Source organism: Dermochelys coriacea, chromosome 1 (genome assembly GCF_009764565.3).
Source record: "Dermochelys coriacea isolate rDerCor1 chromosome 1, rDerCor1.pri.v4, whole genome shotgun sequence".
NCBI classification, from domain to species: domain Eukaryota; kingdom Metazoa; phylum Chordata; order Testudines; family Dermochelyidae; genus Dermochelys; species Dermochelys coriacea.
Genome location: NC_050068.2, coordinates 219,683,719 through 219,755,807, shown reverse-complemented (window position 1 = coordinate 219,755,807; position 72,089 = coordinate 219,683,719). Strand labels below are relative to the sequence as shown.

At 41.1% G+C, this 72,089-nt stretch overlaps 3 protein-coding genes across 3 annotated transcripts in view; all 3 read left to right on the top strand.

The window, feature by feature from the left end:
* LOC122458292 overlaps positions 1-11,030 on the top strand; it is a 19,623-nt gene extending 8,593 nt beyond the window's left edge. Inside the window, exons 3-5 of the mRNA XM_043506211.1 lie at positions 2,633-2,723; positions 10,182-10,276; positions 10,479-11,030. Coding sequence (XP_043362146.1) covers positions 2,633-2,723; positions 10,182-10,276; positions 10,479-10,715 — 423 coding nt within the window. The 3' untranslated portion in view covers positions 10,716-11,030. The remainder of the gene's footprint in view (positions 1-2,632; positions 2,724-10,181; positions 10,277-10,478) is intronic.
* Positions 11,031-33,476: 22,446 nt separating this feature from the next.
* On the top strand, positions 33,477-64,774 carry DYRK4 (dual specificity tyrosine phosphorylation regulated kinase 4). The gene is made up of 12 exons (XM_038401051.2): positions 33,477-33,581; positions 40,478-40,619; positions 44,089-44,252; positions 44,666-44,802; positions 47,067-47,207; positions 50,982-51,120; positions 51,852-51,933; positions 53,842-54,014; positions 55,403-55,463; positions 56,883-57,012; positions 63,582-63,751; positions 64,486-64,774. The coding sequence occupies exons 1-12, from the start codon at positions 33,477-33,479 to the stop codon at positions 64,743-64,745; spliced, it is 1,704 nt and encodes a 567-aa protein (XP_038256979.1). The 3' UTR covers positions 64,746-64,774.
* A 5,925-nt stretch (positions 64,775-70,699) lies between these two features.
* Positions 70,700-72,089, top strand: part of LOC122457791 (phospholipase A2 inhibitor and Ly6/PLAUR domain-containing protein-like) — a 2,823-nt gene continuing 1,433 nt past the window's right edge. Inside the window, exon 1 of the mRNA XM_043503910.1 lies at positions 70,700-70,748. Within this exon, the coding sequence (XP_043359845.1) occupies positions 70,700-70,748 (49 nt within the window). The remainder of the gene's footprint in view (positions 70,749-72,089) is intronic.

Below are 72,089 nucleotides of genomic sequence, written 5' to 3'. Positions count from 1 at the left end.
TCTAAAAGATGCTATTTGTTTTCTTTCCTTATGAAAAGAAAAAGTGATAATTAATATTAAAGTAAGATATTTTTAATGCCCCCGCCCGCAAATAGTTGTCTTTTTCCTTCTGGAACTGAATTCCTAGCCTAATGATTCATAGAAAAAACATATCTCTCTGAAAATAAACTAGAGTTGTCAATCTACATGGTTACTTACACATTTTTAACCTACTGTTACTGTCTACCAGTTGGAGAACACTTCAATCTCTCTGGTCACTCGATTACAGACCTGAAAGTGGCTATCCTTCAACAAAAAAGCTTCAAAAACAGACTCCAAGGAGAGACTGCTGAATTGGAATTAATTTGCAAACTGGATACAATTAATTTAGGCTTGAATAGAGACTGGGAATGGATGAGTCATTACACAAAGTAAAACTATTTCCCTATGTTATTTCTCCCCCCCACCCCACCCCCCACTGTTCCTCAGATATTCTTGTTAACTGCTGGAAATAGCCTACCTTGCTTGTTACCATGAAAGGTTTTCCTCCTTCCCCCCCCCACTGCTAGTGATGGCTCATCTTAAGTGATCACTCTCCTTACAGTGTGTATGATAAACCCATTGTTTCATGTTCTCTGTGTGTGTATATCAATCTCCCCTCTGTATTTTCCACCAAATGCATCCGAAGAAGTGAACTGTAGCTCACGAAAGCTTATGCTCTAATAAATTTGTTAGTCTCTAAGGTGCCACAAGTACTCCTTTTCTTTTAACCTACTGTGTTAGCTGTTAGCCATGCAATGGTGCACATTTTACTGCTATTGATTATTACTGTAATGTATTTTGCCTAAGGCTCAGTAGAAGGGTTCAATGAATGTCCTTGGGCAAACTGGGGAAAATGGTAATGTGGTGATGAAACTGGGGAGAGTGGGTGGATGAAAGATTTATAGACGTGAGAGTGGAACACTAGAGAGCACTGAAATGCCAAATGAAATCTTATCTGTGTTAACAATCAATTCCAATTGCATCTGACGGCTTCAATACACTGATTAATTCTGCTGGTGTCTGGGCCAATGAAACTATGTAGAATTTAATGGAGCAGATTGCATAGCTTTCTTTCTCTTCTTTGAACTTTCTTGAGTGATTAGGGAACATCTGCTCTTACTGGTAATACTTTTCCCCCCATAATAACATACTATTGATCTCCATTCTCTGAGTTCCCAGAACTGTGCCTGTTATATAGTGTGCTGCATTTTGAGATTACCATTTCCAGGTAAACGTGTGAGTTAGAACTGGCAAAATTAACTTGGCTAGCACAAGCTGGATTTCACAGCCACACTGGGGAGAAAAGCCTGTATTTACTTTCCTCCACCTACAATTATACAAGATTCAACAATATTTCAATATACAGTTAACACTGGGTTCATAATGCTCAGTTTTTGGACGTTACAGCCAAATTTCAAAAATGATTGAGCCAAAGGCAACTACAATTTAAAAATAATAAAAATTAAGTAGTAAAGAAGACATAAAATTCTTGGATAAGAATTGTGCACATCCTGTTATATTTGTTACCTCTTTTCTCTTGCCCTAACCTGCTTGTTTGTCCATCTGGTATGTCTTGTCTTTTAGACTGTAAGCTCTTTGGAGCAGGGAACGAAAATTGACCACATGTTTGTACAGCACCTAGCTGGCTGAGACTTTTTAGGCACTACCATAACTGTTAAATATTAATTATGATAATAGAAACTCTTTCTGCAGCCTGCAATTTGACGCCCACTTCAAACCCACCTCCAGACCCATGAGAGTGACTCGCCCTCATCCTGGGGCTCTCAACCTCTATATCCTCTCCTCAGTCCTGAGAGGAGGGGTGGAACAGGAGGTTTATGATAAGGGGGGTGGTAGGGGAGCCCAGGCCCTTCCATTCCACTCATCAGTTTTGCGCTAACGACTAACTCCATTAACTTCACTGAAGTTATGATATAAACTGGTGTGCAATAAGAATTAGGCCCATATGCTATACAGAAATGAGTGTATTTTGAGGACAGTGTGTGTGTGTGTCTCTTCTGAGGCCTACTCACATTTCTCCTTTTAAATTCCTATATTTTTGACCCATCCTTCCAGCCAACGAGGTTTGAAAGTCATGTCCCTTCCGAGCTCTTCAGTGCCACTTCTGGATTAGTTGAAGAGAGTGTCATAAAGGTAATGGCAGGTGCTCAAGAAACCCTGGGCAAGAGTTTAAATGAATGGTTGTGGGAAGACAGAGCCAACGGGTCACACTTCCTTTGCTGGCCAGTGGGCTGCGGACACCCGGGAAGGAGGGACCTATCCTTGTGTACACTCCTTCTTTCATTCTAAACCTGTCTGCACCTTGCAGATCTAGTCAAGCCTCCCATCTGTTAAACCACTGGGTGGCAGTGAGAGGTGCGCCTGGTACCCAAATTCAGACCTATACTTTCAGTAAGGTATACCTGCCATACCTTTGAATGACTTCTGTGTACATTTCTGATTCTGTCTATGCGCTTCCCTCTGCCAGAAGATAATTTCTGATCAGATTTCCTACAGCTTATATGTAGTATTGTTTCTTGTTGTTCTAATGACATTATTACCTTGTGCACTGTCAATGAATTTATCTCACTCATGACATCACTTCACGCAGGAAAAGGAAGCACGTGCTGTTGTTCACAATATGAAACAAGACTGTGAAAAAACCAGTGTCAACTTGGGTCAGATTAATCCCTGTGCATATGGTAAGCAATGAAATTATAACCATCTTTCCTGATATTTAAATGAGAAAGTATTCTCCCTAAAATTGCTTATCCATATAAAAACACATGAAAGAGTCTTATTACTATATTTCCCTCAAGTCATTAAAAAAACCATTTATAAAAGATCTATTTCTGTAGAAGTAGCAACACTGGAGCATAACTTCTAACACAAACCTCCCTCCCCATGATGGGAGAGATTTTTCATTTGGTTCTAAATGAAGCAAAATTTACATATGTAATCTTTTATTTTAATTAATATAAATTACTTATATGAGTGAGGCTTTGCAGCATCAAACTATTGATTTAAAAACATTAGTTATTTCTTTCTTAATCTCTCAAACACTTATTTACAGAGCCCTTTGTGGACATAAAATTTGTATCTGCATTCGATAGGTGATCTGCAAACATGGTCCGTGGATATCTGAGGATATAAAGTGGATATCCACAGATTTACAGGGCTCTACTTATTTAGCTCCCTCTTGGCCAAATCCTGCTTGCCTTAATGTGAGAAGTCCCACTGGCTCCAATCAAGTGCCTAACACCTTTCCATGCTGATATAAACTCTTTGGAGATGCTGAGATACAGTTTTGGTAAAGCAAAACTTTTTCTCTTGCTAATTCAAGATGGTCTTAGACCCTTCCTCCTCAAAAGCAAAGTTAATTTATTTAATATTTGTATGAGTTATCATTAGTCAATGAAATTTACATGTGCATATGCGACATACTGTAAAATGAGACTGCACTAATGCCTTAATTTAGCACAGCATACAAACACCTGCATAACTTTAAGCACATGAATAATCCTATTGAAATGACTGGGATTATTCACGTGCTTAAATTTAAGCAGGTGCTTAAGTGCTTTGCTCCCACTGAGATGTTGCCTCTTACTGGATTTTGTGCCTGATATATATTCATTCAAGTCATATTTGAGTACTCAGTTCAATAACAGCACTTGCAACACAGACTATTGTCTAAGGCCTGGTCTGCACTTAAAAATTAGATTGACTGCTATTTTGCTCAGGACTGTGATACATTTTGCACCCTTAGTGTACTAGTTAGGTCAACCTAACTAGAATTCTTCCATTGACCTAGCTACTGCATCTCAGAGAGATGGATTAGCTACACTGATGGAAAAAACCCTTCCATCGCTGTAGGAAGTGTCTAAACTATGGTGCTACAGCAGCACATACCCTAAGTCCCATTGACTTTCAGTGAGAGTTAAGCTCCTAAAGACCAGATTTTTAAAAGTATTTGGGTGCCTAAAGTTGCAGACAGGCCCCTAGAGGAATTTTCAAATGTGTCCAGGTACCTAATTCCCAAAATGGGAATTAGGAGCCAAGGCACAGTTGAGAATCCCATTAGGCACCTAGGTCCTGAAATAACTTTAACATTTGGCCCTAAGGCCCAGAATCTCAAAGGTATTTAGATTCCTAACTTCCACTGAATTCAGTGGAAATTAGAAGCCTGTGTCACTTTTGAAAATGGGATTTAGGTTCCTAAATGGTTAAAAAGCAAATTACAAATGTCTTAAATATATTTACAAAAAAAAATTAGGAAGCAGCCATCTTGACAATTTTACACTGTCATTTGAGATACAGGCATTGCAGATCAAAATCTGAATCATAGAATCTTAGCTCATCCCACCCCCTGCTCAAAGCAGCACAAATCCCCAGTTTTTGCCCCAGAGCTCTAAATGGCCCTCTCAGGGATTGAGCTCAGAACCCTGGGTTTAACAGGCCTATGCTCAAATCACTGAGCTATCCCTCCACGCCTGGGAATGAATGGGAGCCTTTCAGAATTTCTGTAAACTAAGTTGTATTACTTTGGAAAATGGCTAAATTGAAGGTGGTTAAAATGGTCTTTTTTTGGATAATAGCCTTTGCCTTGCAACAACCTTGAAAGTCTTATGGATTTCATGCATTAAGATGGGAACTGTATTTTCTAATACCTATTCTACATCTTTAGTTTAGCTCAGTGGTCCCCAAACTATGGGGCGTGATCCCTAAAGGGGCATGGGGGAATATGGGGGGGGGGCATGGCAGAGCTGAAATCAGCCCCCACAGGGGGCAAGGAGGGAGCATCACCCAGCCCCACTCTGCCCCCAGCTCCACTCTGGCTCCGCCCACAGCTTCGGCCCACAGCCCTGACCATGGCTTGGCTCCCAGCTCTGGCCTCGGCCCCTGGCTCCCAGCCCCAGCCATGGCCCCTGGCTCATGGTTGCAGCCTGGCCCCGCTCCGGGCCCAGGCCTTGGCTCCCAACCATGGTCCAGCTCCTGGCCCTGCCTCTGCTCTAGCCACAGCCCCCGCTGCAGCTGCAGTCCCAGCTTTGGTCCCAACTACAGCCCCCCTCCCAACCCCTGGCTCCCGACAGTGGGGGCACGGGCAGATTATTTTAAGGATCAGAGGGGGCGTGACTTAAAACATTTGAGGATCAGAGGGGGCGTGACTTAAAACATTTGAGGACCATTGTCTACTCTAGAGCTTCTATTAGGAAATATAAATACAATAGATAGACCCAATATTCTTGATATTTTCCATACCACAAAGCTGAAGGAAAAGATATAGTGCTATTTTTATGAGAATGTGTTTGTACCTCATAAAGCTACAGAAAAGGGCTCACTCAAAACAGATGTAATGGGACTACATGCCTCAAGGAACTGGTAATCAGATGTGGATTCTCTTAGTGGTAGGTAACTGGTTTAAAATTGCCCCAAGTCTGTAATAACTCAAAGTTGTTTCCTACTGATGGCTGTTTTGTGGCCAATGAATGTGTGACATGAATTAGTGGTCTCAGTTCAGTTCCTATGGGATGGTTGGCCTCACTGGCAGCAATCTCAGAAGTAAGCATTCGGAATGAAGCTATGGAGACTGATGTATCCTCTCATCCTTCTTTCTAATTAGGACTAAAACATACTTCCCTACCAATGTAAATGATCTGATCAATGTAAATGAGATTAGAAATTTGCACTTCTGCTACCTGTTCTGTACCTTAGCTTTTCACATGCTTTGTACATAACAAAAATAAAATGTAAGTTTAAAAACAATACAATGTCCTACTTAAAAGTGACTGATTGCTGTGCTCAATGTGCTGTCCTTCAGATTTATGTCTCCATTAATGCAGTTTGCTGTAGCCTTCCTTGTCAATTTTGAACCACTGTCTGTTTACCAAGAGTTTCCATGTGGCTCTTCATGCTCTTTTGTGTGGGTGGTGGGAGGCTGGAAAAGTCATTTAGGATTAATTGTCTGTTCTCTTGCTTCTATCATTGAGTTTTTCTCTCAATGCAGATCTGTCAAGGCTTATAGGAACAAAATTTAATCTTTTTTATTTTCTTATATTTCTTAGCAAAATCCATTTTGTGTGAAGTTCTACCTTTGCCCCCATATGAAATGCCTCGATATATTTTTAATTGTAAGAGAGAAAAAAACAAATCAGTAGGTCTGATTCTCCTCTCTCTTACACTGGTGTAAATCAGGAGTATCTCCACTGACCCCATTGGCATTACAATTGAGTAAAACACTGTAAATGAGATTAGAATCTGGCTTAAAATATCAATAGACTAGCTGTTATGTGCAACCCTACTAATCTAACAATCCACAATGCAGCCAATGGATAAGAAATATTTGGTAAACAAAAAGTTTTAAATTTCCAGGAAAAATTAAAACTTTTGGGGTCTCTTTTTAATGTACTATTTACTTGCACATTTTGTAAAAATACCATCAATTTTTGCAACAGTCTAAATCTATCTAAACATTTATATTGCTCTCCTCACCATAGTGTGGGATAACCTAACAAAAATTATCACCACAATATGAAGGCCCACGTGCAGTCCAGTTTACTTCCTTCTTCCCCTGAGGCAGCCTAGTGAATTTCTTCTTTAGTTGGAAAAACGTGTTTTATGCTTTGTTCTGCAAATGATGAGATTTGTGGTATTTCTAATCTCTGCAAGTGAGATTCATAGTGAACCAGTTACTGAGAAAATTCTATCCCTTGCTTTCTTAAGTTTTCCTATCAAGGTAAGCAGTTTCATAGTGACTGGGGAATATAACGTTCTGTGGAAAAGTGTACTTTACTGTAAACATGTTCTTCTAGACACAGAAGAGTTAAAAACATAGAATTTTCCATATCAGATCACTAATCCATCTGCTCTGCTTTCTACCCCTGGCAGTGGTTTATAAATTACACTTCCAAAGAAAGCAACCAATTCCCCCATGATACACTTGGCAAACTGTGCAGTCCTGGAGGTGTGGAAGCTTCCCTTTGCATAACATTAAGCTTGTATTGCCACAAAATTTGGTCCCAAAATTATCCAGCTCTTTAAAACCAATCCAAAGTATTTGACTATGTCACCATACTGTCACTTGGTGATTTGCAAGGCAGGAAAAAAAGGCATGAAGGAGAAGTCAACTTACTTTTTTATTTTCACATCTGTGAGTGCAGCCTAACCTCCATCATACATTTCCATTGCATGGCTCATTTTTGTGATTTTTTTTTCATTGCATGGTCAAAATAAGAAACCTTGATTGGCACTTACTAGAATGTCACTGTAATGGGGTCTACAAACCCTTATTGAATATAGACAGAGGGGGGAGGAGAGCCTGTCCCGTTTACAAGCAAGCAGCTTGATCACACCACCATGTAGGCCGAGCTGCCAAGCCCGACTAGAGGCTATAAAGGCAAGAGTACAGAGAGGGAAAGGGAGGCAGAAGGGCCTGGGACAGCAAGGTGGCAACATCCTAGCATCACGCTGCCTCCAAGAAAACAGCCAGGAGACTGAAAGAGACTGCAAGCCCAAAAAGTGAAGGGCTGACAGGCTTAATTGGCGGTGGGAGTCCAGGAACTGACCTGACTGAGAACAAACTAAGGAGGGTCAGTCAGGAGAAGCTGAAGCTCCTCAAGAGACCACCCCAAGAGGCAGTGACAGTCACCCTATCCCAGTCCATACTAACCTACTCCTTGAACAAAAGAAGGAGTATGGCCAGTATAATAGAGTACACATCCAACCACCTGTGGAAAAGATCCACAATAAAGAACAGGCCCTAAGTGCAAATAGTAATTTTATGACACAGAGTATTTATTATAGTACTTTTGACAGTTAAAGCTTTCTGTTTGGTTTTTAATTATGTTGTCTCTTAACTAAGCAATATTCCTTTAAGGGGAGATCTGAATGGACACAGAACATAGCATTATTAAGGATCACTGCTATTCATTGTTTGTAGTGGTGTTGTAGCGGTGTTGGTTCCAGGATATTAGAGCAACAAGATGGGTAAGCAACAAGATCTTTTACTGGACTAAATTCTGTTGGTGAAAGAGACAATGTTTTGAGCTACACATAGCTATTCTCTAACCCTTCCCCACCCCTTTTTTATCCTATGATTGTAGAGGTGTTAACAGCTACTTCACCTTGAATGATCCCTTAAAACATGTGTTAACTATTTATGCTAAACAATTTGTTACACTGTGTATTTAGCTCTGACACTCTCAGGCTTGTCTACATGAGGAAATTAGGTTGGTTTAACTATGTCAGTCAGGGGTATGAAAAATCCACACCCCTGAGTGGCATACTTAAGCAGAACAAAATCTCCATGTAGACAGCACTAGGTCAATGGAACACTTCTTCTGTCAACCTAGCTACCACCTCTTGGGGATGTGGATTACCTACACTGACAGGAGAACCCCTCCTGTCAGCACAGGTAATGTCTACACTGAAGCACTACAGTGGTACAGCTGTGCCACTGTAGGGTTTTAAGTATAGGCAAGCCCTGAGTGTCTTTCCCAGACAGGAAGAAGAGCTCTGAGAGGCTCGAGAGCTTGTCTCTCTCACCAACAGAAGTTGGTCCAATAAAAGAAATTGCCTCACCCACCTTGTCTCTCTATTGCTATTCATTGTCATTTAGCTTGAAGCTGACAGTGGCTTCAGCCTAACTTCAGAAGTATTAGATACAGAGGCTCTGGATGAAGATAAAAGTGCCAGATCCCACGTCACTGGAAAGCTGGATCCTGGATCAGCCAGTGCTTTTAAAATAATTTTTAATGCATTATAGGGTCTATTTTAAAAAACTAAATATAGGTGAAAATATCCCAAATTATTTTTCCTTTGTTTCCTCCACCCCTTTCCTTAGCTGTTTAAATTACTGAGTCCATAATTGCTAAGTCCTCTTGGCTCTCTATGTTTTGCTCTACATTTGTTTATATTAAACTTTCTTTATATAAGCATGTTACTTCCTCCATTGAACTTAGTTTTAGATATAAACAAAAAGAAAATATGGGTATAGCTGTCTTTATTTTTCTTTACATATACGTTCTATTTCCTAATAATAATTAGACAGTCCAACTGCATATTCAAATCTGACTATTGTATCCATCCATTAATTTAAACTACATTAGCCATATATCTTGCATCTCACAGGGCCATGCCAGCCATGATACAATTGCCAAGAAATGCAATCCCTGTTTTGTTTTGTTGGTTGAACCTTGATTTCCTCCAGTTCTGGAGTTTTAATAGGCTATGAAGGGTTAACATGTTCAGGTTTTTGCATGTGCACTTTGCAGTTTCCTGTTGTTCACTATGAATTTGTGCTTAATTATCTACTTTGCTCATGCTTTATGTTTGTAGTTTAGCTGGACAATTTTGAAAATGTCATCCCTATTGTTAAATCTGACCTTCATTCAATTACTTTCTCAAAATGCTTCTTGCTACAAAACCCTACCAATCAACTATGGCTGTGCACATAGTAAGATGTGATTGCTTCTTACTGTGAAAAAATTAATTGTTTCATTATTACATCATCGTCCTCCCCATCCCACCTTTCTGTTTGCCTCATCCTTGTGTTTTTAGGTATGATTGTAAATTTTCTGGGGCAGGGACTTTTGTATTTGCTTAATGTCAATATAGCACCTAGCACAAGTGCCACTGTAATTCAAATACATAATAACTCCAATCAATCATAATAAGTGAAATTAAATAAAAACTGAAGAAACTTGGACAGCAAATCAAATACAATATAGGCCGTAATACACTAAGTGTATCTGAATTACTTGTGTGTGCAGTCCTTATTCCGCCCCGTATTTTCACAAACCCTGCCACTACTACTTTGTTAATTATTATTATTTTATTAATTGTTTTTGCATCGCCCAAAAGTGTTCTAGGTGTTTTACAGTATAAATAAAAAGATGCAGTCTCTGTCCTGAAGCACTTACAACCTCATTTGAGACATGACTTGACAAGAGGGACTAGCAGACAGTAGTGAGGGAATGGGGTGAGGAAGAACAGTTATGTAGTAATAAAATCCCCTGGTTACTCCTTTTAACCATCACTACATATAGCTACCCACTTACCAGAGAAATGAGTTTGATATAATTCCCTATGTAACTTGAGTGCACTATTATTTCACATGGTTCTAATGAATTTATTGTCTTCTGTATTGATATTCCATCCAACAGGAAGGACTCCTAGGGGAGATGTGTATCATTCAATATGCAAAGGAAAAACAGACCAAAACCTATCAAGTGAGACAGACTGTATTCAAGTATCTTTGGTAAGCAATGAAATTATAACAGCTATTTATAATAATTCACTGGATACATGACCAGCCATAAGAGCCTTACTTCTGTTGCTTATCCATACAGAAGAAGCACATTGCCTCAAAAGTAAAACAACACGTTTTTGTTCATTTAATAACTTTGAAATATATGTGTAGAGATACAGATATGAAATAGTGTGATCTGTTCTCATTACAGTCTCTGCTAGACCAGACACCTGCAGTCCAAAAACAGAATCAGATAAAGTCTCATGTCAATGAAGACAATTATCCGATATACAAAATCAAAAAAGGAATCTTGCTGCAGACAAATCAGAAGTACCTACTTGAGAAGGTTAGAGAAAATGGGAGATCAGTGGGCCAATTCTACTCTCAGTTACATTGGTTTAAATCCAGAATAACTCATTTGGCTTTAGTGAAGTTACTATGGATTTAGAGCAGAATCTGGTTCTCTGAGATTATACATAGTTTAAAAGGACATAATCAACTGAAATTTGTCCCAAATTTTACATTGTCTAAACACAATTTTTTTATAAAACCAAAGACCAATAGAAAATATATGTCATTTTTTAATATGATGAAAACTTGTATTTTAAACAAATAAGCTCTTCTCTGCAGTATATGAAACCCAAACATTGCAATACTGAGGGCCTGATCCAAATCTATTGACATCAGTGGGAGTGCTTCCATTGATTTCAATGGGTTTTGGACTGGACCTTAAGAATGTGCAAATGAAACTGACCAGAAACAAATATGACACTGACTTAATTTCTTTTTATTTTCTACCTTGAGGCAAATGTAAAAAGAAACAGAGAATAAACAGTGATATGTAAATTGAATTTTTAAAGTATTTCATTTTTAATAAACTAAGGTGATATTAATAATATAAGTAATCGAAATATGTTTGTTTAAAGTATATAAAATTTAAACTGACAGCACCCCTTTAAAACTTCCCATATTCTGGCAGGGCATAAAGTAGATACTCTAGTTTGAAAGCAGTACCTTAGAGTTCCTGGGATCAGCAGTGGAGCCACAGTTTCCCAGACCTACTAGGGCATGCTTTGTCCTACCAACATTTGGTTACAGAGTGACAAGGCGCATAGATTTCCTGAACTATTGAACTGTAGGAATTCGAAGGAACAAAAGTGGTGTGAAAGATGCCTTGTAGGCACTCTTCCAGTTGAGGTTTGGTAGATGCTGACCTAAGGATTAGAGGATTACCAGGATTAGAGTACTCCTCTGAACAATTCACTTGAGTTTAGACTCCTACCATTTAACCCTTTAATTGTTCAATATTTCCCTGGCTGTATCTCCAGATTAGTTATCTTGGTACCAAATCTTCCTCAGTACTTAAAATATGATGTTACTGGGTCTCAGTATTGCTTCTTTTCTTCTTATTTTGTTTATTTAGACTGTCAACTCTTGAGGGTAGATACTGTCTCACCATGTATATTAAAGCACCTAGCACTATGAGGCCCTGATCTCAGTTGTACTGTAATATAAATCATTAATACAAATAACAGTATTCAGAGTAGCAGCCGTGTTAGTCTGTATTCGCAAAAAGAGAAGGAGTACTTGTGGCACCTTAGAGACTAACAAATTTATTAGAGCATAAGCTTTCGTGAGCTACAGCTCACTTCATCGGATGCATCCGATGAAGTGAGCTGTAGCTCACGAAATCTTATGCTCTAATAAATTTGTTAGTCTCTAAGGTGCCACAAGTACTCCTTTTCTTTTTACAAATAACAGTAATATCAGTCACTCCAGCTGATGCAGCCAGCTGTGCTAAGAGGAATGTCTCTAACTCACGGTGATCATAAAATGGAACAAGAAATTTGTCAAGAGCTTTAATTTATACTAATAAAATTTATAAGCAACCAATGTAAGGTTTACTCTTTGCAAACTGTAGCATTCAAATCCTGGATCAGAGGAGACACAGAATGAATCATTTAAGTTACACAAGGAAAATGCCAATTAAGTCATCTAGACTATCTCCTTGGGGCCAGTGCAGCATTATACGGTCAATGCTTAACATGTAACATGAAACACTACAACAACACAACATATATGATCTGTAGCCCATTCAAAGTATGGCTGGATCTATTAGCAGCATCTTCTTTGTGACTTACAAGAGTTTGGAAGTGACTCTGCTTTCAGAACAAAAGAACAGATGGGCAGAACCACCATAATATATTAAGGGAAGTCCTCGAAAGGAAATCACCTTCAGCACCTACCTGTTGACAGTGGGTCTCATCTGCGCTTCAGCAGTGAATATCTTTGTCTAGTGACGCAGTCACTGGAAAATGAGAAGATGGTCTTGGTATCCCTCAGATCAAAGTCTAGTCATCTTTTGAGCTGTTTGCCCAAATGTGTACATTACATTTTTTGTAATTACACTACAGTAAATACACCTAACTCTATATATAAGCTTTTTTATAGGTTTCAGAGTAGCAGCCGTGTTAGTCTGTATTCGCAAAAAAGAAAAGGAGTACTTGTGGCACCTTAGAGACTAACAAATTTATTTGAGCATAAGCTTTTGTGAGCTACAGCTCACTTCGTCGGATGCTTTTTTATGGTGATAACCGGAGCAGTTGTAATTAGAGAAATGACTTGACAGATTTCTAAAATTATGTGTTTTTACATATATCTACTAATATTAGATATGACACCAAGGGTGTGATTCCTAGCTTGAATAGTACAAACCTTTTCCATCTATATCTAGTGGGAAAATTCTCTCTTCAAAGTTGCAGGGTAGGTCTCAGCACCACAATTTCACCCTCTGGGAATTTCAGCAGGTAGAGAATACAGAATATTAGCAAAGAGCTTTGTGCGGCTATGAGTAGAATTTTGCCCTGACACTTTATGCTGCTCTTTGCAGGAATATTTTAGAATTATTTATACATGAAACAATAAAGATACTTAGATCTAAGCCATTGGGTTACCAAAGTGTGCTTTAAGTATTATACACAAACATTGTTAATAAACCTTCAGGACTAGCCAGGGGGCACAGAAGCTGTATACATTAAGATGGGCAGGAATTTAACAACACAAGTTACGGTTGCCAGGGGCAAAAGTTTCACTTTCCTGAAGGGGTGACTCAGCTTTCAAAAGTTTGGAAAACACTGGTCTTAGGGATGGAGTTGACTAGGAGTCAGGAGCTCTGGATTCTATTCCCAACTCTGGCTCTAATTTGCTGTGTGACCATGGGCAAGTCACACAGAGTTAGATTTTCAAAACGTGTCAGTTCCCATTTAGGCAATGAAGTGGTAGACTTTTCAGAAGTGCTCAGCATCCAGCAGCTCCCATTATTTTCCTATTGGGAGTGATTTCAGTTACAGCAATATATAATGTTAGGTCATTGTCACACGAAAGAGTTTCTGGTATGGTACAAACAAGTCCATAGGGACTCTTTGACTTACCCCCCCACAAAATCTATTTAACTACTTTCATCATTAGTCTGAAACTATAGATTAATTCCATCTGGGTTCATTTGACAGATGTTGCAACCTATCATGAGGTAGTCAAAGGTACACCAGAGTCTCGGCAGCATCTTGTTGTCAGATTCATAAAGAACTTGACACTTTTGAAATATCCCATTAAGAAATGTTTTGTGTCATGGAAAATTAATGTGAACCTACCCAGACTGTCAGAAGCTCCTTTTGAACTACCAAGTAGGTGTGAGTTCAGATTTCTTTTGTGGAAGGTTAATCTCCTGGTGTTAGTGAATTCAGTTCATAGAGTCAGGGCCAATCTATGAAAATTTTCATTTTTGACAAAAGGCCATTTTTGTTGAAAAAACCAAAGTTTTGAATGGAATATTTTGACAGCTCCAATTTCAACATTTCACCAAGACTTCCAATATGACTTGGATATTTTGTTTTTTAATCTAACCTAGAAATGAGCTCAGAGTCACATTATTTGTGTTGCTGTTATCCTTTTTTTGTTTATTCTTAAAGAACTTGTCCATGCATCGTCACCTTATAAAATTTGCTATTATCATCTTCAGAAGGAAAATACAGGGACAAGATGAACTGAGACTGATAGTTATTCCCTGCTGGATCCTGCTGAGAATATAAAAATAGATCACAGAGATTTGCTATAAGTACTGAATAAAAGATCACTGAAGTCTGTTTCCTTAGTATTCCAAACATTAGCTGCTCGTTCTCTACAAGCATTTGTTTTGCTAATGGAAAACCTAAAAGGCTGTCAAGGCTGGTAGAGAATTAAACCATAAGCAGAAGCGGAACTACTGAAAAGCAGTCATTTCAATTTTCTGTTTTAAGGGTAAGTGGAAAGTGATAGATGGGATGCTGGAGGGGGGTGATAATTTATTTGAAACTATGAATCAAGGAGTTTTTGTTTACAGCAGAATCACCAAAGCTAAGGATGCTTCTTTGAAAAAAAATGGAAAGAAAATGGTATACCTTGCATCTCGAGGGACAGTTTTGCAATCATGCTGAGCCTAATTGATGAACATGTTGTGCTGACACTAAGTCCTCAAAGACTTCCTAGCACGTCAGCAAATATTCTAATGTTCACAGTTGTGTTGGATATTTGGTTCATGGAAATGCTGAGGAACTGTAGTAAAGCAATATATAATTGATACCAAGGGACTCTGCTGTAAAAGAGGTCAAATTATTATTTGTAGATAGGGGCCTGCTTGACAGATCTGGATTAGGCAAATGAAGGTATGGGATTTAAAAGTGAAAAATGTCATGGAGACAGGTTTAAAACATGGAGAATTACCAATATGTGGGGAAAAGGGAGTGGCAAAAACTGTTGTGATCTCAGCTTCTTCAATGAGTGTTGTTTACAAATGAGAAGAAACAGAAGAATCCAGCCTAAGGTAACAGCAGTGGCATTTGTTTAGCTTTTATTTTACAATACATGTGTTTGCATTATGTTTTGATATAGCTATTGTATGGAATTAGACAATAAATGACAGAAGAGGGGAAGAAGACAGTTTCATCATTTGTACTGTGTACAGTCAGTTCTGTATGTCTTTTTTAATGGGTTAATCATTACACATATTTCATTTAGTTTGAGGAGAGGGGAAATTGAGAAGAGGCAAATATTTAAGACAAGTATTTATGCTATTAATGTTGGAAGCTCAGGCAAGGTTTACATCTTGAAATAAAGATTATTTCAAAGAGGTTCTGCTTAAGTTGTAGGTAAATTATTGATTTTTCAAGTTCCCAAACTGTCCAGGGTCCTGTAAGATGATTTCAAATTATTCTTGTGGCTTTCACAAAGACTTTGTGGCTAAGAAAATATCTTTTGACAACTTTAGCTAATATTTTATTGGAGGGAGAAGGAAAGGGGAGCCATAGAAATCCCAATGTGTCAAAGCAGTCTGAAATCAAATGTTCTGCCTTTAAAAGTGATATCTTAAGCGTTTACCTTTTAAATGTAACTTTTTCTAGTTGTATTGACTTTCTGGCTGTCTAGAAGGAAACTAATGTGGGGCCTCATTCACCAGTGCCTAGCTCAAGGTTTATGCCAGTGTGTACCTCCACTGAAGTAATTCAATGGTCAGTTAGGCCTGTTGTCATTAACTCTGCACATCAGAGCATTTTAGGAAGTCATCTAGGTATACAGAAGCAGCTGACTGGCTGAGGTTGGTAGTATCTGTGATGGCCCTGTGTAAGGATACTGTGGTAAGGATGATGAATACAGTGGCGAACCTGACAGGGACAGAGAGGATTTGACTTCGCTGGGTCGGCCTCTCTAGTTCCCCCTTCAATTCATTACAAAGGTGATGTTTGGCTTCAAGGGTAAACTGTGCCTCTGTATGACCTTGTGCCTCAGTGAGGATAAGGAAGTTCTTTTAAGGCTCGTAGACCTTGTTAGGAGTGTGAAAGGTGCCTTTTCCTTTTTGCCTCTTTTGCCTGATGTCTCTTTTCTCTGCATTCCCATATCTCCACAGCATAGTCAGATGCTGCACTGCAACACCTCCCCTCCATTCTACTCAAACCAACTCCCCCCAGTCCTAGGATAGTACCCTTTCCACCGCCTGTCTCTCACTGGACATTTCTTTAACTTGTGCCTCCTGGTACACTCCTGCCTCAGGAACTACTAATTTTCGAGGGCCTGTTAACAGTTCTTGAGAACACCTTGATGCTTTTGAGAATGCTGTTTGTGCACTGTTTCTCCAGACCAGGCCCTTTACCCATCCTGTCCTCTTGGAATGATCAAGCTGCTGGGCTCTCAAAAACACTGGAACAGCCATATTCCAGTTTAGAAAATCCACTAGTTGCCAGCTCCCATTCGAGCCCCTTGCTGGGCACTCAGATGGTTAGAGGTACCTATCCAAGCTTTTGAAAATTGTGGCCTTTCTGTGTCTCAGTTTCTCCATATGTAAAATGGGAATAATGATACTTATCTGCCTTAATAAAGTTCTTCAGGTTCGACAGATGAAAAATGTTCTTGAATTGCTAAGTATTATTAAATTATTACTGTTATTCAGTAGGAGTAGAAGCGATTTCTAGTAGCAGCAGGCATTGTGAGTAAGTTCTATAGGAATGGATCATTGGCAAATAGTTTAAGTTTTACAAACTTTGCTTTTATTTTGTCATATCCCACCCATCTGAAGGCACCCTAGAACATAGCTGGGCAAGTATTCTGAAATCTAGTGGCTGGCAATTCTTTTTCAAAGTAGCTGGGATTTGTTGACCGCGGTTTGTTTTGGGTTTTGTTTGTTGTTTTGGTTGAGGTAAATCTTAGAATTCATGGCTCCCCTTCAAGAGCCCTAAATTACCAGTTTATTTACATTTTTGCACTGGGTGAGAAGTGGATTTGACATTCTTGTTCACATATTCTATTACCGCTAATAGGACAGCAGTCATTTTAAAAGCATTGCCTGTATTCTCTAGCAGCTAGGCTCACGGCACTCTATGGGGACTGTTGTTTTTAACCTTCTCTTCTTCAGACTGTGCTCTGAGTATAATGGCAGTGGCAGCATCCATCTTACCATACAGCAGTGATCACGGCCATCCCTCAGCTTGCTGGGGTGCAGTTGGTGGGCCCTATTCATTGTTGCTCTGCACCTCATGCAGTCATTTACACACTGCAAAAGAAGTGCAAAGTTGGTGCTAAATGCTTTCAAATCAGAATGGAAGTATTTTGTATCCACTCTGCACTAGCGTTAATGACTGCGCAAGGGGCAGGACCATGATCAACTGGGCTCAAAATTTCAGAGAAGAACACAAAATGAGTGACATAAAAACTTACCTTACATTTAGGTGGTCCCTACCTGGAGGCTGAATCTCATATTCCAGACTCTGTACAATCTTCCATTTGAATCTAAGATGAAAGTCCTGTTTGCATTTTTAACCTATAGATCACTTTTTTTTGGTGGTAATTGTCTCTGCTCTCTGGGTTCCTGAACTAACAGCCCTTACTTACAAGCCCCCAGTTTTACTTTTCAGTAAGCACAATGCTGTCCTATGTTCGGTGTCATCTTTTGTTCACACGTACCCCACTGAATTCCATTAGAATCAAGAGCTTGTCCTTCCCAACAATGCTTTCCTCCAATGAGGCTGATAGATGTCTTCACAATTTGGATATAAGAAGGTATAATAAATTAGATCTGAATAAAACATAAGATTTTCAAGTGTCTGAAAGTTTGTCCAAATAAATATCAGATGTAAGGCCCATACAAAATGTGTTACTGTCATAGGTTAGGTTTTTACATATCCTTTTAGCTAGAAGGAAGGTCATAAATATACTCTATACGGAGCACATTAATCCCCTGCATTGAGAGGGAAAGTACTTCCCAAAAAAAGATTTTCATTGTTTCCATTTGATCCTTCACAAACACTTCTACTACGTGCGAATGAGTAGAGACATGAGCCTCTACAGATGCACTGTTAGGCAGGACTGATATAGCTTCTGGTTTTGAAAAGTAATGCTACACTGTTGGTTAGTTTATAATATTCCCTCTATCTATCTATCTAATTCTAGCTCGAAAGTTTGTCTCTTTCAGCAACAGAAGTTGGTCCAGTAAAAGATATTAACTTACTCACTATGTCTTTCTAATACTCTGGGACCAATGCAGCTACAGCAACACTGCAAACATCTAATAGAAAGCTGGCCTTGTCCACTTGGAAGACAGGCAATTATTTGTACCTGTACATAGGATTTCTCTGATGGCAGATGGCAGTTTCTTACATGTTCACCTTATGCTCTGTACTATGTTACTATCATTGCATCAGTAATGTTGTATTCTTACTATTGTCCTATTTCTGACACTTATCTTTTGAGGACAATTTCAGGGAATGAATGATGTCTTGTGGTTAAGGTACAGTTCAAGAAGTCAGGAAACATGGCTCTATTTTTGTTATTTCACAAACTCCTTCTGTGATCTGGGCAAGAGATGTAACTTCTCTGTGCCTCAGTTTCCTCATTAGCAAATGGGGAATAATTACACTGCACAAGGATAGGTACTCTAATACTGCACTGATGAATATGAATCTCATTGAAGTATCAGTAAAACATTTATTTAAAAATCTGTTGGTAGTTTATAGTTTGCTCTTTCTGGAAACTACTTTTTACTTTAATGAAGCTTGTGTGAGAATCAGTTTTATTCCAAGCAGGTGCCTGTCACCTGCTATCTTCTAAGTATTGCTCTTCATAGTAAGTGTCATGACATTTGCAACTGAGGAAGGGAAGGGAAGCCTTGACATGACCCATTTGGTGGTCAAAAAATCTGCTATACATTTGGTCACTTGTGTCTTTTCAAGTTTGATTGAAGAACCTATCTAGGGAATGACTTTGTCCACTGGAGAAATACCACATATACATAAGAAAATTGTGTGGTCTGTTAAGAATAATGTAAAATAATAAAATATGGAAAACAGGAGGGTGTATGTGGTAAATCAAGATAATACCACAGGAGATATCCCTTATAATGAGAGACATTTGAAAGGCGTGTCCAGATCCTTTCTTGTTCACTTCCTCCAAAACAGCCCCTTGAGAGTACTGTCAAAGTATGGACATGTTAAGGGTCAAAATTTGGGAGGGGAAGGTAAGGCTCTTGATGCTGTGGAGGCCTATAGAGATGTATTATAAATCATTCTAATGCAACTAACAAATGTGCTCCAAACAAACTGGGAGGAAATCAACATGTGATATTTTTTGATCACTTGCCCTGCCTGATGTGCCTGGTGCCATAGGTCACAAACAGAATGGTGGCCTATAAAAAAAATGGTCTAGTAGATAACAGCAGTGAGGGGGATAAACAGTATTTACCCTAATGTTAATAATACATTACATGTATGCAACCCTTTTTCTCTGAGGCTCACAACCTATTTTACATCAGGAGGGGCACTGCACAGGTACATGCCAGTTTCAGAACTGTATTTTGCACTATTAAAATAAGTGCTGAATTTATTTATTACTAGCTAATTTCTTTACTGAGTAGACTTAATGGAAGTTACTCATATAAATTCCTGGTACACCAGGGAGATGAGATTTGGAATCGAAATATTCAATGTGTTAGTGTACACATAAGCATGTTTGTTTGTGTGCATACATTTGTGTGTGCAGGTTTTAAATTAGACCCACCTGTTGTGTCTTTTTACCATTTTCTTTGAAGCCTGCTATTTGGAGTCTCTATGTATTCTCACTGGTGTCGAAATTGGATTATTATAATGACAGCACATGTTCTAACTGGAGTGTAAATTAGGGAGATGTGTCCCCTTTGCATGAGGATTTTATATTGTTGGGGATTTTGTTGGCAGGAGAGGTGGAAGAAACTAGGAAACAGAAGAGAGGTACGCTTATAGCTTAGTGTGAGAACATTATTCCCAGGGGGCACATGATGGAGCGGTGTATACAACAGTGAACATCAGGGACAGTACCAGCCATGGGAATTGCTTAAACCTCTGAGAATATGGAAAGGCATGAGCTTGTTCTTCGACTGTGTTATCAGAAAACAATTCTGGGTGGATGGGTAAAGATGATAGCTGTTCAGGAGAGTAGCTGCTGTGGATGACTGTGTATTTTAAGTTTGAAAGACCAACCCCTAATATTATTACAGGTGATATCTGGCTGTTCTTGTGGTCTTTAGGGCTGATACTATGTGTTATGTCCTCTAAATAAAGAGTAATGGACTTAGGTGGAATTTGTGCGTACTCAAAAAATGGCATCATTGTTTGCTAAGGAGTAAAGGAAGGATGACTACTTTGGATTCAAGAAGTGCTGTTCTTTTTAAATCAATCTTGGCCTTTCAGTTCTGTAAAGTGCCTTTGCAGCTCCCAGTAATCCAGGTGCCCAGAAGACAATGTCAACAATCTTGACATAGAAAAGGAGTATTATTATTCATTATTTTTATTATATAGCACCATAAATATGCACAGTCCTTTACAAAAGAATTAAGATATGATCCCTCCTTCAAAGAGAATACAACCCAAGGGACAGATGTAACTCCCATAGAAGTCAATGAGAATTGGCCCTAAATTAGACAAACAGAAAGCAATGACAAGAGTCAAAATAGGGTGCAGAGAAAGAAGGGGGAAGTTTTCAAACAACTGAAGATAATATATGATTTCACATTTGCAGCATATAGTTTTGCAATGGATTATTAGACACAAAAAGCTGGAGTTTAGTATTTTGAAAATTCTCAGTTGGTGTTAGTAGAGATGGGTCCCCATTAGCTAAACAATTGAAACTGTGGTGTATGTAGGGCAGGAATTGTTAACTGTACTCACTGCAAATGAGAGATTGGGTTTTATGTACAGTTGTTTTATTCATTGGTTCCTAAGCAAGAACCAGTCCATTCTATTTTGTTTATAGAACCAGAGTCATACTGGGACAGGCCATTACTTGGGTGTGTTGGAGGAAGGGGAGAGTACAAGGATCCTTCCCATTTCACAGTGCATACAAGAGACACTCACAATTACAACCTCTTCTTTGGGGGGAGTGCAAAAACTCCTCCCTCAGTGAACCCACAAGGGTTCATGTCACCCCAAGGGGGCAGACGGGAGATGGGACCATGGCCTATCCTCTTCCCATCTTGCACTGCAAGATGCAGGCTGCAACATCCCCAACTTAAACCACTAATTAAATACCACAATTTGGTCCTCAGTAAACAAAGTACAATGCCGAATTGGAAAGACCATTCTGAATGTACTAATTGACAATCATCTTCGAGGCAGGCAGTCTTGGTGAAGAAATTACACTGACTGTTTAACAAGCTCTCTGTGACTGAAAATTTTATGAACAAATGACTCAGGTACAACGCTTTTTCAGTGCCACAGGCTCTAGATGATTATTCAGTGAAGAACAAAGTTGGACAGCAAATATAACAGTTAATTTTGTTCTATTTGCCTTTCCTGTTACTGACTTGCCATGATAAATATGGAGAATTAGGTTTGGTCTAGTGCAGAGGTGGGCAAACTACGGCCCGCAAGCCGGATCCAGCCTGCAGGCCGAGCCATTTTAAGCCGGCCTGTGAGCTCCAGCCAGTTGCCACGTTGAGGGCTGCACCACGCGGCTCTCGGAAGCTGCATAATGGCCCCGTTCCGAGGGTTGGGGGCCACTCCATGCCTAGGAGAGGAGAAGGGACATGCCACTGCTTCTGGGAACCACTTGAGGTAAGCGCAGCTTGGAGCCTGCACCCCTGAGCTTCTCTCCATGCCCCAACAGCCTGCCCCAGCCCTGATCCCCCTCCCTCTCTCCAAACCCCTCGATCCCAGCCCAGAGTACCCTCCTATATCCCAAACTCCTCATCCCCAGCTCCATCCCAGAGCCCGCACTCCCAACCAGAGCCCTCACCCTCTCCCATACCCCAACCCCAATTTTGTGAGCATTCATGGCCCACCATACAAATTCTATTTCCCAATGTGGCCCTCAGGCCAAAAAGTTTGCCCACCCCGGTCTAGCAGGAGGTGGAGAAATGGAATAGGTGGCCCCTGAAAGAATTCTGCAGCACCTAATAGTCTCTGCTGGCACATTTTAGAAAGAAGATTTAAATCTGAAGCTAAGCAGAAGGCTTATCCATGTTTCAGATCAGGTGTGGTATGTAGATAAAACTGATCTTTACATGCCCTGACTAGATGAAGGTGGACTTTCTAAAATCCCTTTTGAAATGGAATGAACAGCCTGTCAGGCAGTTAGTCACTCTAGCAGTTTTGCTGCCACAAATAACTGACAAAGTGGGAGAAATTTTTGTATTCCTGTTGCATTCTGAGTGAATGAGTGATAGTGCATTTGCTACTACTTTTAAATGCATTGCTGGATTTGATATTTTCTGTATTATGTTGCCTCTGTGTATTCTTACAGTCTTCATTCAGTTTTGAGAGAGGCCTTCGTGGATAAAACACCCTTTTAAAAAAGGAGAAAATGGATTCTGTATTTGATGCAGCTGTGTATTTTATATTAGCTGTATAATTCTAGTATGTTCAGGGTTTTTGTACTAGAATTGACTTGCATTTTAATTATTGCACTTGCAGAAATTTCATTATTCTGCTTAAAACATAGTACTAAATTATATGAGCTAATGAGAAGAAACCTGTCTTTTAGACTATGTACAATTATGTTGCAATTGCTGTTCATTTTTTATCAAAGTAGTGAGTACCCAGTACATGAGTGTATTATTGCAGATTATGTAGCAGATGGTGGACAGCACCATGACCCTCTTTAGGTAACTGAATGTGGCTAGGTGAAAATCAATAAGATTTTATTTGAAAGGGCTGGAATAGCAGGAAGGGTGTGGGGTAGGACTGAAGTTCAATAATAGAGCTGTATTGTGGCTTAGTGCTAAAATAGCGGTACTTCAGTGAAGCCAAGGGAGTAGGAAAGGGAGTAATGGAAGCTAAGAACTGTTGAGTAGAGCTAATAACTTGATGACAACTGGAAGGCTGAGATGTTTAATGCCTATTTTACTTCAGTCTTCACTAAAAAGGTTAAAGGTAACTAGATACCAAACACAATTAATATTAGATACAAGGGAGAAGGAACGCAAGCCAAAATAGTGAAAGAATAGGTTAAAGACGATTTAGATAAGTTAGAATCATTGAAGTCAGCAGGGTCTGATGAAATTCATTCTAGGATACTTAACGAACTACCTGATGTGGTCTTGGAACCGTTAGTAATTATCTTTGAGAACTCCTGGAGGACATGTGTGTCCCAAAGGACTGGAGAAAGGCAAACACAGTACCTATCTTTAAAAAGGGGGAATAAAGAGGACCCGGGGAATTATAGACAAGCGTACCTAAATTCGATACCTGGAAAGATACTGAAACAGATTATTAAACAATCAGTTTGTAAGCACCTAGTGGATAATGGTTATAAGGAATAGCCAGCATAGATTTGTCAAAAACAAATCATCCCAAACCAATCTAATTTCCTTCTTTTACAGAGTTACTGGCCTAGTGGATGGGAGGAAGCAGTAGACATGGTATATCTTGATTTTAGTAGGGTGTTTGACACAGTCCCACACGACATTGTCATAAGCAAACTAGGGAAATGCTGTCTAGATAAAATTAGGATAAGGTGAGCCCACAACAGGTTGAAAGATCATACTAAAAGAGTAGTTAATTATCAATGGTTTGCTGTCAAGGTGGAAGGGCATATCTAATGGGGTCCTGCAGGGATCAGTCCTGGGTCTGGGAATATGTAATATTTTCATTAATGACTTAGATAATGGAGTGGAGACTATGCTTATAAAATTTGCAGATGAAACCAAGTTGGGAGGGGTTGTAACCTCTTTGAAGGACAGGATTAGACTTTAAAACAACCATGACAAATTGGAGAATTGGTCTGAATTCAACATGGTGAAATTCATTAAAGACAAGTGGAAAGTACTGCACTTAGGAAGTAAAAGTAAAATGCACAACTGAAAAATGGGCAATAGCTGGCTAGGTGGTAGTCTTGGGGAACAGGATTTGGGGGTTATAATGGATCACAAATTGAATATGAGTCAACAGTGTGATGCAGTTGTGAAAAAGGCTAATGTCATTCTGGGGTGAGTGTCATATGTAAGGCATGGGAGGGAATTAATTGTCCAGCTCTGCTTTGCATCAGCGAGGCCTCAGCTCCAATGGTGTCCAGTTCTGGGTGCCACACTTTAGGAAAGAGGTGGACAAACTGGAGAGAGTCCAGCGGAGAGCAGCAAAAATGATAAAAGCTTAAAATCCTGACCTATGAGGAAAGATTGAAAAAGCTTGGCATGTTTAGTTTTGAGAAAAGATGACTGAGGTGGGGACCTGATAACAGCATTTAGATATGTTAAGGGCTGTTTCAAAGAGGACAGAGATCAATTGTTCTCCATGTCCACTGAAGGTAGGACAAGAAGTAATGGGCTTAATCTGCATCAAGGGAAATTGATGTTAGATATTAGGAAAAGTTTTCTAACTATAAGAAAGGTTACGCTCCGGAACAGGGCTTCCAAAGGAGGTTGTAGAATCCCAGTCACTGGAAGGTTCTAAGAACAGGTTGGACAAACACATGTCAGAGTTTCTCTGGGTTTACTTGGTTCTGCCGCAGAGCAGGAGGCTAGATCTGATGACTTCTCAAGGTTCATTCCAGCCCTACATTTCTATGATTCTATGTATAATAGCAGTTGCTGCATGTTGGCTTTAAAGTGCATGTGCCAGCACTTAGCCAATTGCTGGTGCACTCATTATCTCACTTTCATTAACTCCAAATTCAAATTCTGACTCTTCCAGTCGAATTGCTTGTTCATTTATTTTTGATAGTTCTTATTTCAATTTAATGATATATGAGAATACTTCATAATGTATTAGTAAATGTGTCACAGTATACTTGTAAAACCAAAGAAGTTTCAGTGATATGAGACTTCACTACACAGCCTGCTATTAAAGCTTCACTTAGAAATCAGAAGAATGCCATTTGTGTGCAGATTGAATAGCTTGAAGGTTAGAGAAGTTTTGATGTGTGAATTTCTGCTGTATCTCCACTTCTCTTTCCTATTTTGACTTCTTTCTTTAAAATTTTGCTTTTACAGTAAACTCATGGATTGACTAATAGGTCACAAAGTAGTTAAGATGTTTTCTATAAATATGATCTTTTTCTACCAACAAATGCTTTGGGTTATCCCAAGAATTTTGATGAGTTCATAAATGTTTAATTTTTTCACTGAGTCCAGAGTATGCAAAATTGAAAATAAATTATTCCTCTTTGACTATCTGCCAGTGTAGAGCCAACTGTAGGGTGCTTGTGCCTATCATGTTCTTAAGATTGGATTCTTTTGAACAGCAGTATTTCTCAGGGACATTCATGTGCTGCATGCCTCAACATATTCCTATCAATGTTTAGAGCTGAAAATAAGCTGTGGGAAAAAAACAGGTCCGCCATTGATTCTGAAGCCCTGTTACCAAGAGTACCATATCCCTTAGCACTGTCCACTGAGGAGGTCTATTCTTCTTCTCCATCCCTGCAACGTATATTCTTGCCACTTTTGAGCACAGAACACTCTCCTCTGAGATCTGTGGTGGACATCACTGAAAGGGACATCACTGCTTTCTTTATAGGGCTCAGCTGCTTGTGTGACAGGAATGGCATTGGATTGGCCAATATCAAACAAGCCAGCCATACCTCAATGGCAGGCCATTGCGGCCCGGTTGGGTTTACTAGGGTCTGACCTCACAGGCTGCTAGGAGCCATTTGACACTGGATTCAAGGAAGAGGAGATTATTCTCCTCACCAGTTTCTCTGACCAGACTGCCTATGCCAGACTAGGAGGAAGAGCTAGACCTGGAGTCAGAATAACAATAATGTCATAGAATCATAGAACTGGAAGGGACCTCAAGAGGTCATCAAGTCCAGTCCCCTGCACTCATGGCTGGACTAAGTATTATCTAGACCATCTCTGACAAGTGTTTTTCTAACCTGCTCTTAAAAATCTCCAATGATGAAGATTCCACAACCTCTCTAGGCAATTTATTCCAGTGCTTAACCACCCTGACAGTTAGGAAGTTTTTCCTAATGTCCAACCTAAACCCCCCTTGCTGCAGTTTAAACCCATTGCTTCTTGTTCTATCCTCAGAGGTTAAGAAGAACCATTTTTCTCCCTTCTCCTTGTAACAACCTTTTATGTACTTGAAAACTGTTATCATGTCCCCTCTCAGTCTTCTCTTCTCCAGACTAAACAAACCCAATTTTTTCAATCTTCCCTCATAGGTCATGTTTTCTAGACCTTTAATCATTTTGTCCACAATTTGTCCACATCTTTCCTGAAATGTGGTGCCCAGAACTGGATACAATACTCCAGTTGAGGCCTAATCAGAGCAGAGTAAAGTGGAAGAATTACTTCTCATGTCTTACTTACAACACTCCTGCTAATACATCACAGAATGATGTTTGTTTTTTTTGCAACAGTGTTACACTCTCATATTTAGCTTATGGTCCACTGTGACCCCCAGATCTCTTTCTGAAGTATTCCTTCCTAGGCAGTCATTTCCCATTTTGTATGTGTGCAACTGATTGTTCATTCCTAAATGGAGTACTTTGCATTTGTCCTTATTGAATTTCATCCTATTTACTTCAGACCATTTCTCCAGTTTGTCCAGATAATTTTGAATTTTAATCTTATCCTCCAAAGCACTTGCAACACCTCCCAGCTTGGTATCGTCTACAAACTTTATAAGTGTACTCTCTATATCATTATCTAAATCATTGATGAAGATATTGAACAGAACAGACCCAGAACAGATTCCTGCGGGACCCCACTCGTTATGCCCTTCTAGCATGACTATCAACCACTGATAACTACTCTCTGGGAATGGTTTTCCAACCAGTTTTTCACCCACTTATAGTAGCTCCATCTAGGTTGAATTTCCCTAGTTTGTTTATGAAAAGTCAATGTGAGACAGTATCAAAAGCTTTACTAAAGTCAAGATATACCAAATCTACCACTTCCCCACCATCCACAAAGCTTGTTACCCTGTCAAAGAAAGCTATCAGATTGGTTTGACATGATTTGTTCTTGATAAATCCATGCTGACTATTACTTATCACCTTATTATCTTCTAGATGTCTGCAAATTGATTGCTTAATTATTTGCTCCATTATCTTTCCGGGTACAGAAGTTAAGATGACTGGTCTGTAATTCCCCAGGTTGTCCTTATTTCCTTTTTTATAGATTGGCACTATATTTGCCCTTTTCCAGTCTTCTGGAATCTCTCCCATCTTCCATGACTTTTCAAAGATAAGTGCTAGTGGCTCAGATATCTCCTCAGTTAGCTCCTTGAGTATTCTAGGATGCATTTCATCAAGTCCTGGTGACTTAAAGACATCTAACTTGTCTAAGTAATTTTTTAACTTGTTCTTTTCCTATTTTAGCCTCTGATCCTACCTCACTTCCTTGACATTCACTATATTAGCGGTCCAATCACCACCAACCTTCTTGGTGAAAACCAAAACAAAGAAGTCATTAAACACCTCTGCCATTTCCACATTTTCTGTTATTATTTCCACACACACCCCTCATTGAGTAATGTGCCTACCCTGTCCTTTCTTTTCCTCTTGCTTCTAATGTATTTGTAGAATGTTTTCTTGTTACCCTTTATGTCTCTAGCTAGTTTAATCTCGTTTTGTGCCTTGGCCTTTCTAATTTTGTCCCTACCTATTTGTGTTATTGGTTTATAGTCATCCTTTATAATTTGACCTAATTTCCACTTTTTGTAGGACTCTTTTTTATTTTTAGATCATTGAAAATCTTCTGGTTAAGCCAGCGTGGTCTCTTGCCATACTTCCTATCTTTCCTATGCAGTGGGATAGTTTGCTCTTGTGCTGTTAATAATATCTCTGAAAAACTGCCAACTGTCTTCAATTGTTTTTCCCCTTAGACTTGCTTCCCATGGAATCATACCTACCAACTCTCTGTGTTTGTTAAAGTCTGCCTTCTTGAAATCCATTGTCTTTATTTTGCTGTTCTCCCACCTACCATTCCTTAGAATCATGAACTCTACCATTTCATGATCACTTTCATCCAAGCTGCCTTCCACTTTCAAATTCTCAACCAGTTCCTCCCTATTTGTCAAAATCAAATCTAGAACAGCCTCTCCCCTAGTAGCTTTCTCCATCTTCTGAAATAAAAAATGTTTCACCACCAAAGGCCTGTCATCTTTGTCGCCCAACGAAGTGGTGTCCTCAGCACTGATATCAGCATGTTTATTTTGAGGCATTCCAAGAGCTGGTTAAGAGAATTGCTGAGACTCTGGAATTAGAGACATGGGTCATATCAGAGAAATCTCATAAGTAGTTTGACATCCTGACAACTCTCGGTCCAATCAGAATCACGCTCTCTATAAATATGGAGCTGCTTGACCCAGCTAAGGGCCTGTGATAGATGCTGGCCATGATAACACCAAGTGCAGAATGGGTAGAGAGCAGTACCAGGTCCCTCAGTCTGGGTTCAAGTACTTCTATGCCCACCACAACATAGGCCTGTTAGTCATTTCAGTGGTACAGGAGAAATCTAAATCAAACAAGAGTACCTCTAAGGAGAAGGACACAAAAAGGGTCAACCTACTTGGGAGAAAATCTTTCTCTTCTGTCTCATTACAACTCACCGTGGCAAATTGCTGGACAAATGGAACTTTTTTACCTGGTATAGAGTGATGCCCTTTCTCTGAAAACTCCCACATGACAAAGGGGGCAGAGGGACTCAGGAGAACAATCAAGGAAGGCCAGTTGGAGGCCAAGATGGCTACACAGGTGGGAATGGGCACTTCCAATGCTGAGGCCAGATCTATGGCATGGCAGGGACTATACATTGAGTATCCTGGCTCCAATTATCAGGCATCCCCAGGGAGGTGCATGTAATGATCAAGGATCTGCCCTTTGAGGGCAGTGAATTATTTAGTAAGTGAGCTGACAGCACTGTCTAAAAGACTGAAAGGCCACCTTGCACTCCTTGGGGATTTACACACCAGCCCTATATCTCAAGCCTGCTGTCCTCAATCCCAGTCACAATAACAGGTGCCGTGTTATCACTCCATGCAACATAAGTACTATGCCAAGAAGATGATATACAAGAGGAGTCTCCAGGCTTCTTCCTCCTCAGTGATGCATCCTACTCCTATGGCACAGCAAGACATTTGACAGGACTCTTGGGAGTCACATCAAATCCAGGCCAGAAAGCACCATGTTTGGAAGCTGCCTTACCCCATTCCAGCAGGTATGGTCTGCCACAGCATTGGACAGATGCATGTTAGAGATCATCACCCATTGCTATCTCATTCAGTTCCACTCTTTAACCCTGCTGTTTACTGCTGTCAGGGACCCTTCTGACAAGAGCCTGTTACAAGCAGAAGTGGCCTCACTGGGGAGCCGTAGAGGAGGTGCCACCACAATTCAGGGGGAAAGGTTTCTACTCCCTGTATTTTCTGATTCTAAAGATGAAAGGGGGGGTCTTCATCCTATCCTAGACCTAAGAAGATTAATCAGATACATACATTATCTCAGGTTCAGGATGATAACATTTGCCTCCATCCTTCCATCTCTTCAAGCTCGGGACTGTTCATGGCTCTGAACTTGCAGGATGTGTACTTCCAAATAATCCACAGGAAGATTCTAAGATTCACAGTGGGGCCCAACCATTACTAACCCTGGGGACTGCCTTTTGGACTCCCCCTGGCAAGAGTATTTGCAAAATGCCTGGCAGTGGTGGCAGCACACTTAAGGAGAAAGGGAATTCACATCTACTAATGCCTGAATGGTTGGCTGATCAGGGCAAATCTCAGAGGAGACCACAAAGATCCTGCACTATGTCTTCTAACTGTTCTCCAGACTGGGACTCCTTGTGCACTATGAGAAGGCACTCAGATACTCCTGTTGTGATTATTGGACCTACAAAGTTACCCTAAGCTCAACTATAAAAAGTATGTAAAAGTTCATCAGATATTACAATAAATGTGAAAAATAGGTCAAGCTGTTTACGATGACAAATGTGCAAGAAAACCAGACAGAAATTGTATTAGTCCAAACAATGTGGCCCAGTAAAATAAGTCAAGGACTGTGTTGAGATCATACTTGGCAAACAAAAAAAATTTACCTATATCAACTTTGGCCTTATGGAAATGGATTTAATTGGTGGACAAAATAATGAGGACAAAAACTGCCCTACTTTTACTCCTTTTTGGGGTCCTTAAAAAGACTGCAAAACCAATCTTCTTCCCCCAGCTCATCTCCTGACTTACCAGCAGTTGGTAACTCAACTCATCTTGACAAGTCTAAAGAACTGTCTTCCTGAGAGAAAGGTTGGCTGGGCTTACTCTTGTTTAAGGAACTTTGTTTTCACTTGTGAGTGCTGGAAGTTATCCCACTATCATGACATCCAGTCCTCAGCCCAGCAGTGGGGATATCTAATTGCCAGCATGACAAAGGCATGTAAGATCCTGTATAGTAATCCCTTTCCTTCTTGTGTGACTTTCTGCCTTCTGTTTCTTTCCTCTATCCTGTCTCGCTCTCTTGACTTTTCAAATCCTGAAGTCAAATATATTGCACTCATCCAAACCTGCCTTGTTTAAAGAGATGACGGCCCTCACCAGATGACGGCCCTCACCAGATTGTAACTAATCAAGGTCCAAGAAGCAAGTGTCTTGGTAGACTTGGCAGGCAAAGCATCCACCTGTAACTAACTAGCAGTCCCATGTTCCAAAAACATCAACAAAAGCCATGTTTCACCCATCTTTTCTCTCCTGTCTGTGAATGCCCTGTACTTCAGATCTGAGAATAAAATTAACTGTTTCCTTTTCATCAATTAAAAGTTGTTCTTAAACTAAGAGACTCTGATACTTTAACTCCAAAAGGAAAGAAACTTTAATAAAATCTGAAGTTTGTATTGCATAATCACTCAATCACAGTGTCAGTATAAATACTTGTTTTAATTTCTTGTGGATTTGTGTGGGTGTATTTAATCAATAAACTTTCAATATAAATAGATGCTTTTAGGTGTTTGCTAAGTAACCGAGTAAAACCAAGGTCTCTGTTTAATCATAGGCGTGAATCCCCTATCTATCACTGTTTCATGGTAGACAGTGAAAGAGTTTATAAACGCCTTTAACTTTTTAGGCCTTTGAAATTTATATCCATAGAGCACTCCCTCCTTTCACTTCATTATGCATATGGCAAGTTAATCCCATGTGAAGTTCATTCTCTTATCCTCTCCTCAGGGAGAGAAGTGTGTACAGTAGCATTTCTTATTTTGGTAGGGTTTTTGTTTTGTTTAATATATATGTTGCTCTGTATTTACGTTAGAAAAGGCAAGGTCAAAGAAATGCACCTTGCACTTGGAGCAGAGGGTGGTGAGGTTTGTGATGGTTCTTAGTTCCTGTGGGAATTCATTGGACTGACCCTGGAAAAAGTTCTGTCTCCTGAGCTTTATTCTTATTGTAGAGTATTCCACTGTGCCAGAGAACAGTAGTTGTTGACCACTGTCTTCATCCTGGAGTCGAAGATCTGAAATCCATGAAGCAGCAACATAGAGCAATCCATTGACTTTTGTCAAGCATTATACTCTTGATATGGCGGCTGGGCCTGATGCCAAGTTCCAGCGAGCAATACTGCAATCATTATTTGACTGACTCAGCTGGCAGTCCTCATTCCCAGCATCCAGAGGGGATATTGCTTACTAGTCACTGTGGGATCCACAGTGACACAATATGGAAGGAGAAAGAATGGTTACATATGCTACAGTAACTGTGATTCTTTGAGATGTTGTAATCTGTGTGGGTCCCACTACCTGCTCTCCATCCCTGCTCTTCAATGTCCTCAGCAACATGAGCTTTGAATTGTGAAGGAAATGAGAGAGGGTCATGGCTGACCCACCCTTTATGCCCTTCTAAGGGAGCACATAGAGGCACATGGTGCATGCATAGCCCCGACAGACACTGCTATTCAAAAGAATCCAATCTCACACATAAGACACACCTGCACCTTACGGTCAGATCCACATTGACTACAACATTTTGAAGAACCACAGTTACTGTAGGATACGTGGCCATTCTCTCCATGTTGTAACATTGTTTTTTTATGGGAGAAGTTCATCCAATAACATAGAAGCTCTGGAAAGCCTCCTGCAGCAGAAGACTTGTTGTGCTCATCTCCTGCTGGGTGAGCAGCTGTGTTGTGTGATCATGTGGAAAAACTAGACTCTGATACCAGCAAGGAGAGTGAGCTGGTGCAATAGCAGGGCTATGGCTGATAAATCTGCTGTTGTACAAATCCAGTTGGAAAAAATCCTTTGTTGGGGTAGGGGTGCGGGAGGCTGCATGGATCCCAGTCTCTATTCCAGGCCATCTGGGTTGTTGAGTGAATTCTATTCCTCCCCAGCCCTATATAGCTCCATCACACAAAGGTCATTTACTTGGGCTTTTTGCTGAATTTCACCCGGTTTGCAGCTCTCCGAGTGTTTAGTGTGGAGCATTAGGGAAGATTGTACCCATTTGTTGGTCACATGAATGAAAAATAGTGAATTAAGAAAGTGCCTTTGTGCAGCTGAGCAAAAACAGTTATTGGAGGTTCAGCCTATTAACATATAATTAGACCCCCTGTTCCACTTCCATCACATGGGTTCAACTTGCCATTAAACATGGTGAAGTGAAAGGAAGGAGAAAGTTTTAAAGAGAAAGGAGACAAAAGGAGATGGTATAAGAACAATGATTTGGCTGCCCCTCCCCCATATATCAACCACTCAAGGGGAAATTAGCCGCACCCCACAGTTGAATCCAGTAACAGTCATGTTGTTGCTGCATTTCCAGTGCTGGGAGGCATTCCGCCACAGGGAGGTGATGGGCTAGAATCTTGTGTCATTTACACCAGAAACTCCACTGATGTCAAAAGAATTACTCCTGCTTTACATCGGTGTAACTGAAACCAGAATCTGGCCTCATGACCTACACTTTTAAATCTGTTGTTAAACAGATGTTTACAACAAAAGTATTTAATGTTATTTTGATAAAAAGACAGCTAAAAGTCCGATCAGAATATGAAAAACTATTAGTTGTTTAGCACCTTGCAGGCTGTTTTTTCAAAATGCAGTCTTTGGTCATCTAAATAGCTGTGCTATTTTCTGAATGACTAATGGATGGTATTTTATACCTCTGAAAAAATGGAGCAGTACATGGCCTCGTTACATTTTTACCATCGATTAAATTGTTGTAATCAATTTAGTGCTGATGACACTGAAAACATTGTAATGTAACCTTTCAGAATCACTTTATTGAACAAAATGTCAAACCATCTTTTTCAGTCTTCCCAAGTAGATTCATTTTCTCAGTCTCAACTGCCAGCTCAAGAGAGCAGTCATCTGAGATCCAGCAAAGTCTTCCGTCAGGTACGTGAATCTTCCATCAATGTTAAAGAATGTTCTGCTGCTTGTTTTCCAGGAGAGCACCTCAAATATAATAAATCTAAGTAGATGGTTTCCCACAATGGAGGGTGAGACAAATAGTCCTTTTCTTCTCCACCTTCCCTCCCCTTGCAGCTGTGGAATTTTGTGTCTAGCACCTGAGAACAGTCTGAGATCCCACTGGTCATTCAGTAGTATTTTGAGCTATGTCTGCTGCACACTGGGGGACAAACACACCCACCCCCATATGTTCATGGGAAACTCTGTGAGTTTCAACTCTAAGAATTCATAGTATTTCCAGTGAAAGGGATAACTTATTCATCTAAAAAAGAAAAGGAGTACTTGTGGCACCTTAGAGACTAACAAATTTATTTGAGCATAAGCTTTCGTGAGCTACAGCTCACTTCATCGGATGCATTCGTGGAAAATACAGTGGGGAGATTTATATACATAGAGAACATGAAACAATGGGTGTTACCATACACACTGTAATGAGAGTGATCAGGTAAGGTGAGCTACTACCAGCAGCAGAGCAGAGTGTGGGGGGGGGACCTTTTGTAGTGATAATCAAGGTGGGTCATTTCCAGCAGTTGACAAGAACATCTGAGGAACAGTGGCCAGAGAGGCGGGGGGAAATAAATATGGGGAAATACCCAAGATCCATAAACCTGGAAATCCTGGATGCCCCATCATCTTAGACATTGGCACCCTGACAGCAGGATTGTCTGGCTATGTAGACTCCCTCCTCAGGCCCTACACTACCAGCACTCCCAGCTATCTTTGAGACACCACTAACTTCCTGAGGAAACTACAGTCCATTGGTGATCTTCCTGAAAACACCATCCTAGCCACTATGGATGTAGAAGCCCTCTACACCAAATTCACACAAAGATGGGCTACAAGCCATCAGGAACAGTAGCCCTGATAATGTCACGGAAAACCTGGTGGCTGAACTTTGTGACTTTGTCCTCACCAATAACTATTTCACATTTGGGGACAATGTATACCTTCAAATCAGTGGAACTGCTATGGGTACCCGCATGGCCCCACAGTATGCCAACATTTTTATGACTGACTTAGAACAACGCTTCCTCAGCTCAAGTCCCCTAATGCCCCTACTCTACTTGCACTACATTGATGACATATTCATCATCTGGACCCATGGAAAAGAAGCCCTTGAGGAATTCCACCATGATTTCAACAATTTCCATCCCACCATCAACCTCAGCCTGGACCAGTCCACATAAGAGATCCACTTCCTGGACACTACGGTGCTAATAAGCGATGCTCACATAAACACCACCCTATACTGGAAATCTACTGACTGCTATTCCTACCTACATGCCTCCAGCTTTCATCCAGATCACACCACACGATCCATTGTCTACAGCCAAGCGCTACGATATAACCGCATTTGCTCCAACCCCTCAGACAGAGACAAACACCTACAAGATCTGTATCAAGCATTCTTACAACTACAATACCCACCTGCTGAAGTGAAGAAACAGATTGACAGAGCCAGAAGAGTACCCAGAAGTTACCTACTATAGGATAGGCCCAACAAAGAAAATAACAGAACGCCACTAGCCATCACCTTCAGCCCCCAACTAAAACCTCTCCAGCATACCATCAAAGATCTACAACCTATCCTGAAGGACGACCCATCACTCTCACAGATCTTGGGAGACAGGCCAGTCCTTGCTTACAGACAGCCCCCCAACCTGAAGCAAATACTCACCAGCAACCACACACCACACAACAGAACCACTAACCCAGGAACCTATCCTTGCAACAAAGCCCATTGCCAACTGTGTCTGCATATCTTTTCAGGAGACACCATCATAGGGCCTAATCACATCAGCCACACTATCAGAGGCTCATTCACCTGCACATCTACCAATGTGATATATGCCATCATGTGCCAGCAATGCCCCACTGCCATGTACATTGGTCAAACTGGACAGTCTCTACGTAAAAGAATAAATGGACACAAATCAGATGTCAAGAATTATAACATTCAAAAACCAGTTGGAGAACACTTCAATCTCTTTGGTCACTTGATTACAGACCTAAAAGTTGCAATTCTTCAACAAAAAAACTTCAAAACCAGACTCCAACGAGAGACTGCTGAATTGGAATTAATTTGCAAACTGGATACAATTAACTTAAGCTTGAATAGAGACTGGGAGTGGATGGGTCATTACACAAAGTAAAACTATTTCCTCATGTTTATTTCTCCCCTCCTCCCCCCCCTCCCATTCCTCAGATGTTCTTGTCAACAGCTGGAAATGGCCCACCTTGATTATCACTACAAAAGCTTTTTTCCCCCCCCGCTCTCCTGCTGGTAATAGCTCACCTTACCTGAACACTCTCCTTACAGTGTGTATGGTAACACCCATTGTTTCATGTTCTGTATGTATATAAATCTCCCCACTGTATTTTCCACTGAATGCATCTGATGAAGTGAGCTGTAGCTCACGAAAGCTTATGCTCAAATAAGTTTGTTAGTCTCTAAAGTGCCACAAGTACTCCTTTACTTTTTGCGGATACGTACTAGCACGGCTGCTACTCTGAAACTTATTCATCTCAGGTGCTTGGTTTGAAGAAAGATAAGTAAAATACAGGAAAAACCCCTTGTCATTATAAGTGTCATAGGGACCAGACTCCCTCCTTCTTCAGAGCTTTGACATTCTACAGGAGTATAAAACTTTCAGCACAGAATCTATGGTCCTGATCCTGCTATTGATAGCACACAGGCAATCTCTTTCAGGATTGGAACCTATTTTGCACGCAAATCTGTCTACAAGAGGAAGGTTTCTACACTGAATACTTTCTTTGCAGCTATTAGACGGGATGCAAACAACTTGGATACCAAATATGGTAGCTCCCACCAGTCACAAAAGTGTTTACCACACACATCAATAACTGAGTTTAAAGCATTTGTGATGCAGCAGTGTTTTGTAAATAACAAAAGGACCTAGACCTGGACGCACAAAAGGCGTTAGGCACCTAAGTCCCTTTTTAGGCACCTAAGTCCCAGTGTGATACACAACTCTCATGGAACGCTGTAGGCGCCTAAACTCACTCAGTGCCTGTATTTTGGCCCCTGGGCATTTGCAGTGTTGCCTCCTTCTAGGTTTCAAGACACCTATCCCCCGCATAAACGTTAAAGCAGTTCACAAACCAGGGGAAGATAGGTGTTCGGCTACTTAAGTTATGTATGGGGTCCAATCATGTAGGCATTCTCAGAGATTGCCTACTGAATTGGGCCCCTCAGATGAGTTCACACAAAACTGGAGAGGAGGGAACCTCAACCTCCCTCATAGCTTTTAGCCCAGTGATTTAGGTACTCACCTGGGATGTGGGAGATCCAGGTTCAAGTTCTCCCTCCACTAGGAGGGGGAGAAGGGATTTGAACAGGGATCTGCCACATCTTAGGGTGCTCTAACCACTGGGATAGTCTGATGTAGAGCGCCCTCAGTCTCTCCTGTTGAAGGTAGTGCACTCTGGATCCTCCCGCCTCGCAGATGAGTGCTCTAACCACCAGGCTATAGAGCCATTCTCATGCCTCTCATGCCCTAGTGTTTGTTTTCTCTCGCGCGCGTGCACACATCATAGGGGAAGAGGGAGGGAGGATGGAGAGCGAGCGATCACAAGCATGAGAATGATTCTACAGCCTGGTGGTTAGAGCCAGGATTTTTTTTCTACACTTAACTCAGAAATTGCTGACTGAATTTTGCTCAGGTTTTCCAGAAAAATGTAACATTTTGGCTGAAAATGTATAGCAAAATTTCAACTCAGAAGGTGAAATTTAAAAAAAAGTTATGAGAAACTAAAATTAGATAGTTCTAAGGAAACTCATGCCATGAATTTATAGTGGAAGCAAGTGCTGCTGTTTTAATATATCTGTTCATCTATTAATAATTGTGTTCTTGTACATTTTTGTATATGTTTTTGACAAATCAATTTTAAAAGCATAGAAAAGCTATAGAGGTCACTCCTTCAAACTCAGCTGTTTTTTTAAAAAAAAATCTTTACCATGTAATTTTTATTTATTTGACTTCAGAAATTCAATAGCAGTGTTAGTTCACTCCCTCATCTGGAAGGCCAAACGAAGCACAATTTCATTTTAAATACCGCCAGACCTCATCCACAAGACAGCAGCCTTCCTCACATAACAAAGAACCTGCAGAATGTGAACCTATTGCTTCAGGTGAATTAAAGGACATCTTATTCTTATATGGAGTGTAGTTGTAGCCATGTCTGTCCCAGGATATTAGAGAGACAAGGTGAGTGAGGTAATATCTTTTATTTGACCAATTTCTGTGTGTGAGAGAGACCAGCTTTTGAGCCACACAGAGCTCTTCTTCAGGCCCTGAAGATATTATCTCACTCACCTTGTCTATCTGATTGTTAGACACTTGTGTTTGATGTTAACCAATTTGTTTCTAATGGAGCTAATGGAATTTTAGCGAATCTGATTAGTGACCTATCTGGATGTTTGTATGTCTATAGATAGATATAATTTACTAAAGATTTTTTTTCAGTTTCTATTTTCACTAGCACAGTTCCAGTTAAAAAAAAAAAAGAATTAATGATGGGTGAATACCTAAAAGGTGTGGCAGCTAATCTGAGATATCGCCATAAATTTTGATGATTATCCAAAGTTACTTCAACCTTTTGAAGTCTTCTTCAATGTTGGCATTTAAAAATCCAACCAGTTCTGTCTCTCTTCCTCGTTCTTCCCAACTCCTCTGTCCTTCTCTGATCCCTGCTCTCTAAATTCCTGTCTTTTTTCTTCAATAAATCAGATCTCTGATCTAAAGAGGTGACTCACTTTCTTTATCTCTACCATGTTGATCCTTTTCCCTTCCTATGTGTGATGTTACTGCAACAAATCTATGGTGGAGTCTCAGCAGATTTGGCAGGTTCTGCTGGGCCCCATTCTGATCTATCTTCAGATCTTATGGGCTAGACGTATTTCTGGACATAGGTGCTGTCTCTGTGGGTGCTCCAGGGCTGGAGCACCCATGGAAAATATTAGTGGGTGCTTAGCACTCACTGGCAGCCAGCTCCTCCCTACCTCCCCAGCGCCTCCCCCACTCCCGCAGCCCCACTGATCAACTTCTCCCCCTACCTCCCAGCTGTTCCGCGGCATGCAGGAGGTGCTGGGAGGCAGTGGGAGGAGCAAGGATGGGGTGTGCTCAGGGGAAGGGGCGGAAAGAGGTGGGGAAGAGGCAGGGTGGGGATGGGAAGAGGCGGGGTGGGGGTGGAGCCTTGGAGAAAGGGGTGGAGTGGGGGTGGGGCAGCGGAGGATTGAGGGTGGGAAGAGGCAGGGTGGGGGTGGGGGTGGGGGTGGGGGCAGGGCCTGGGGCAGAACGGGTATTGAGCACCCCCCGGGTAGAGAGGAAGTCGATGCCTATGTTTCTGGATCAGAATTATCCCAGAATACATTTTGCCTGCAATGCCATGGAATGCCTAGAGAATGCAAGCTTTATAAACAGCAGCTTGTCAGATAAAGGTTTACTGAGACACTGTCATGGGTTGTATAACCTGTTTAGAAATGTGTGTGTAAGGGTTGAGTGGAGCTCTAGGGCACAGAACAACATACAGAATGGAGTAGAGAGGCTGCTTACCTGAAATGATTTAAACTATCAAAAAGGTTGAATTCCCTGGCCTGATGCAGCCAACCCATTCATGCACAAACACGTGCTCAAGCCCCATTGTAGTCTGCTTAAGTTTCAACTCTAAGAATTTCCAGTTCTTACTTAGCATCTTCTGTGAACAGGTTAATTTACTAATCTAAGGGTTTGGGGAGATTGTCTTGTTTTTTAAGAAAACACTTAAAAGCCATTGTTATAAGAAGATGCATAGAGGCCAGACTCCTTCCTAAAGCAAGGCTTAGAAATTCCACAGGAGTGTAAAATGTCCAATATACAAATCATGTTTAAGTGCTTTGGTAAATCAGGGCCCCTATTACGATGGAGGTTTGAGCCAGTGTTCTTTTATTTTGTTTTTTTCTAAACCTGTTTGCTCAAGCTTAGAAGTAAAGAGGCACACTTTGACTCCTGGAATCACAGAAGTCAGAAACAGAAAACATCTCTTAGATCATCTTGTCCACCTCCTCAGCAGAAAGACCAGGGCCAGATCCTCAACTTGTTTAAATTGTCATAGCTTAACTGAAGTCAATGGAGCTATGACAGTTCACAGTAGCTGATAATTGAGCCCCAAGTATTGAATAGACATGGAAACTGAATTCCCCCTTTTCCCTTAAAGGTGTCTCTCTCCAAGTCAGAATGAAGGCACATTGTAAGGGAAGTTTCCACTGTTGTTATCCATGCTGTACCTGTTCTGTGGATAAATGGAGGACTATAGTCTCCAAGGATTCCAGGCCTTTTTTCAGCCCTAAATTAGCTTTAGAACATAAGAACATAAGAATGGCCATACTGGGTCAGACCAAAGGTCCATCTAGCCCAGTATCTTGTCTTCCGACAGTGGCCAGTGCCAGGTGCCCCAGAGGAAATGAACAGAACAGGTAATCCTCAAGTAATCCATCCCCTGTTGCCCATTCTCAGCTTCTGGCAAACAGAGGCTAGGGACACCATCCCTGCCCATTCTGGCTAATAGCCATTGATGGACCTATTCTCTATGAATTTATCTAGTTCTTTTTTAAACCCTGTTATAGTCTTGGCCTTCACAACATCCTCTGAAAAAGAGTTCCACAGGTTGACTTTAAATTTTAAAATCCCTAATAAAATCCAAAGCCTCCAGAGTTTACTTCTGAGTGGGCTACAGGCAGCAGTTTTTATGTAACAGTAGGGATGAGCTGAAAATGAGTGAACATACAAGAAAGCAAAATGAAAATCTTTGTTGTTTGGCAGGAAAACAGATCTCGAGGCCAGCCACATTTTTCCCAATTTAACCTTACAGAAAACCTGCCTGAAAGTGCTACCAGAGTCCATCCCAATAGGCCGGATATAGAAGGAACCAACACCAGTCTCAAGCTGCCTCTGACAGCTCCAGGTACAGTATGAGGAGAAACAATGCAATGCTAGAGAGAATGATGTAACAAACAGCATGCACTGAGGTGAATTGCTGTACGAGTTCACTGAAATGCCTTTCTTGGGGAGGGGCTAGGGGAAGGGATGCATTAAAGGATTTTTAAATATAATTTAACGTTGTTATTAAAATGTGGAACAAATAGACTAGTGCAAATATGTAAGTGACAAGAGGATCATAGAATCAATCATAGAATCATAGGACTGGAAGGGACCTTGAGAGGTCATCTAGTCCAGGCCCTGGGAAGAAACCATGGTAAGGGCTTGTCCGGGATGTGTGACCTTGTTGTGGGAAGGCAAGTCACGAAAGGTCTGTCTACACTTGGAGTTGGGGGTGTGATTCCCGCCTTCAGAAGACATACGTGCACTACTCTCATTGAGCCAGCACACTAAAAATAGAATGGTAGCCATGGCAGTGTGAGCTGCAGGACAGTCTAGCCTCCCTGAATATCTACCAGGGTCTCTGATGGGAAAAAATTGGGTTGAACAAATGAACAATTTTTTCCACGTTGTTTTATTTCATTAATTTTTCAGGTATTTGTTACCCTTTAAAATTATTTTAAACAAATCTAGCTATATTTCTAAGTGAAATGTTACTTTGAAATGAAAAGTCTAAATGTTTCATTTTGAAAATGTCAAAACAAACAGTTTCAGCTTTTAAAAAATATATATTTTTACATTTTTTATTTGGCTAACATTATTTGCTGAATTCTACCCCAATTTGTGAATAATTCTGTTTGAGTGACAAATGCATTTTTTGGCAAATAACCTATTTACCAAAAAGCAAAAAAAAAAAAAAAAAATCACCTGGCTGTAGCTGCTAGTCTCATCTCTTTGCAAAAATATTCCCCCTAACAAGGGAGTAGCAGAAGGACCTGGCAATATTTTTCTGGAAATCAACCATCAGTGACTAAAAATAAGGGAATGGTAGAGCAAATACATCCCCACGTTGAACCTAACTCACTGCTGAACCTTTGTTATATAAACAGAGCCTAGATACTACTAGACAATAATTATAGCCTGATGATGGATCCATTAAAAACATACAAACAGATAGTCATAAGCAAAAATGACTGTCCAGTATATGGTGACTAAGAGTAAATTCTCCCTTCTGATCAGAATGGCAGATCTCAGCTCTGACATTCTGATTTCCTCAGGTTCATGAAGCCTGTCATATATGGCACAACATAAACAAACAAGACACTTGGAACAGAAATTGCCCTGTTCTTTCAAGGAGAATCTCACCCTCCTTACAGTATAATTCCATGTGCAGTTGTCAACAGAAAAATATGAACCCGCATTCCCTTTTATTCAAAGGCACTGGGGTAGTAAGCTCTAGTCTTTAACCTTCTGCTTTACCTAAGTTTGGGCTTGTGGAAGTAAACTTTTTAAAAAATTGACTTGACACAAGGACACAGTGTGACACTCTGGTGACAGGAACAATTCTGGGCTCTTCAGTTGCTGAGAATTTTACTTAAACTAATAAGGCTGGCCTCAGACCAATATGCAAGCAAAATTAAGACAGCTAAAACAGCTCTTTGGTTTGACAGTTCAGCAGAGATCCTCTGTAGCGCTAGAGGACTGATGCTAGGTTTAGCCGTTATAAGGATAAATCTGTTTTCTGAGCTCTTTGCCTGGGGGATGGAAGACTGTTGGACTATGCATTTAGCTATTTTTAGGAGGTGAGAGCATCTGACTTTAGTCAATGTGCTGTTGTAAATATGCCTAGGGACAACTGTGATAGATGCTTTTTTTTAGAAATTCAGGCTGGGATCTTCAAAAGTGTTCAGCTTAGGCCTAACTCTGCTTGCTCTGAAGTCAATGTAAATTACACCATTGATTTCCATGGTAGTAGAGTGAGGCCAGTGCTGAGTGGATTTGAAATTTCCACCCTTATTAAAGAAGCTAAAGCATAACACAAAGCAGCGTTAGTACCTTCTTACAACATAACTGATCACTGGGCTTCTGTTTTGCAGGGTTTATTAATTTTGTTTGAGAGAAGGGCATTACTGTTAGCAATTTTTGAGTGTTATGTAGATGGCTTTAGGGACTTACTTTTTGTATGTACTGTAATGAGTAATGTATATTATTTACATTACTCATTACAGTAGTATATACTGCAATAAGTAATATCTTTGTAATGTTGCCTAATGTACTTTAACAGCACTGTTTCAAATGGTACTTCATTAAAGTGCCCTAGGAACTCTTTAGTGTGTATCAGCAGGATCTACCCTGACTAATTAGTGCTCAACACTTTTGTGCACTTCAAAACTCACACCTCCATAGTCCGCATTACAGCTCTGTATAGACAAGCCCTTACATACAAGTAATCATTTCTGGTGTTTTTCCAGGGTTTATTGGATAAACATCAATTTCTTTTATATTATTTATTTAGTTAGTTAGTTATTTGTATTGGAGGTGTTTTATTGGGATTTATGAGTTAAAACCAAAAAATCAGAAGCCCTACAGATAAAATAAGCAGTGTGCAAATGAAAACAAACTTCCAAAGACCAGCCACTCTGTGGACACACATTGGCCACCCCCGTTTTCCACCCACAGGTGCATTCCAGACACTATATACCCATAGTTCAAAAAAGGGAACAATCACACTTACTATACTTCTACCTACTTAACTGTGGGGGCAGATTAAGTAGTTAAGGCCAAAGAGGAAGATCAGGCAGCAGTGGCAGCTGGGGCTCTCTTCCTCCCTTGGCCACCCAAGAAGAAGCATTAGCAGATACTTCCCAGAGCACCTGTGGTAAATCCATAGAGCCCTTCTGTGGAGCACACTGCCTCATCATGCTCCAGGCAGACTAATCCTCCAGCTGCAAATGACATCAGTGACCTCATGATGTGACATCAGAATGGGGGCTCTAGTGGGTAATCAAGAAATATTCTTAGAAATACAGAGGATAGGTCTGACTTGTTTCTTCAACTCATGCACAACTGCTTTCTAAATAATACATCTAACAGTTTGCACTTAACATCATATTTCCAAGGAGCAAAAAATACTTTGCAAACTTTACTTAGCTGAACCTCACTCATGAGAAGTACATAAAGCCATTTTACAGGTAGGCAAACCAAGGCATTAAGGGCCCAATTTTTAAAGGGGATATTTAGGTGCCTAAAGAAGCAGATAAGAACCTACTGGGATTTTCAAAAGCTGAGATCAATGGGAGTTAGGCACGTAGGTGCTGTTGACAATTCTACCAGGCACCTAAATGTCTCTAGAAGACTGGCTCTAAGAGAATAAATGATTTGCAAAGGGTCACACAGCAAGACAGAGTCAAGAAAAGAACACAGCTGATAGGGGAGTATAAAAATAACGAATTAATCACTTTACATTTAAAGAAAACTTTTACTGTAAGAATCACAATTGAACTGCATCACCAAGGTATTCCACATTTTCACTGTTGATTTTTTTTTCAATTCAGAAGCCTTGAAATATTTTAGAAACCAGTTAACAGTATATGAGCAAGAAGAAATTCTAAACTATGCAGAGCTGTGGTTTCTTGGTCTGGAAGCTAAAAAGATTGAAGGGTTACCTGAAACACAGAATAATAATTGTTATGATGATGAACATGGCACTTACATAAAGGTAAGAGGAAAAATCATGGTACTGGTATTCTGGGCAACAACATTTGTAGTGACTATTTGTCCACTGCTAGTTGGTCTATATGAGATAAAAGAGGGTCTCAGATGACTTGCTAACAGTTTAATGTCCACATTGCAAACCCATCACTATTGACAACCTGTTTGAATCTCAAAAGCGAAGCTCTGAATGGAGACCCACCTTCCCTTGACGCAAGGTGCATTAGTTGAAGGCTTGTGCCGCTTCTGCTAGTGCACTTCTCTCTCTCAACTTGTCCTGTGGGCATAAGACGTCAGGTTTTGCCAGTCCAGCATCTTTCATGAGCAGTGAATTCACAAACATACACACCGCTCTAGAATATGAACCTTCAATTTGTGCCGGCACCAGAACCTTTCATTTTGTTTCCTTGTCTACTGCAGGTTCTACATGACCATATTGCATACCGCTACGAAGTGCTAGAGGTCATTGGGAAAGGGTCGTTTGGACAAGTAGCAAAATGTTTGGATCATAAAACCAATGAACTAGTGGCAGTGAAAATAATAAGGAACAAGAAAAGGTATGGCATGGCACGACTTCAAGAGGTTAAAGAGGTCTTTGATAGGCTGATACTTTTCTATTCATGAGAATAATCATCCCCTGCTTTATTATGGATAATTTACAAGTAATGATCTGTTTATGCTGTAAGAAAAAGGATGCTTGCTTATTCCATATTTACAAATATTTTTAAAAATTTTGTGTGAGTTTGTTGGCAATAAAGTTGGAAGGATGCTACGTCCTGGCAGAGTCAGGCATGATGTGGGCAGGAGTGGTGCAAGCTCCCTGCACGTACCTGGGCCAATGCACCTCATTTCTGACCTATTTCATCCCCCACAATTCCAGTTATATTCCCCCCACTTCATAACTCTGCCAATTCACTTCTATCCTGACTTGCAAAACTGCATTTTATTCCCATATTGGACTCCCAAATAGCTTTGTTATAGAGTTATCCAATAGGGCTTGTTATAGGGCTTGTTTACATGGGGAAGTTAGTGTGAAAGGGTCAGGATGTGAATTTAAAGCACAATAGTTATTCTGCATCACCTCCCCATGTGGGCATTCTTATTCTGCACTAAGAATGTCTTTTTGCAGTTTATCTTAATCCACTTCAAAGTGGATTAACCTAAACATCACAAAGGCACTTTTAGTGTGGAATAAGAGTGTCCCCACACAGAACTAGTGCAGAATAGCTGTTCCACACTAGATATTCTAGGCTTTTTTCCCCCTGGAACACAAACCCTTAGACCAGGACTACACTACAAAGTTTTGCCAGCATAGCTATGTCAGTCAGTGGTGTTAAAGAAACACATCCCTGACAGACATAGCTATGCTGGCAAACCCTCCCCCACACCAATGTAGATTTAGCTCTACCAGCAAAAGAGTCCTTTGGCCAGTATAGTTTATGTCGTCCGGGTAGGGGGTTTAAAAGGAGTATAACAAAAGAACTCCTTTTGCAAGTATAAGCTGAGTCCCACTTGGGGGCTCTGCCAGGATAGCTATACTGGTATAGCTGTATTGGCAAAGCTTTTGTAGTGTAGATTAGCTCTTTTACTCTGGAAAAATCCAGAAGTGCAAAAAAGATGGTAAAAAGCATAGGAATAGCAGGGTTATTCGTAAAAGAGATTAAAAATCTTAAGACTATTTAGTTTGGAAAGGAGAAGAAGTGGAAAATTGAATAAAAGGAATGATATGGGGAAAACCAGGATGGTGCTTTTAATTATTCTTGCTCGTAGCATAAGGACAAGACAGCACAATCAAAAGGTAGCAAGCTTAAAACTGACAAAAAGGGAGCACTTTATTTTCCCAGAATAGAGTCAGTTTGGTGAAATAAGAGTCACAGGAAATCATCCATGCAAACAGTGTAGCATGATTTTAAAGAGTTTAGCTGTTGATACAGAAATGTATAAAATGTACAGGGAATATTCATACCTATGCGGAGGGCAAAGCAGAGCATCTTCAGAGGCTGAGAAATTCCCCCCTCTTCCAACATGATATAATGTTGCATAGTTAGAAAATGGGGTGGGGGACAATCACCTTCCTATGAAGCATCCAGCAATGACCCATTGCTGGAGATGGCATATGGCATTAGGAGGACCAATAGCTGGCTCCAGCATAGGAAATTTTACAGTATGGTCCTACAATTTTTCTTCCCCTCTTAGTAATGGCCAGGCTTGTTCTGCTAAGCAGTGCTGTTGTACCAGGCCCAGAGAATTTTTCTACTAAAATTCTTTGGGCCTGATCCAGCAGCATTGGAGTCAATGGGAGTTGTGCTATTATCTGCAGCAGGAAATTAATTAGGCCCTTTCATTGCATGTTTTCTTCTTGCTTCAGTGAGCCTCTTGTACAGATACTATAGAAAACTGAAGACCTTGCTACTCTTGGGGTGAAATCTTTGCTCTGTTGAAGTAAATGGAAAGACTCCCATTGACTTCACTGTGGCCAGGATTTCACCCTAGATGCTCAAACATGTATTGTTTGAAACATTTTTTCATTCAATTATTTTGCCGGCCAGGTTCAAAATAACCAGAACAGATAGTGGTTAGCATTATGAAGTCAGCATTTGCCAGTAATTACCACACAGTATTTCTCTCTACTTAAACTAGGAAATAACTCTTGTAGTTCAGATTCCACTGTGTGGTAATTACCGGTCACTACTGATTCTTTAATGAGAGCCATTTGTTTTGTATCTGTAACAAGATCATGTTGGTTGTAGTATTCCATTTACAATTAGACTAAATTAATCAGGTCCTCGCCATATCATGTGACTTTGTCCTATGCATGTAGATTTCACAATCAGGCTTTGGTAGAAGTGAAGATTCTCGATGCTCTTCGGAAGAAGGACAAAGACAATACTCACAATGTTGTCCATATGAAGGAATGCTTTTACTTTCGCAATCACTTCTGCATTTCTTTTGAACTGCTAGGGTAAGGTATATATTCTTCTACATATATCATGGGCCAAATGATATAGGATCGCAGACCCATACATGTTATGAAGATAACTTGTCTGTTATTTTCTTTCTTTTTAGTGTTTTTGAGTAGGGTTGCCAACCCTCCAGGATTGTCCTGGAGTCTCCAGGAATTAAAGATTAATCTTTAATTAAAGATTATGTCCTGTGATGAAATCTCCAAGAATACAGCCAACCAAAATTGGCAACCCCATTTTTGAGTTGGTCGGTTGGGTTTTTTTCTGGTTCACACCATGTAGTGTTTAGTTTACAGACATCAGTGTAAATTTACACATCATTTCCTCTCCCCGCACATCCCACTATCAAGAGCCCTTGAAAAAGAATGGGGAACAAAGTAGAGAAAAATGGCCTGAGAATGTAGAAAGGACACTAGATGATCTATTTACTTATAGGGCCAGATTGTGGTATTTAGCCACAGCCCTGAGAGGGGATACTTCCTTTTCCCAAGAGGCACAATCCTTCCTCTAGCTCCCCAAAGCATAGAGGAAGCATACCTGATCCAATGAGATGTGGTTGAGGCCCCTCCCCACCCTTTTTGGGGGCAATTTGCATCCCTGAGTGGTGCAAAGAAGAAGCAATCTCTCAGCACAGAGCCAGGGATTGACCTTAGGTCTTGGTGCTCGTGGATAGATTGGAAAAGGCTCCTTATTAGACTTCCTCCACCACATACACCATGTGCACCCTTACTAGAACCAGGCACAATCTGGTGCATAATTCTTGTTCTGTGCATGTTACATTTCTTTAGCTGATGGAATGAAATGGAAAAAAAATTAAAAAGTGAATGTAGGGGTTGGTGAACTTTAGGATTTGTTATGCTGATCTGCCCTCTTTTGTTCCCTTTGAAAACTCCTGATAAAGAATATGTAGTTTAGGTTTGTCCTAATATTCAGTCTAATACTATATAAATAGTGCACAGCAATTTTTAGCAAAGGAAAACAAGCCATGACAGACTCCCATAGGACACTGCGCTGAAAAAAACCCGGTTCCCTCAAAACAGTAACCAGGTGGAGATGATAGAATAGGAGAAAAATACAGGAACCAGCAAGTGAACTTGACATTTATAATTGCATCTATTGTCTCACAAACATGATAACCAATATCAGGAATGTGGGGTGTGTTTTAAAATGATTATTTCAGCTGTTTTTAAAGATACTGGACGTCAGAAGTTAAAAATACAATGATTGTTATTGTTTTGTGAATGTAATTTATAGGAGAAAGTTTGGAGAAATCATGGACATTTTTATTTTTCACAATTCTTGTAATCAAATGTCAAATGGGAGTTCAAGCAATTGCTTAGTTTTCTGTTTTCTAAAAAAAATCTTCCCCAATTGTGTACAGATGTAGCAGGCTTTTCTTCCCATCCATTCTAATATTCTCAGCATGCTGAAGACTCAGCAAATTATTAGAAGACTTGATCCCTGACTCTGACCTAAACTCAATGTCACATCCAGCTCATACTGATACATGTGAAAACGTGAACTCTGCCACGTGTGCTGATTAACATGATGTAATCAAAGGCCTCTTGGGTCCAATAAAGGCACCAGCCTAGGATCTCAGAAAGTCACTGTGGGAAACTGAGAGGAAAAGAGTTTCTGGCTATCCAGTGCATTCATCCCCTTAAAAGAGACCTGGAACCTCTGTCCATAACATAAAAGCATATTTTTGCCTTATCAGCCTGATGATAATTTAAATTATTAGTAAAGCAATAACTTGGTTGTTGAACGTTGTTTCCTGCAGAATGAAAGCACTGTGTACTAGCTAGTTTTTCTAATGGCCAGACTCTGCCCATCCCTTGTGTGGATGTGCAAGAGAGGTAGGTCCCCCTACATACAGTGTCTTGCACCTATGCTCAGTAACTGGTCAGAATTCCATTGGGGAACACAGCATCATCTCCCTTCTAGTGCTTGCATAGATCCCAGCTGTCTGAAAGCAAGCTGGGTTAAGGTAGGGCAATAGCTGTGTCCCCAGCACAGCTGGTCAGATGTGTAGCAAGAAGCATGCTCCACCGTCTCCAAGAGCAATGGAGCTACTACTGTGACCCACAACCCCTAAGAAGAAATCTGCCTAATTCAGCCAGAATTATTTCTGGGATTCCAGTGGCAACACAGCCCCTCAACACACGTTACACCAATGTGTCTCCAGCATACAGGGAAGAATCTAAGCCTAAGATCTAGCAGTTATTCTGAAAATTGTGACTCAACGTTCTACAAAATGCAAATGCTGTTGGTAAACCTTTGACACCTACTAGCAAGGTTGCCATTTTAGTTCATTGCCAGGCCCTTCTCCTACTCCTATGCCTCAGTTTCCCAAACTGTAAAATAGCAATTATAATCATGGTTACTGCCTCAGAAGAGTATTGCTTTATTATTGGTAAAGTAGTTAGGGGTCCTCGATTGAAAGGCAAATCTATAGAAAAGAGGGGTAATCGAGTGGTTAGTGCACTAGCCTGGGACTTAGGACATCTGGGGGTCAATTCCCTGCTCTGCTACAGACTTCCTGGGTGACCTTGGGCAAGTCACTTTGCCTCTCAGTACCTCAATTCCCACTTGTAAAATTGAGATAAGAGCGCTTCCCTTGCCGGTGTTGTGGGGATAAATTTGAGTTTGTGAGGTGCTCAGATACTATGATAATTGGGGCTATAATTGTAGATATCTAGAAATGAAGACAGTGCAAAACTACAACCAGGTCAAACAAATTTCATTGCAGACCTGAAAACTGGCCCAAGTTCATGGGAAATGTTTTGAGTGAACCTGGACAGAATGCTCAGTAAGCCTGAGTTGAGCTTTCAGCAACACTGGAGCAGTTTGTGGTTTCAGAAGGAACTGGAGAATTTGGTGTTTTGTCCCAAAAGCAAACCATGGCATTTTGGGGTGAGGGCTGCTTTGAGTTTTATGAACCCATAACTCAAAGTGAAACTCACACAAGTATAAAACTATGCAAAGTGAAACAGGAGAAAGGCTTATCTGCATGACCCGATGTACATTGACACTGCTGAGCTTTTCAGTGCTCTAGTGAACAGCATCACTAGATTCTTATTATCAGCCCTACTGCAGCAGCACCATTGCACTTCCCATCTTCTTTCTGGCCATGGCATTGTCTGGTGGGCATCTTGCCTTGCTGAGGAAGATTAAAGGAAACAGCTGGTAAGGGAAGCCTCTTTTGCTGTCTTATGTTTGTTTACTTATTTTGCCCTTCCCATTCCCATCAAACCACACATGACAGAAGTTAGTCACGTCACTTAATACACTATTGAAAGGCGCTCATACTACATTGATGAGGACGGTATAAGAGCAATGGAACCTATACAGGTATTTTATCAAGGATGATTTCCCTTGAGGGTCTGACCACAGGCACTGAGATACAAAGGAATTTATGGACGGTGCCAAGTCAAAGGTCAATTAAAAAGAATGGGAACTGGACCAAACCTTTCTATCTTTTATTCCCCCCAGTGAGAACACTATTCTGCATGGTGAAAAGCAATGGATTTGTGACACTTGGTTCAATAAATAAATGTGTCCCATTGACATTACTCATCCATTAGATCTGGAGGATCTAGTTATTTATGCTTATTATATGCAATATAACATTCCCAAGGAAAACTTACATGTTGTTTTATTCTGGGTGATTCCCTTCTCTTATGTAAGGAAAAAAACAAGAGGCTTTCTAATAAGCTTTAAACTATTCATGTAATAAACCCAAAGTGCCCTGGTCTCTCTGTCTCATCCCACAGAATAAATTTGTATCAGCTGATCAAAAAGAACAAGTTCCAAGGTTTTAGTTTGTCTTTGATTCGACGATTCACTCAGTGTGTGCTGAGATGTTTACAAATGCTCTACCAGGAAAAAATTATCCACTGTGACTTGAAACCTGTGAGTATTGTCATCTCATTATAAACCACTTTGTACAGTTCTTCTAAGGTGCATCTTACCTTTCACAGATAGAGAACTTCTGAAAGGATCTTTAAAATTCAACAGTGATAGGTAGAACCTATGATTCCTCTAAGGATACTTGTAGCTGGCGGATATTATTCCCAGTTCAAGTAGACATACTCACGCTAGCTCGCTAGAAATAGTAGTGTAGCAGTGCCGAGTACATACCCTCAGGATCTGGGTAGGTTTGTACTCAGGGTGGCTGGTCCAGGATCCTGGCTCTGCAGCAACCTTGGCTTGAGCCAGGGTTCTCAGGGCGTCCAGGCTCCTGTTGTTGATCCAGGAGCCAAGCCCCAGTTAGAGAGGGGGTTTCTGGGACTTTGGGACTCCCAGCTTGATGGCAGAGAAGCTGGAAGCCCTGACATGGTGGGGTTGCCCCAGAGCTGCAGACCCTAGAAGCCCAGGGGCCCTGGTCCCAAGGGGGTCCCTATTTCCTTCTCTTACTCTGTCTCTCTCATAACTTTCATTTGGAGTTTTGCTTTAGTTCAAATAATTGGGCATAATTGCCCTCCAGTGTCAGTAAAGTGTATGAACAGGCTAGATTAAGTGATTTATATTACTATTATGGAGTTAAGCATAACCTCATCATATTATACGTTACTTTTACCAAAGAGTTCATTAACCTACTGGGGTGTTATTGGTCTTTTCCCCTTTTTATTTTTCCTCTGTAGGAGAACATATTGCTATACCACAAAGGTCAAAATTCAGTTAAAGTTATTGACTTTGGATCGAGCTGCTATGAACACCAAAGAGGTTTGCAGAAAAGTCAAGTTGATGTAATTTTCTTAATTAGTTTTCTTAATTTTTAAAAACTGGAAAAAATGTTTACTTCATTGAGCTAATACAATGACACATGCCCATCATTTGCATCTATTGAACTAGTAAGCCAATGGGGTTCTCCTTGTGTCACCTACCAGCGCTTTCCCCCACACTGCTGAGACTGATTTACCACCTTTGATGATGATGGTTGATGATGATATAGAAATTGCTTTTAGCAGGTGTAGGGAGTTGAAATGGATCCAAATGAATAGCCCCACTGACTTCAATAAAATGTACTCTTTTCAGTGGGGGTTGACAGGATCAGACCTTGAGATCCTTTTTCATTAGTTAGTTAAGTTACAATTCATGCATTTTTGAACCAAAAGTACTCTTTCTCACTTGGGGCATTGGAGATAAAACAGCCATTTTAAAGAGATTTTTAAAATATTTTTTCTTGATAAGGTTTAAACAGAATGTACAACGAATAAACAAAACAAAACCAATAAACAAGAAATTAAACATAAAATGTGTCTTATAGCTGAATTGATGACGAACTCACAACACTAAGAATAAACGTGTCGTTCAAGAGTGATATAAAGGTGAGGAAGGTTGTAGCACTTGTTAAATGGGAGAAATCTATACAACATTTTCACTAAGCATGGGAGAAAAAATCATGTTCTGTGTTCTTCTCTTTCTCCCATTAAACATGTTTCTCCACTCAGACAATATATACAAATTCTGCCAAGCACCCTGCTCTGGATTTTGGAATGGTTGGGTTTAAGTCAATTAGATTTACACAATCTGCTTTTGAAAGAGAGGTTAATCATTTTAGGCTTTCCAATGTTTGAGTACAAGACAATAAGAGATTCACCCTGGAATATCTCTGGAAAAGAATAATTTGAAACATAGAAATTCAGTGGAAGAAATGTGGAGCATGATTCATCTCCTGTTAGCTTAAATAAGAGGTTTTTTTAGACCCCTGGGAAGAGGTAACTGAAAGATACTGAAGGGCAGGTAGTAGAAGACTAAGTTAGATATTAGTTCATAGTATGGTATGGCACAACCACAACAAAAACCCAATAGTGTGATATTGGCCAAGCACACAAAGAAACATGCCATGTGTCGTCCCTTCCTATGCAGTTCTGGAGAAACTGCATCTAGAATACTGCTTATGTAGCTGATCACCTTGCTCCCAGAAAGGTGTTGAACTGGAGGGAGTTAAAAGAGCAAAAGAATAAATAAAAGGGTCAACAGGCTAGTGGAATTGATGTAGGAGGGAAAAGTGACAGAGCTAATGTACCATCATTATATTTGGTTTGGCTGAATACCAATTAAAAGGGATTAGTTTACTCACTATGGTCCCAATCCTGGGAATGTGACCTGCTGGCCCAGACCCCTGCACATGTGTAGAGTTCCAATTAAGACATTGGATGAAATTCCGACCCTACTGAAGTTAATCCTAGTTTTGCCATTGACTTCAGTGAAACCAGAATTTTGCCGAATAGGTCTCTGAAGGTGTGGATTGCTTTGTGCTAGAAAATCCCATTGCAGGACTGTGGCCTATAGAAGGGGAAGAATTGTTTGGGCTGGTTCAAGGTATATAATTGCATGTAAGGGAATGAAATAAGGATATTTGGCTGAATAATATCAGGAAACATTTCCTAAGAGCAAGATCTATTGTTCTGTGAAATAATTCCCAAAAGATGTGGGGAAACACCCATCCCATGCAATTTAAAATGGAACTGGATGAAGTATTAGAAACATATACTAGGGAACAATCCCTGTCCAGCTTATGAGGGAAAAAGATGTATTTGTGTTTTCTAATGTCTATGGTTCTCTAATGTTAATTGCTGCCCTGACAACACTATGTTCCTTAGTGTCAGATTTTCTTTCCTAATGCAGTGTATACGTATGTTCAGAGCCGATTTTATCGCTCGCCTGAAGTGATTCTTGGTCACCCGTATGCTACTTCTATTGATATGTGGAGCCTGGGATGCATCATGGCTGAACTTTACACAGGCTATCCCCTTTTTCCAGGAGAGAATGAAGTAGAGCAACTTGCCTGCATCATGGAGGTAGCTTCTGGGATATTTTAGTCATAACTTCAAGGTGCTGTTTCCTCCATCCCTTACATGCATGTCTTGGAAACAGAGCATTTTGTAATTTGATGAATTGTTCAAACAGTTCCTTCCCCGGGGGTTCATTGACATGAGTTTTCGAATGACAGATTAACTGTGGTTTGCTAAACTGCACTCCCAGCAACAGAATGACACATGAAGAGACTCAAATATTTTTTGGAGCTGGGCTGGCTGTGAGAGGGAAGCTTATCACAGCCAGGGGGCCCAGTGAGAAGGAAGAGGCAGAATGTGAAGCTGCTGCCTCCGTTTTGTGTGGCAAACCAGCTCCCGGTGGTGAACGTTGTTGGTTTGTTCAGTCACTGTGCTATTTCTGTCTTTATGGGGAGCACACTGTAATCTGATCAGAATTGTAGGGAGCGGTTCTGACCAAAGAAGTATGTTTGAGTCTAAGGGGGAAGCAAAGCAAAATACAATATTTTAATTTTTCTCCTTTTCCTAATACATTTTTTGTTTGTACTGCCATGTAATGTACCTGGGGCCAACTGGGAAAATGATGCAAAAGTTATGGAAGGTACAATGTGTTGCAATCAGTCTTCTAGGCAAGTCTGGCTAATGAGAGCATATCACTTTGTTGCCCAGCATCCTATGCTAGCTCTCTGTCTGATTTTAAACCCAGGGCAAGCCCTGAATTAGCTGGTGCAAAGCTGCTGTACTGTCCCACTCTGCAGTCTCCCACAGTATCTACGTCGATCAACAGGAGTGCTGTTCTTCAGAGTCCCCCTGTGAAACTTCCAGGGCTGGGGAAAGAGCTGTCTCAACAGAGGGATGTAGGTGTTGTAGATGCTATTAGTCCGATCAGAATGAGCCCAACTGTGAAAACAAATCTGTTTAAGTAAGACCTCCATTAATAACAGAGCAACTTAGCCTGGCAGCGTTCTTTATGGAAGATGACAACCATCAAAATTTATCTACTGTGAGAAGACAGCTTAAAATGGAGAGTGTGAAGTCCATTTTCAACCAACTATAATGGATCCCTTGGTTCTGTAAATGGACCTTAGATACTGTATTACAGGGAGAGGCACATTAAAAATGAGGATAGGTTAGAGAAAGTTGTAGACATTTCACTGTGTAGACATGCCTCTGAAGAAGTGGGGTTTTTACCCACGAAAGCTTATGCCCAAATAAATCTGTTAGTCTTTAAGGTGCCACTGGACTCCTTGTGGTTTTTGTGGCTATAGACTAACATGGCTACCCCTCTGAGACATTTTACTGTAAATTGGCACATGTAAATAGGAGGAGGAACAGCACATCCATCTGTAGCCAAGGCTGCTAGAGATGTTGAAGAAATAATGAATAACTCCTCGTATTAATTTTCTGTCTTGAAGATATTGGGTCTTCCACCAGCTGATTTTATTCAGACTGCATCAAGAAGACGAACATTCTTTGGTAAGCGCCTGTGATTATCTTTCTTAATTGTATCTCTCCCTGAGCTTTTAAGTCTCCTCTCTGCTATTGCCTTTGATGTGCAGGTGGAGAATGGGGTTAGAAGAACCTCCGATTCTTCTTACCTGGGTCACCACTTTGTTCAAACTGCTTTTAGGAACAGATATCCATAAGAAATCAATAATTTGAGGACTATACAAAAATTCAGTGATGTGCTGTCGATAGCTTAAGGTCCTCCCACTGCAGAGATAACAGAGGAGAGACTGAGAAATCTATGTTTGTTTTCCTGTTTTAAAATAAGTGTTTTCTCATTGCTAAAACCATGGAAGGAGGCAACACCACTTAGGAAACAAATCTGTATTAAGTGCACTTTACTAGAACTGATTATTCTTTGGTCCTGAAAAATATGCAAAGTAAAGTAGTAACACAGCACAGCATTCAGTCGGTATAATTTCAGATATGCTAGAGGGATTACTCACACAGCAATGTACTGGTGGGATGGTTGTAATATGGGAAAACTCATTTCATTGCTCTCATAAAACCCTGTTCAGGACTTCTTATTCACACTGACTTCAATAAGGATTTTACCCTAAATAAGGAGTCAGAGTTTAATGCCAGAAGAGACCACCAGATCATCGAGTGTGGCCTCCTGTGTATCACAGGTCACAGCACCACCCAGCACCTGCACGCTAAATCAAACAACCAAAATGAGACCAAAGAATTACAGCCCTCAGGAGAATAGACTGTTATGTGCCACAGGCAGAGACTAGGAGGGACCGAGGTCCCTACAATGATAAGGAAATGATTAAGGGAGATATACCGAGATAATCCTGACAAGTGACCTGTACCTACATGCTGCAGAGGAAGCAGAAAACCCCCAGGGTCCCTGCCAATCAGACCTGCAAGAAAATCCCTTCCCATCCCCACCTATTGTGCTCAGACTCTGAGCATATGAGCAAGAACCAACCAGCCAAGCACCTGGGAAAGAGAGAATTCTCAGTGCCACCTCATAGGCCTGGCCCTGAGTAGGGCTCATTGTGTTCTAGCTAAATACCAACTGGGTAATTATGTTCAACCTACCTACCATTCAACAAGCTTCAGTGGAACATGGCATTCTTCACTTCCTGTCCTAAGCAGCTGTGTAGTGCATTTCTGTGTTGTTAAACAGGTGTCATGTTTCACCTGAAATAGATGCAGGTCAGTGGTAGATAAAGATATTTCTTGTGTGTAAGTTTGTGAAGAACTTTGGGGTCCTTTTGGATGAAAGTCATTATGTAAATGTAAGTCATTTTCCTTATGGATTTAAATCTCCTTGTAGGACTCTGTAAAGTTCACATTACTGAAGGGCAACATCATAACTACAGCTAAACCGTTACTGTGCAAAATGTTTACATGACTTAAAAGCATATTTTGTTTTTAAAGATTCCAGAGGTTTTCCTAGAACTATAACAAACAGCAGGGGGAAAAAAAGACACCCAGACTCCAAGGATCTAAGTATGGTATTAAAAACTCATGATGCTGCTTTCCTGGATTTTCTGAGAGGCTGCCTAATGTAAGTTACTTTTTACTTCTTTATTTTCTGCAGACTTGTTTGACATTAAGTCCCTGCTTTATTTCTCTTACGCCTTTAAAAATTTTTGTATCTCTGTTTTTTCACCAATGTTTATTTTATAGGCCCTTCCTTATAGCATTTGAGTGCCTTTCACAAACATTAATGAACTTAGTCTCACAAGAAGAAAGTATTATTCACAGCTTACAGAAGGGGAAATGGACACACACAGAGAGATGTAAGTGATTTCCCCAAGGTCACACAGGAAATCTGTGGCGGAGACAGAAACAAAACCCAGATCTCCTGCTTCTGAATCCAGTGACCACCCCAAAAGCATCCTTCCTCACTTATAAAAGCCCCAGTATTTAACCACCTCAATCTGATTTAAGGAAAAGTTTCATGTAGGTAACATGGGTGGTGTCAGAGTGGAATCACATTGTACACCTCCCAAGAAAAACACTCAATTTTGTATTCAACAACTATTGTAACAATTTAAGTCCCATTGCAGCAGATGGGAGTCTTTCCATTCTCTTCAGTGGGAATCCTTTTGGGCATTGATTTGTGGTTCTGGACTACCACGTCTATGGTGTGCCCTGGAAGGGGCCAGCAGAGAATGTGCCATGATGTAAAAGACTTGGTTTTTCTTTGAGTATTTGTCCACATAGATCCCACTCTTGTTAGGCATGAGCCAACAGCCTACCATGGGTATCTCTGCCACCTTAGTGCCAGCTATGAAAAGAGTGCCTGCAGGACAGGCTAAATCCTTCCTCCCTCAGTGGCTCCTTGGCAATCTCTGTACCTAGCACATTGGCACCCAGACCCTTTGTCCTGTCCCTTTTGGCTCCTATGGCCTATTTGGCACTGAGTGCCCTGTCTGTGGGCCAGGTATCAGAATCCATCTTGTTTGCTTGTACAACATCAGCAGTGCTAACTAGTCCTTTGGTCACCCAGATCACAGAACAGCATTCAGCTGTTGATACATCTGTGCCATCTACTTGCCCTACCCATGTACAGAGGATGCAGGAGCACCCTAACACACTCAAAAGTGGGGAATCCACCCCCCACTTAAGGGGGTGTATTCCTTTTCATCTTCTCCATTGGGACATAGTAGAGACTCATCTCCTGCTCATCCCTCCCGTCAGATGCCTTTCTCGTTCCCTGGGCACTGAGACTGATGTATGCCGATCTGCATGATCCCAAGGGTCCTGAGGAAGGTGAGGCAATATTCAGAGTCAATGATGATTACAGCGCCAGCATGGGCCAGGCACATTTGGTATTCGAATCTGGGGAACATCTCAGTGCAGCCCCCAGTCGCCTTACCTGCTCTGCCTGACATAGTCTTGCAGAACAATGCTCAGATCCTATCCCTGGACCCAGCATCATTACACCTGACAGCCTGGATGCTGGCTGGTTGATGTCCACCAAAAGATGCTGTTCAACAGACGCTCAGAACATCCTGCTCCAAAGCAGAAAAGCCTCAACCACACTAACTTATAAAGCTAATTGAAAGAGATTTTCTATTTGGGCATCTCAGCACCAGCTATCTCCCTTGACAACACCCTTGACAACTTACTAACCCTGGGACCATCTGGACTTTCTTTTAGTTCCATAAAGATCTGTCTAAGAACGATATCTGCACATTATCGTCTTATCCAGGGCCACATTTTTTTCTAATCCTGCAATGGCAAGATTCCTTAAGGGCCTAACTCATGTTTTCCTCCCAGTTCAGTAGCCCCCTCCCTCTTGGGACCTCAGTATAGTATCAACAGGGTTAATAGGACCCCTCTTTGGGACCTTAGCAACCTGTTCCTTATACCACCTGTCAATGAAGACTGCCTTTTTAGTAGTCATTACCTCAGCTTGAACGGTAGGGGAGATGCAGGCCCTCATGGTGAATCCCTTATATCGTGTTTCATAAGGACAGGGTTACTCTCAGGCCTCATCCCAAATTCCTGCTTAGAGTTGTGTCAGAGTTCCATACAAACCAATTCATTCATCTGCCAGTCTTTTTCCCTCCCAAGTCTCACTCAACCTTGAGGGAAGCTAAACTTCAAACACTTGATGTACTACAAGCGTTCTCTCGTCCTACGTGACAACACACCTCTTTCATCACATCAGGGCTCAGTGTTTCTCCCTCTGGCTTTGAGGGGGCCTGGGGTAAATCAGTTCCACTCTAGAGGTTGAATACTTCATGTTGGTTTATTTATGATATTTACAGGGTTGGCCCAAGGGCTTCTTTACACACATACACACACACACACAAATACATTTCCTAACTCTAGGTGGAGTATGGCCTCTTCTTATGTGGGCTACCAATCAGCAGCCACCCCCTCTAAACCACTGTGGGCCCACATATGCTGGGAAGCAAGGCCATCTCCCCAGTCAGAAATAAACACAAGATTTCTGCATATAGGGGAAGGCAGCTCTTTACCTAGAAAAAGTCTTTTCCCCTCACTGCACATGACCCTTTTGTAGTTTGCCTCTCATCCTTCCTCCTTTTTCCCACTGACTGGAAGAGGTTTTTAAAGGCCACAGGCTGCCCTTAATTAGACTCAGGTGTCCATAATTAATCTGAGGTAATCTCTTTCAGTTTGTAGAAAAAGGGCTTTTTAACCATTCTAAGACTGATATACCTGCTTTCAACCACCCTCCAGAACTTCCTCCGAGGGAGGACACTGGTGCTCAATCAGTTAGTCCTGTCCATGCTCTGGCACCGGCTCAACACTCTGGTCCCGAGTTTCTTGGCTAACCTCTGGATGCTGGTTCTGGTGTTCTTTTGGCTGGGACTGCAATGAGTCTCTGCAGGGGTCCTCCACCTGCCCTGGAGGAGGGAGCACAGGGCCTGAAGTGCCTGTGCACTCAGGTCCATGTCTTCTGCCTTCAGGTCCTGCAGAGACTCCTTTATGGTGCAGGTAGTCCAGCATGGAGCACACTGGTGCACGCCTTCCTGCGCCGCTTCCAAGGGCTCCGATACGACCAGCAGCTCCTTTATCTCCATCTGAGAGGTCTTCTGCAAGACCTTTCCGGGCTGCCGGTCTTCTACCAGGACCTCCTCCAGACCTGGAAAGTGGTCTTGGCGACCAGGTCCGTGGCAGCCACCAAGGGGGCGGATCTCCTTGCGGAGCCCCTGCTATGCAACCCCCAGCTCCATGTGCGGGTGGCAGAGTCCCCCTCGGTGCTCCAGAGGCTGGTCCGGGCAGAAGTCACCAGAATTGGAGACCTCCTGGACTACGACCGGGGAGACTGGCTGTATCCCCTGATGCTTGCTCAGCACATGGGGCTCTTCAGCCCTCGTACTCCCCGGCGCGTACTTCTGTGAACTTCTGTGGGAGAGAATGGTGCAAACTGAGTACATGTTGTGAAAAGTGCTTCCTTTTAATTGTATTCAGAGTAAATATCAATTCATTTCACTGAGTGACCCCTTGTTCTCATATTATAGGAGGAACTGCTAATCAGTTATTACTCTGTACTTCAAAGCATCAATACCACAGTCAAATCCCCTCTGGCTTTTGCATTTTCAAAAATCACTCCACTTCTATACTCTTTCATATGTACGTCCTTCTGTTACTTCTCATGATCTTTCTGGCCCTTCCCTGAACATTTTCAGTCTTAGGTACTATATGTGTCTCAAAGTGTAGTCCCATTAGTAGAACACTATCTCTGGACAGAAATATGGTGGGGTGCAACAATAGTTTTTACGAATGTGGGAATTTGAATAATAAGACTGTCCTGTTGAAAACTTGACAATCTCTTCTCCCCATATGCGGGGCATGCAGCTATTCTAGCTGTCTATCCATTCCTACCATGGACACTGTCCTGCAGAGTGGGGGCTAGGGACACACATGCTTAGGGACAGATCTAACCAGGAGTCAGAAGCTCCTAAGTTCTTTTTTTTTTAAACACTCTATTGTATTTAGTTTGAAGTACAGTACAGATTGGGCAAGACACATAACTACAGGTCTAATAAATTAGCAGCCATAAAAATTCATCATGGATTGATCATCTGGTCTCCCCCATGAAATCTGGTCTTTTGTGTACTTTTACCCTATACTATAGGGTAAGAGGATATAAAAGTACACAGCATTTCTCAAACTGCGGGTCTCAACCCAAAAGGGGGTTGCAAGCCTATTGTAGGAGGATGGAAATATTGCCACCCTTACTTCTGTGCTGCCTTCAGAGCTGGGTGGCTGGAAAGAAATGGCTGCTAGCCAGAGGCTCAGCTCTGAAGGCAGCACTGCCGCTAGCAGCAGCATAGAAGTAAGGGTGGTATGGAATATATTATATGAATGCATTTGCAAAATTTGCTATTTATGCTGTGACTGACCTGCAAAAAATGTGCAATTTCTCCAGGGTTTAAGTAGACCCCGGCACAAAATCTCTCTGCACATTAGTTTTCCTGTCTTTAAATTGGAAATAATAATACTGACTTTCTTAACTCATTGGGATGGTGAAAGGATTAATTAGTAAATGTTTATAAAGCTCTACACCCTGTGTCTATCTTCTCTATTTAGACTGTAAGCTCTTTGGGGCAGGGACCATCTACTATCTGTGTGCTTAGCATAATGGGGTCCCATTCTTGGTTAGTCTTTAGGCACAGGTGTAATAAACATGTTCAATAATAACAGTAAACCATGCTGGCCTGTATCCCACTCCTGAGGCAACCACCTATTAACCTCTCTCTATTATGAAAATCAGTCATTTAATACAACTCTTATTCCTGTCACCTGACGAGTCTTTGCCTTTTGCTCCTTGGGTATTTTTTTCTTTTTACTACTTCTATTTACTACTTTGGAAAAAATAAACATTGTTCTGGGCCACTGTAGATGGGAAGGTTTCAAAAATTATTCAATAGCATTTTTTTCATGCTAGTTATTGGAGTAGATTCCTATCAACCAGGGGAACCTGGAGGGCAAGTCAAGGTCCAGACATTTCCCAGGGAGTTGTGGGTTGAAATCTTGACCTTATTGAAGTCAATGGGAGTTTGTCATTGACTTCGGTTACTCTCTTAACTGACACTGATCTGCTGCAAGTTTTTCATTGCTGGTGAATACAAATAGCAAACAATTTCTGTTAATCTTCAAGGAATATACAACTTTAGTATGTTATCTAGTTCATAAACCCTTTGAGGATAGAAACCTTCTCTTCATGCCTGTTGGTAATTGTCTTGCACACTGTGGGTGCCATGCAAATGATAAATAAGTACCAACAAATATCATGGCTGTCTTCATTTCTTTCTTCTGAAAAAAAAGCAACAACCCTGTACATTCATTTGCAAATGAGGTGCAGCACTTGAGTTTCCAGCACGTTGCCACTGTCCCGCTGTTACCACAAAGTAAAGGTGACCTGTTATGAATCAAACTGAGGCGGAAGAAGCAAAACTCTTGGGAGTTGAGAGTGCTGAGCATTTCCCAGGATTGCACCTTACAGAACTGCTAATGTGTGGTGTGATCTTTTATCTTGAAAAATAAAAGTGGTGGAGATTAACAAAACACTCTAGGAAGGTGGATTTAGTAGTATCCTGCTGCAAAACTGTCAAAAGATTTACCAGCCTACACACAAAATACTCATCTGCTTTTTACCAGAATGATGGATGTTAATAATCACACTAACAATGTTTTATTCACCAGCCAAAAGAAAAGACTTGAACCAGTGAAGGATTGAATTTTGAAAACAATGAACCAGATTTTGCTCTCACTTACATTGATGGAACTTGGCTCTGGAGGAGTTACTCCTGATTTACACCCATGTAAGTGACAGCAGTATCAGCTCCCTTGCCGGTTTTACTGTTATCTATGCACTATGTCAGGTTGGAATTTTGGACCGTGTTCAGCACTTTCTGTGCAAGATCTTTGTTACCCGTTATTATTACTTTCCTGAAGAAACCCTCAAAAACAGCTTCAGGATTTACTACTCTGTTTGTAGGGTTGCTCTTATGTAAATATCAACTTGCAGTTATGTTGTTTTGAATGGTGATCCTAGTTACACAAAAAATCTTTCCCTTAACGAGGAACATCCCTGTAACATTCCAGTGTAGTGGCCCAGAATCTTTCTTACAATGGCTCTGTGGAGTTCTAATGAGCGCCATGGACAGTTTTGACATTAGACTAATCAGAAGAATGGAATACAGTTTGTATGAGGTACAACTAATTGAGGAAGTACCTATCTGCTAGGGGATTGCAACTGCTGCTCAATTCTAACACCTTTTCTTGGAGCTAACATTATTTTAGGATTTTAAGACTCTTGGGCACATATACAGAATGAACCCTCTGATAATATTGTGATTTGCATGTGAGGATCTGTGGTAAGCATTTGGCTGTTTGATACTGCACAGAATTTGATCAGTAATTCAGGCAAATTTTCAGAAAGCAGAAAGAGGATTTTGGCAAATGGGATTATGGATAAAGGCAAACAGGCTTTTTTACTTTTTGTGAATTTGAAAAATGTCTTCATGGCTCAATTTTCCTGAAGACAATGAAAGTATTTTCTGGCCTAACCTAAGTTTAATGTATTTTTCATTTTTAGCATTATAAAAAACACTGTTCAATAATTATTTATCATTTGTATATTTTAAGGTGGGAACCTGCCCTCCGCATGACTCCGGATGAAGCAATGCAGCACACATGGATCCAGGAACCAAGAATACATAAATCAAAACAAAATTGCAACTCTGCAAGTGAAGGTTCCTTCTTCACACCAGAGAAGAAGGAGAATGTACATAAACACACACTGCCTGGACTAGGAGGTGCAGTAGTCTGAATATTTGAAGTTCTTTATTCTTAATAATATTCATCGCTTGTACGTGTTGGCAGTTATGATTTTTAGAGGCCTTCATGTTTGAGCAAATAGCTTTTTTAAAAAGAAAGGATGAAGTAATGTAAAATGATGGAATGCTCCATAGAAGCATCGGTCATACCCACAGCCAGAGGTTTCAGAATAGCAGCCGTGTTAGTCTGTATCCGCAGAAAGAACAGGAGTACTTGTGGCACCTTAGAGACTAACAAATTTATTAGAGCATAAGCTTTCATGGGCTACAGCCCACTTCATCGGATGCAAAGAATGGAACATATAGTAAGAAGATATATATATATACACACACATACAGAGAAGATGGAAGTTGCCATACCTGCATTAGCCACACCACCTCTTTTCTGCTTCTTTGGTAGAAACAGAGAGTTACCCGGTGGGTCATGTCATTTATCTGCAGCCCGACAGGGTAAATATAACAATTAAAGACCCATAGGTTCGTGCAGAAAGAGACTTCATACAGTGATCTTGGTAGGAAAAGAATCAGAGACAGCATCTGCAGTCCATCCACAATGCACTTTAGTTCTTAGGGCAGAAAATATGCATGGGGGTTGGTGGTTCTACTCCTCGGAAATGTTGAGGAAATAATTGATTAACCCTTTGCAGATTTAATGTGGGCCTATGGACACATTACAGTTTCACACTGCCATGTTTTTATTTTATTTCGTACAGAAGAAAATACCTGTCAAGACATGGTTGATAAAGTAAAAGGTGAACTGACTGAAAATCCTACTGCTGCCACTGAAAGACTAACTCTCAATGGAGCTTCCTCAGACACAATGGAAAATAAAGTGCAGAACACAACCAAACAGGTTATTCCAGAGAAAGATCTAGAAAACCCAGTGGAAAAGACTATCAAAAGAGACAAAGCAAAACATAGCAGTGAAACAGCTCTTCACAAAAATTCAATGTTTTTACCACCAATTAAGTAACATTCTGCACAAGCAGCTATTGGTCTGGTTTCTATAACTGCCTGGTATGTTTTGTAGGTAACCATTTAACTGTACAATATTCAAGAACATCATTTTAAATTATAACTCTCCACACATGGGGCTGTGCACGTTTGTTAGACATTTTTAACCTCAATTAGTCCAGGTAACCAAAGCAGAATGTGCGCTGAACGTTACCAACGTTCTTGTTGTGATCGGAGATTCTTCACAACCCACAGCAATATTTTTAATAAAAAGGAGACTCTAGAGGTGGATAGAGAGTTATTCTTGGTATTATACTGGACACTTGCATTCAAGGACTCCTGCTTCTTGGGAATTAAAAGCCTAGAAAAACCACAGAGATCACAGGGTCTGAATCTAACCTCATTTAAACCAATATAAATCAGAAATAACTCTACAGAGGTTAGTGGATTTATACCAGTGTAAATGAGAGGAGAATCAAACTCATAGTGTCTCCCTCTCTGAGAGAGTCAGATACAGGTCATTGGTAGCACCTCTGAACAGAATTAGAAACCCACGTGAAGTTCTATAGTGAGGTGCAGACTGCAGAGAAGGTATTTATAAAAGGCAACAGGAGAGAAGGCTACCAAACCATGGTGTGCATTACACCCTTCTACAGGGACCCCACTCCCTTTTTATATCAAACCAGAAGGACGGATGAAAGAGAGAGTCAATGTCCAGGTGAATGAGCCCTCAAAGGGAGTCTGACTTAACTCATTACAAAATCAGATTTATATGACTGCCAGCCCCAGTCATTAACCTATCTTTTGATATGTCTTTACAGCACCCAGCACAATGGGGATCTTATCCCTGACTGAGGCTATAGGTGCTACAAATAAGAATAATAAGGAAGCTGTCCTGCAGGATACAGGGAATACCATCTCAGTGATCTCACAGTGGTCCCAGAGCACAAGAGCAATTGGGTGGGTTACTGGAGTCACACTATCACACATAGGCTCTACAGGCCAGGAAAAATTCCTGCAGGACATAGGAATGATTACATCAATGACCTCACCAAGGACCAAGCCAGGCAAACTGTCCTGTAGGATACAGGGTGACTGTATCAGTGACTTCCTGGAGGCCTTATACCAGGTGATAGAGGGTTGACTGTATCAATAACCTCACAGAGGTGTTGAGCAGGTAAACTGTCCTGGAAGATACAGTCTGACTGTATCATGTAGGTTAGAAAATGTTTGTGCTAAGGGCAAGGGTGCAAGGAACTGCTAAGAGCCAGCAAAGGCATGAAGGCAAGAGGATAAATTGGATGTCAGAGCACAGAGTTCAGTGGCTGGAACTGCTTGAAGTACTATCTGTATTCCATCAGGTTCCTGCTTGACACTGGAAACTATGGGAAGCCCATGAGTATCCAACTGAAATGCTGATTACCTGTTGGACACTGCTGATAGTTCTCACAACATTACTACCTGAAACATCCCTGCAATCAAACATTGAAAAACAGACTATCGCCACCATCAGAATTGTAGTTGAATGGCAGAGGGGGAATTCAGGCTGTTTGAATTTGATTATTATTCATTCTCCCTAGCTATTGTGCTTAGTGACTTAGATGCTTAGAGAACTCTCATCTAAAATATGTGTTCTCCTCTCAGAGTTACACACTTGTGTATTTGTCTGCTCCAATTGGATCAAATTGGGACTGCATCCATTCTTGATTGCACTGGAGTTCCCAGAATGAAACTACAGACACAATTTGGCTTGTTGTGTCTTTGCTGCAATTTCATTCTCTAGATGATCTGTTTTGCAGAGACCATCTTCCAGTACTTTATCATATTCTCTGGCACGTACACTGATATCTCCCAACTTCTCAGTAAACCTGCTATTGAACATCTCAGGAGCATTCTCAGTGCTGAGGGTGATGTGACATAGAAAATCATCTGACACTGTAATTCAGTCTAACCATCCTCTCACTCATCAGAGGCAGAGTCTATATTGATGGTATTTGAGTATAGTTGCATAGCTCCGTATTTGTTTCTTATTTTCCCTTCCTTGTTTCCACATTTTTCATGTTAAGTCATCAGCCTCCACATCCATCTCAACCATGGTCACCTTCTTCATTCTCTCCGGACAGTGTCTCCTTTAGTTAACAATCAGATTCATGCTCAGAGACCACAGGGATGAGCATTGGGTATAAATTCTTAGAGAGGCAGGCAGATAGCTCTTCTCTTCAGGTGCCTCCACTGCCCTCAAGTTCTCCTGCAGAACAGAAAACAGTGGGTGTGACCTATCATGTACATGTAGCCCTCCTGTTCTTCATGCAATAAAAGGAGTCTCCAAAATACAGAGCAAGCCAGTGGTCAGTGCTCTGCTCATTGTGCCTAAGAACAGGCAAAGTGACAAATTGTTGCAAGCCAAAAGAATACCTGAATGACTCACAGTTTGAGAAGCTCAATTTACAGACCTTATTTTATTCCTATAGATTAAATGTACATTATCTTTCCTTTTTTATAGTTCTTTCTTTAAAAATGCATTATGGAACCTGTTGTCTGTTAATAATAATCGCACTGTGCCCTTCTGTAGCACCTTGTGCTCAAGAACTAAAGGCATTTTGCAGATATAAATTAAGCACCACAACACCCCCCATTAGGTTGCACATGTATTATTATTAGGGCTGTCAATTAATTGCAGTTAACTCACATGATTAACTCAAAAAATTAATCACAATTAAAAAAGTAATCACAATTAATTGCAGTTTTAATTGCATTGTTAAATGATAGAATACCAAGTGAAATTTATTAAATATTTTTGGACTTGTTTTACATTTTCAAATATATTGATTTCAGATACAATATAGAATACAAAGTGTACATTGCTCACTTTATATTATTATCTTTGATTACAAATATTTGCACTGTGAAAATGATAAACATAAGAAATTCACCTCATACAAGTACTGTAGTGCAATCTCTTTATCATGAAAATGCAACTTATAAATGTAGATTTTTTTGTTACATAACTGCACTCAGAAACAAAACGATGCAAAACTTTACAGCCTACAAGTCCACTCAGTCCTACATCTCATTCAGCCAATCTCTAAGACAAACAAGTTTGTTTACATTTATAGGAGATAATCCTGCCCACTTCTTATTTACATTGTCACCAGAAACTGAGAACAGGCATTTGCATTGCACTTTTTAGCTGGCATTGCTAGGTATTTATGTGCCAGATACACTAAACATTCGTCTGCCCCTTCATGCTTCAGCCACCGTTCCAGAGGACATGCTTCCATGCTGATGCCACTCGTTAAAAAAATAATGCATTAATTAAATTTGTGACCAAACTCCTTGGAGGAGAATTGTATGTCTCTGGCTCTATTTTACCTGCATTCTGCCATATATTTCATGTTCTAGCAGTCTCGGATGATGACTCAGCACATGTTCATTTTAAGAACACTGTCGCTGCAGATTTGACAAACCGCAAAGAAGGTATCAATGTGAAATTTCTAAAGATAGCGACAACACTTGACCCAAGGTTTTAGAATCTGAAGTGCCTTCCAAAATATGAGAGGGACGAGACATGGAGCATGCTTCCAGAAGTCTTAAAAGAGCAACACTCCAATGCGGAAACTACAGAACCCCAACCACCAAAAAAGAAAATCAACCTTCTGCTGGTAGCATCTGACTCACATGATGAAAATGAAGATGTGTTGGTCTACACTCCTTTGGATGGCAGAACCCGTCATCAGCAAGGAAGCATGTCCTCTGGAATGGTGGTTGAAGCATGAAGGGACATATGAATCTTAAATACATCTGGCATGTAAATATCTTGCGACGCCAGCTACAACAGTGCTATGAGAACAACTGTTCTCACTTTCAGGTGACATTTTGAACAAGATGTGGGCAGCATTATCTTCTGCAAATGTAAACAAACTTGTTTGTCTGAATGATTGGCTGAACAAGAAATAAGACTGAGTGGACTTGTAAGCTCTAAAGTTTGACATTGTTTTAATTTTGGATGCAGTTATTTTTTGTACATAATTCTACATTTGTAAGTTCAACTTTAATTATAAAGAGACTGCACTACAGTACTGGTATTAGGTGAATTGAAAAATGCTATTTCTTTTATTTTTTACAGTGCAAATATGTGTAATAAAAAATAAATATATAGTGAGCACTGTACACTTTGTATTCTGTGTTGTCATTGAAATCAATATATTTGAAAATGTAGAAAACATCCAAAAATATTTAATATTTAAATATTTAAATAAATGGTATTCTATTATTGTTTAGTGGTGTGATTAATCATACAATTAATCGTGATTAATTTTTTAAATTGTACGATTAATTGTGATTAATTTTTTTAGTCGCTTGACAGCCCTAATTATTATCCAACGTCACACAGCAAGTCAATGCCAGAGCCAAGAATGGAACCTAGGAATTCTGACTCTGACTCCCCGTTCTCTCTCCTATTTGATCTTAAATTAAATTATGTATAATTTACTTGATGTTGCAAAATATATTTTCATGTTAATCATGTAATATTCTAATAGCACCCTGGTTGCTAGATCCTTGTTTAATACTCTGAGACATGGGCATCAGATTTGTATAATTTTTGGTGGTGCCCAGAACGGGTCCAAGCAAAGCTGTCCTGTCCATAGGACGAACTGGGGCAACTGCCTTGGGCCTCGCACTTCGGGGGGGCCCCACACTTCAGGGGGATGTGGGGTCCACGGTAGCCTGGGGGAGTTATCGGGGGGCCTGGCCTCAGCCCGCCCCACTCTGCTCTGCCCTGCCCTGCTGGCTCCCAGTGTCACTCGGGGGGGAGGGGGTGAAAGTGAGAAAGAGGCGGGGTGGGGACAGGGGCTGGGGGAATGGGTAGAGTGGGGGTGGACAGGGGTGGATCAAGGACAGGAAGGGACCGGGCAGAGTAGGACGGGCTGGGGCCAGATTGCTCGGTGCTGCTGGTACCAGGCCCCCTGCTAATCCCACAGGCCCCCCTGGATCCCATGTCCTCCTGAAGCACAGGGCCCCCAAAGTACAGGGCCCCCAAAGGGCGGAGCCTGGGGAAGTTGCCCCGGTCCATCCTATGGACGGGATGGCTCTGAAAATATAAGCCCAAATATTGGTGGTGCTGGGCCCACGTTCCTGAATATTGGTGGAGCACAGGCACCATGGGCCCATATAACTCACTGCCTATGCTCTGAGGCCATCTAGTGTTGGAAGTGGTTTCACATTTGATTTTGAGGTGTGTATTATTTACTGCAATTCTTCAGGTTCTCTATTTAACAATACTATATCAATTTTTCCCCCCAAAATAGTATTCTAGCCAGCTTAGTAGTTTGAGCACAATGTAACATTGGAACGATCTCGGTTTGTATCTAGAACCTGGTACTTACTCCACAAGCTAGCAGCGGCAGTGTGTGCTGCATAAGCAGCATGCGTAGCCCCGAATTAGAAAATGTTCCCTTTGCAGTTTTAGGAGCAAAGTTCACTACTGGCAGTAAGAGAAACCAAGAGTCCTGTAACCCAGCCCCCCATGCTCTAATCCACCTGATCCCACTCCTGTCCCAGAGCTGGGGATAGAACGCAGCAGCCTTGACTCCCAAGCTCCCAGCCTCCCCTGCTCTAAGCACCTAAACCTCAACCCCCTCCCAGGGATGCCTCTACTGCTATCTCCTCCCCCAAGGCAAGGCCCAGGTGGCTGGGGAGAGGTGCCGGCTGGCTGAGCTCCCCTGGGGAAGGAGGGCTGTGGATACCTGAGGTCGCAGCTCACCCAGCCATGCAGTGGGCAGGAATGTGCTGCAGGGGGAAAATGTGCCTCAGGGTTGATTTTGCAATGCTCAGGGCTGTGAAATCTCCCATTTCCATCATGGGGCAGCCTTGGGTGACCTCTCCAGGGCAGGTATTTGCCCACCTGCCTGCCGTATCCCCAGCCAGCTGCTTCATCGCTGCTCTGTTCACGGCAGCAAATGCCCGGGCAACATGTGGGAGCCCCTGCCCCTCTGCCTGCTGTCCGCTCTCCTGGCCACAGGTGAGTCCATCCATCCCTGGACACAGGGATCTGGGCACTGGAGGGGGCGGGAATTCGCCCGGGGAGTGTGCCTCTTTCAATGGTGGATTCTTGGGTCAGGATGGAATAAGTGGCTAAAACCAGCGAGAGGAAAACCCAGAGCAAGGTCCCCCCCAGCTGACTTGGGGAGAGCAGGGGTTTGACCCTGGGACTCCCACATCCTACACGAGGGCCCTGGCCAGTGGGCTGTGGGTGACCCTGGGCGATGGAGTCGTGATGTGAGTCAATCTGTCCTTCTTCTAGATCCTCCTCCAAGAGTGACAAGGAGCCGGAAAAGTTTGGAAATCATGTAAGATTCTCAGGAGCCAGGAAAATTGTCTCCCACAGCTCTCCACTTGTAATCCTGCTTGGAAATGTTAGCCTGCCCCCTAGCACTGAGATACCTGCCAGGATGCCTGGGTTCTATCCCAGCTCTGGGAGGGAAGGGGAGGGTGGTCTGGTGAATTAGAATGGGCTGGGAATCAGCAATCAGGACTCCTGGATTGTATTCTTGGTTCTGACTCAGACTCCACCTCTTTGTGCCTTGGTTTCCCTATTTATTAGATGGGGATAATATTGCCTTCCTACCACCTAGAGCAATGGCAAAGGCAGGGAGAAGGAGTTCTGAAGTTGAAGTGATGTTTCCAAATGAAAGCTCTGAGAAAACCCAAAGTGGACCAATTGTTTTCTTTCTTCCTTCAATTAAAAAAATTATGTTCATTTAATTAATCCAAACTCTCCCAAAATCTGAACAGGAAAGAGTTAACAATCATGGGAGCTCTTCAGCCAGCCTGGATTTCTTAGCATGTATGATGGAGGCATAAAGCCATCAATGGAAAGGGTTAACAATCATAAATCAAATTCCGAAGAAGACAATTGACACGACCACAGATGAAAAGTGGGCCAGGAACTCGATCATGGCTGAGCTAATGTTACTCTGGGAGGCAGAGTCCCCAAACAGCAAGTCAGAAAGGGGGGGGCAGGCGAAAGGTTCACCCAAAAGCCAGGCAGAAGCCCCTCTCTACAGAAGCATAATTCTGTTTTTCTGTTTATACAGTCATGTCGTGGTTGTTTGCACACATGAGTTATAGCCAGCTTTGCAGTTGAAAATTTACTCCAGCCACAGACAGGCAGCAAACAAACTTATCTATGGCTTTCAAGAAGATACAAATAACCAGCTAGCAAGATGCCTTTCCCCATACATTGAGTTGTATGGAACTGGGCAGAGTTGGGACAAAAGCACATGGAATTTCTCCAAGATCTACCTGCCCACACGTTCAGTGAGGTGGCATTGGTGGTAAGAACTACCACAGCGCCACCTCT

Excerpts from the sequence above, each read along its gene's own strand:
- DYRK4 (XM_038401051.2), top strand. The coding sequence starts at position 33,477 with ATGTCAAACCATCTTTTTCAGTCTTCCCAAGTAGATTCATTTTCTCAG. Across the intron at positions 47,208-50,981 it reads ATTTCTTTTGAACTGCTAGG|AATAAATTTGTATCAGCTGA; the intron begins GTAAGGTATATA and ends CTCATCCCACAG. Across the intron at positions 55,464-56,882 it reads AAGAAGACGAACATTCTTTG|ATTCCAGAGGTTTTCCTAGA; the intron begins GTAAGCGCCTGT and ends TTGTTTTTAAAG.